The sequence below is a fragment of the Notechis scutatus genome, chromosome 1, assembly GCF_049901735.1.
Source record: "Notechis scutatus isolate UNSWTSFEM ecotype Mainland chromosome 1, rNotScu1.2, whole genome shotgun sequence".
NCBI classification, from domain to species: domain Eukaryota; kingdom Metazoa; phylum Chordata; class Lepidosauria; order Squamata; family Elapidae; genus Notechis; species Notechis scutatus.
Genome location: NC_142009.1, coordinates 3,195,791 through 3,256,738, shown reverse-complemented (window position 1 = coordinate 3,256,738; position 60,948 = coordinate 3,195,791). Strand labels below are relative to the sequence as shown.

Below are 60,948 nucleotides of genomic sequence, written 5' to 3'. Positions count from 1 at the left end.
TGGGCAACTGACTCATGTTTATGATGGCTGGGAGGGTCATGTGATCCCCTTTGGTGACCTTAGGACAAGTAAGAGTCCTATGGGGGAAGCCGGATTCACTTAACCACCGTTTGACTGACTTCACTACAACTACGGACAAGAAAGGGGGTAAAACTGGGCAAAAGCTCACTTCATGGCCGTCTCGCTTAGCCACAGAAAATTGGGGCTCAAGGGTCGGTCGTAAGATGAGGACTGCCTGTATTTACATAGTTCAGGGTCTTTCAACTTCGGCCATTTTGAGACAGAGGACGGGGACTTCAACTCCCAGAATCCCCCAGCTTGCAGGGCTGTGCGTGGAGAGAGAATGCGGCTGAGGTTGCTTGTGGGGTCCCGCAAGGGCATCCAGCTGGGTCCCAGGCTTGCCCGTTTCCCTTTCCCTCCCACCTGAAGAAAATAACTCGGAGCCAAGAAGTCTGATCAGCCATTGGAAATGAGCCACATTATATATATATATATATATAGATCTATATATTTATCAGCATATGCAAATGAGCAATGGCCTTCATTTCTCTCTCTCCCCCTCCCCAACGGAGGGGGTCCTTCGCATTACAAGCAGGTGTGGGGAAGGGGAGGCATTGCTGTAACCCAGCATCCTCCACCACACCACATCCCTCCCCCCCCCCACAGCTGCACAATCTGGGCCTGACCCAGTTGTGCAACCTCCGTACAACATTCAGCAATTGAGATGGAAAATGCCACCGCTCTCCCTTCGCCACAAGGCTGCAGGCAACACCCCCCCCCCCAATACCACCTCAATTTATCACGGAAGTGCCACCCCTCGGAGAGCCCCCTCCCCTTCCAGCAGGGGCTGGAGAATCCTCTTGACACACACACACACACACACACACACCTCTGGTAAAACCATCCCCCTGCCAGCAGGGTCTGGCTGCCCCCTTCTCTCTCCCCCTTCCCTCTCCACAGACCCAGGCCCGTTCCTAACCTTGCCAATCTAAGGGTCCATTGCACTGCAAAACTCACAACACACCTGTGGCTCACAGCAACCCCCAACCCCTTCGCCCCATCCCTGGGGGGCGGGGGGGGGAAACGAAAGGTGAGTTGGCATCATACCAACCCTACCTCACACACACACCCCATCCCACCCTCCAGCGTCCAACAGTCCACGGAAGACCCTTTTCTCTCCAAAAAAAATCTGCTTCCACTCCACAATATTCAAGGCAGCCCCGGGGGGTCCGGTTGGAGAGAAAGGGATGAGAGGGAGAGGAGGGCCGTTCCCTGCCAACGGGCAGCAGCCCCTACAAATGCCCACTGGGTGGAGGAGGAGGAGGAGGAGAAAGCAGGTGTGGATGCGGGCAGAGATGCTCGATCTCGCCTCCCGGAGGGCAACGTTCTCTTGGGTGCGGGGAAGAGGCTTTAGTCCGTCACATCTGCGAGTTCGCAGAGCGTGTTTTCCAGGTCGGTGATGCGCTTCTCGTGGTCTTCGATGGTCTGGCGCAGAGTGCGGATTTCTTGCAAGAGGTCTTCAAGGGTGGAGGTCTGGGGGGGGAGAAGAGGAGGAGGAGGAGGAGGAGGAGGAGGAGGAGGAGGGGAGGAGGAGGAGGAGGAAAAGAAAATAGAAGAGGAAGGGGAGGAAGAGGAGAAAGAAAAGGAGAAGGAGAAGATGATGATGGAGGAGGAGAAAAAGGAAGAGGAGAAAAAGGAAAAAAAATGAGGAGAAATGAAAAGGATAAGGCAAGAAAGAGAAAGAAAGAAAAAAGAGGAAGAGAAGAAGAGGATGACAAGAACGAAAAGGAGAAGAAAGAAAGGAGGAGATGGAGAGGGAGAAAGAGAGGGAGAAAGAAGGAAGGAGGAGGAAGGAAATGAAAAGGATAAGTGGAGAAGAAAGAAAGGAGGAGAGGAGAAGAAAGAGGAAAAAAGGAGGAGAAAGAAAAGGAGGTATGTCCGTTAAAGAAGCAAGAAGGGGCTCAGTGGATTTTCAGACAAAATCCACAGTCTCTATCTCTTTCTCTCTCTGTCTCTGTCTGTCTGTCTGTCTGTCTGTCTGTCTTCTGTCTCTCTGTGTCCCTCTCTGTGTCTCTCTCTTTCTCTGTGTCTCTGTCTCTCTCTCTGTGTGTCTGTCTGTCTCTCCTTCTGTCTCTTTCTTTCTCTTTCTTTCTTTCTTTCTTTCTTTCTTTCTTTCTTTCTTTCTTTCTTTCTTTCTTTCTTTCTTTCTTTCTTTCTTTCTTTCTTTCTCTCTCTCTCTCTCTCTCTCTCTCTCTCTGTCTCTCTTTCTCTCTCTCTCTCTCTCTCTCTGTCTCTCTCTCTCTTTCTGTCCTTGTCTCCTCTCTCTGTCTCTCTTTCTCTGTGTCTCTGTCTCTCTCTGTCTCTTTCTGTCTCTCTGTCTCTGTCTCTCTCTTTTTTCTTTCTGTCTCTCTCTGTCTCTTTCCCTTTGTCTCTGTCTCTCTCTGTCTCTCTCTTTGTCTCTGTCTCCTCTTTCTCTGTGGCTCTGTCTCTCTCTGTCTCTCTCAATCTCTGTCTGTGTGTGTGTGTGTGTGTGTGTGTGTGTGTGTCTCTCTCTCTTTTTCTGTCTCCTTCTCTCTGTCTCTTTCTGTCTCTCTCTCTCTCTCTTCTCTGTCTCTTTCTCTCTTTCTGTCCCTGTCTCTCTCTCACACAAACACACAAAACGGTCAACAACTCACAGAAAAATTGGAGTCGCAGCTGGAGAGGCTCCTGCGTGAACCGGGCGGGGGCTTACTGTCCAGGACATTCTTCTTGCTGACTTTGAGCTCCCGGTTCTTGAGGGGGACGTAGCCGTCCCGCAGGGAGACCAGGAGGGGCTCCGCGTCTTTCCCCGCCAGCCATTCATCCGCCTCCAGGGCCGGCTCGGGGCCCGGGGTGTCCGGGTAGAGGTCATCCTGGAAGAGGTCCGACTGCCGGGAATGGGGAGAGGGGTTTTGTAAGTCTCTGGAAGTTGTACCAGTCTTTGCCAGCTCCGGCAACCTTAAATTGTGTGGACTTCCAGAATTCCCCAGCTAGGAAATAATCAACCCTCTAAGACTTAAAGCATGTTTCCTAGGAAATTCTGGGAGTGGAAGCCCACCCCTCTTAAAGGATGCTGTCTGGGGGATTCTGGGAGTGGAAGCCCAACCCTCTTAAAGCATCCTGGCTGGGGGATTCTGGGAGTGGAAGTCCACCCCTCTTAAAGCATCCTGGCTGGGGGATTCTGGGAGTGGAAGCCCACCCCTCTTAAAGCATCCTGGCTGGGGGATTCTGGGAGTGGAAGCCCTCCCCTCTTAAAGCAGGATGGCTGGGGATTCTGGGAGTGGAAGTCCTCCCCTATTAAAGCAGGATGGCTGGGGGATTCTGGGAGTGGAAGTCCACCCCTCTTAAAGCAGGCTGGCTGGGGGATTCTGGGAGTGGAAGTCCACTTGTCTTAAAACAGGCTGGCTGGGGGATTCTGGGAGTGGAAGTCCTCCCCTCTTAAAGCAGGCTGTCTGGGGGATTCTGGGAGTGGAAGCCCTCCCCTCTTAAAGCAGGCTGTCTGGGGGATTCTGGGAGTGGAAGTCCACCCCTCTTAAAGCAGGCTGGCTGGGGGATTCTGGGAGTGGAAGTCCACCCCTCTTAAAGTATGTTGGCTGGGGGATTCTGGGAGTGAAAGACCACCCCTCTTAAAGTATGTTGGCTGGAGGATTCTGGGAATGGAAGCCCTCCCCTCTTAAAGCATCCTGGCTGGGGGATTCTGGGAGCGAAAGACCACCCCTCTTAAAGGATGCTGGCTGGGGGATTCTGGGAGTGGAAGCCCACCCCTCTTAAAGCAGGCTGGCTGGGGGATTCTGGGAAAGGGAATACACCCATCTTAAAGATTGCCAAGGTTGGCAAATACATTTTAGTTTGAAGACATTGCATTTTAAAGTTAGAAGCACTGCAAGGAAAAAGGATGAAATGCAACAACAGGCTAGATGCAGGCTGAAGGATGCTCACATCCTTTGTAATGGAGATTTGGGGTTCCACAGTAAAAGTCTTTCTGTCCTTCGGTTTGAATCCCATGCAAGTGATCTAAAGTGATCTACAGAATAACAGACTTGGAAGGGACCTTGAAGGTCTTCTAGTCCAACCCCCCCTGCTCAGGCGAGAGACCCTACTACTCCATACCAGACAATTGGGCCGTCCCATTCATAAAAGACTCACTTTTCGGGGTACAGTCATAACAATGGGCTCACATTTTCGTTCGTGCAGCTTGTAAAACCTGTGTGGTTGTGGGGAGAGAGAAGAAAGTTTTGGGTCTGGCATGGCTGGGGTTTTGCGTAAGGCTCCCCCCAACCACCCACCCTCATCCCTTCCCCGCATCCCATAATCCTCTTCCTGCTTGTGAATCACACTCAAAAATGGATTTCTATTGTGCCTGACTCTGTTGTCACATCCTCAAACCCCAAAAACTTTAACCTCAAACTATGCACTATTGACCTCACCCCATTCCTAAGAGGTCTGTAAGGGGCGTGCATAAGCGCACCATCCTGCCTCCCGCCCCTGTCCTATTGTCCCCATTTATTCGTCCCTATTTCCTGTATTCTTACTCATATTTATACTTATACCTATTATCTTGTAAGCAATCGACAAATCAAATAAAAATAAATAAAAAATGAAGGAAGAAAGGAAAGAAGGAAGGGGAAAGAAGGAGAACAGGGAAGGAGAAGGAAGGAAGGAAGGAAGGAAGGAAGGAAGGAAGGAAGGAAGGAAGGAAGGAAGGAAGGAAGGAAGGAGAGAAAAGAAGGAGAGAAAAGAAGGGAGGGAGAAAAGAAGGGAGGGATTGGGAGGAAGGAAGGAAGGAAGGAAAGGAAGGAAAGGAAGGAAGGGAGAGAATACCCATTCCTAAGAGGTCTGTAAGGGGTGTGCATAAGTGCACCATCGTGCCTACCGTCCGTGACCTATTTTCCCCATTTATTCGTCCCTATTTCCTGTATTCTTACTCATGTTTATACTTATTCCTATTATCTTGTAAGCAATCAACAAATCAAATAAAAATAAATAAAAAATGAAGGAAGAAAGGAAAGAAGGAAGGGGAAAGAAGGAGAACAGGGAAGGAGAAGGAAGGAAGGAAGGAAGGAAGGAAGGAAGGAAGGAAGGAAGGAAGGAAGGAAGGAAGGAAAGGAAGGGAGAGAAGAACTCATTCCTAAGAGGTCTGTAAGGGGCGTGCATAATCGCACCATCCTGCCTCCCGTCCCTGTCCTATTGTCCCCATTTATTCGTCCCTATTTCATGTATTCTTACTCATGTTTATACTTATACTTATTATCCTGTAAGCGATTGACAAATCAAATAAAAATAAATAAATAAAAAAGGAAGGAAGGAAGGAAAAAGGTGATAGGTATGAGAAGGAAGGAGAGAAGGAAGGAAAACAAGAAGGGAGGGAGGGACGAAAGAAAGACAGAAGGAAAATGAGAAGGAAGGAAGGAAGGAAGAAAGGAGAGAAAAGAAGGGAGGGATTGGGAGGAAGGAAGGAAGGAAAGAAAGGGAGAGAATACCCATTCCTAAGAGGCCTGCAAGGGACGTGCATAAGTGCACCATTGTGCCTACTGTCCTTGCCCTATCGCCCCCATTTATTGTTACCTATTTCCTGTATTCTTACTCATGTTTATATTTATACCTATTATCTTGTAAGCGATTGACAAATCAAATCAATAAAAATAAATAAAAAATGAAAGAAGGAAAGAAGGGAGGAAGGAGAATAGGGAAGGAGAAGGAAGGAAGGAAGGAAGGAAGGAAGGAAGGAAGGAAGGAAGGAAGGAAGGAAGGAAGGAAGGAAGGAAGGAAGGAAGGAGAGAAAAGAATGGAGGGAGAAAAGAAGGGAGGGAGTGGGAGGAAGGAAGGAAGGAAGGAAGGAAGGAAGGAAGGAAGGAAGGAAGGAAGGAAGGAAGGAAGGGAATAACCAGTCCTAAGAGGTCTGTAAGGGGTGTGCATAAGTGCACCATCCTGCCTACCGTCCCTGTCCTATTGTCCCCATTTATTCGTACCTATTTCCTGTATTCTTCCCCATGTTTATACTTATACCTATTATCTTGTAAGGATTGACAAATCAAATCAATAAAATAAAGGAGTAGAGGGAGTAGAATAGAAATCCCTTTGTGTCTGAAGAGGGCGTTTTTTTGACCCCACCGCACAAGAAATTTCTTTTAAAATCACACAATCCCCTCTCCTTCCCTCACCCACCAAATTAAGCCCAATGGTTCTCAATTTCCACCACTTTTAAGTGTCGTGGATTTCAACTCCCAGAATTCCCCAGCCAGCGTTGATGGGAGTTGAAGTCCACCCCTCTTAGAGTGGTTAAAAGTTTGAAAAATACTGCAGCTTACAAAGCCTTGCACCTTTTAATTGGATTTATTGGCTGGAAAATGGCCATCCTTCAGCACCCATGTTCCCAAAAAACAGAAGGTGAATAATATATAATAATTAATTAACGATAAGCTATAATTTAGAGCCTAAATCTAAATTATAATTTAGATCCTACATCAGTTTAGCTATACTTGGCCTGGGATGTAGAGAGCTGCAGTTCCAAAAAGCATCTGAATATATAATTTATTAGTTGGACAAGATTTTCTCTTTGCCACCAATTTCCTCCTACAATCCTCCTGGGAGGTGGAGGTGGAGTCAAGCTTTTGGGGGTGGGCAATGCCTGTGGGGTGCAGTGCTGTGGACGAGGGGGTGGGGAGAAATATCTCAGAAATGTTTGCGGGGGGGGATGAGGCCATTGTGAGCCTCCATATTAGTAGTAGAGGCTCTGGCTTAAGAGAGCGGAAAAGGATTCCTTCGGCTTTGGAACCCCCCGCCTCAGTCAAAATTATCTGCTGCCTTTAGGTTACATTTTTGCATCATGAAAAATGTCATGGGTGATTTATTTTATTTTAGTATCCTTTAAAGGTGTTGCTGTTACCTCCATTTCGTGTTTGTTTCCTTGGAACAAGGTTTGGGTCAGAACACTTAGGTGACTGAAGTTTCTGCCGTGCAAAATCCTAACTGGAGAGCATGATTGGTGACTCTGGGCTATGGAGGTGTCCCATTGGAGAATACGAATTACGATACACCCAGAGGGGTGGGGGAGAAAACCAGGGTCCAGGGTGACCGTGAATGACGTGCCTCAGAGTCGGCTGCACCCAGGCAGTGCCGGACATGTTCCCTCCAAATAAATCCTTTGGAAGTTTTGGAAGTTTGGCTCGAGACTCCTGATTTAAATGGGGGTCACTGCCGGAATCCTGACAGCTAGCCGACTCTGAAACACACTTCGCATGTGTTGTGAAGGGTCTTCATTGCATTTCTGCCCTAGAGATCCCAACACTTGGCTGTTCCCCCCACCCCCCCACTCTTCCCCCGCCCACCTGTCCGAGTCTCACCTGGCGATTTCACACTTGCTGACGTCCAGTCCCCGTTTGGGCATAAAGCCCATGCCGCGCTGTGGCTCTTTGCTGCTGTAGGTGCTCAAGTAGTGGACGTAGGGCGCCTCCTCCGTGATCTCGAAGTAGCGGATGCTGCTGTCCCCCTGCACGGGAGGGGGAGGAGGGGGAGGAGGAGGAGGAGGAGGGTCTCAGGCCGGCTGCCCCTCCCCTCCCCTCCAGCAAGGGGGAGAAAGGTGCTCCTCCCCAGCCAGCCCAGACAGTTTGCAAAATGCCGCAACTGGAAATCACCTGTCCTGGTTTTCTCCCCTAAAGCGGGATCTGCGGCTGAGATTCTTCTTTCCTTTTCTTTCTGTTTTCTTTTCTCCTTTCTTTCTTTCCTTTTTTTCTTTCTCTCGTCTTCCTTCCCCCCACCTTCCTCCTCACCCATCTTCCTCCGACTTTCTTCCTTTCCTGTCTTTTTTTCCCCTCCTTCCTTCCTTTCTCCCATCCACACCTTCCTCCGTTTTCCTCTTTTTCTTTCTCTTTCTTTTTTCTTTTTGTTCTTTTTCTTTTTGTTCTTTTTCTTTCTTTCCTCCCACCTTCCTCCTATCCATCTTTCTCCCTCTTCTTCCTTTCCTCTCTTTTTCTCTTTTTTTCTCCTTCTTGCCTTTCCTTCCTTTCTCCCATCCACCTTCCTCCCTTTTCCTCTCTTTTTTTCTTTTTCTTTTTGTCATTTTTCTTTCCTTTCTTCCTCCCGCCTTCCTCCTATCCATCTTTCTCCCTCTTCTTCCTTTCTTTTTCTTTCTTTCTTTCTTTCTTTCTTTCTTTCTTTCTTTCTTTCTTTCTTTCTTCTTTCTTTTCTTTTCTTTCTTTTTCATTCTTGTTCTTTCTGTCCTTACTTCCTCTCACCTTCCTCCTATCCATCTTTCTCCCTCTTCTTCCTTCCTTCCTTTCCCCTTCCTTCCTTCTATCCATCCACTCACTCTTTCTTTCTTTCTTTCTTTCTTTCTTTCTTTCTTTCTTTCTTTCTTTCTCTTTCTTTCTTTCTTCTCTTTCTCTTTCTCTCTCTTCCTTCCTTCTTCCTTCCTTCCATCCATCCACTCACTCACTCTCTCTCTCTCTCTCTCCTTCCTTCTTCCTCCTTCCTTCCTTCCTTCCTTCCTTCCTTTTCACTCACTCACTCACTCACTCTCTTTCTCTCTTTTTATTTCCTCCAAGGAGCGGGTGACACTGAATTACACCTGCCCCCCCTTTTTATTCCCACCCCAAACCGGTGCAGTGGGTCTAAGGTGGGTGGGGGCTGCACTCAGCTTGGCTAAGACAACAAATTTATTAACATGCGGAGTCATCTCAGATAACAGATAATCAGAGTTGGAAGGGACCTTGTAGGTCATCTAGTCCAACCCCCTGCCCAAGCAGGAGACCCTACCCCATTTCTGAAAGACCTCTTCTCCCCAGAGTGGATTCCCTGCCCCCCCCCACCCCACCCCCAGGGGGTAAATGACCTCCCTCCCCTGTTGACCTACCTTTCCACACAGGTAGACTATGCTGGAATCTGGGTCATAAAAGGGCAGGAGGACCCCGTTGCTGGTGTCCATCTCCTGGAGGGCGATGGGCTCCTCGAAGTTCTTCTGCAGAGGCCAGGAAAGGAGTCAAAAAACAACAACCCCCAGACCCACTCCAAGGCCCATGCACGCAGCTGGGGGGTGGGGGGAGGACCCAGGCTGACACTGCACACCCCTCCCCATTCGAAACCCCTGGAATCACCGAGGACAATGCCAGTTGTTAACCCAAATGCTCCTTGAAGGGCCACATCCTGGGCCTACTATCCTAACCGAGGGTTTCCCCAGAGGACATCTAGTCTGACCCCTAACTCTCCTGCCTTTAGCCTCATGCACTCTAACCATGTCCCCACAGCCTGAGGCGCAGTGCCTCATGGGACCACACACTGGGGGTGTCCAACCTTTGGCTACTTTTGCGGACTTCAACTCCCAGAAGGCTGGCTGGGGAATTCTGGGAGTCGAAGCCCACAAGCATCTCCGGTGGCCTTAAGAGGTGGCACTCTCGCCTCAAAACCAGGAGGCTTGTGAGTTCGATCCTAGGTAGAGGCTAATCTTTGGAATCGACTCTCCTGCTCGAGCAGGGGGTTGGGCTAGATGACCTCCAAGGTCCCTTCCAACTCTGTCATTCTATGATGTCGTCTTAAAAAGTGGCCAAGGTTGGAGACCCCTGGGCTGCACGGACTACATAGTCCATTCCTAGTCCCACCACCTATTTTAGAAGCCCCCCCCATCCTCTTTTTTTTGCAGCTCCCCCCACCCCGCCTGGGAACACAGCACACCCCCATGCACCCTTCCATTCCCCTACATACACACCCCAACCCCCCCGCCCCAAATCCACAGCAATAAGATTCTGGGAACCAGGCATTGTCCGGGGACGGTCAGAACCGGAAGTCAAGTCTCCTCGGAGCTTCAACTTCCCAGTTAAGGTTTTTGGGCCCTGGGATCACCTGGTGGCCTCCTGTCCAAATGTCAACTGCTGAACCCTGTTGGGAGTCAAAAGTAGGCCAAGTGCTGCCCTCTGCTGGACAATCAGAACCTCGCCCGGATGGGCAATAAATTTGATTGACACCTGACGCCATCGGGGAAGGCGACATCCGGCATAAACGGGAGGTTTGTTGTGAGAAAAGGAGAGGGTGCGACTAAGTGCAGGCAGTCCTCGACTTACGACCACATTTGAGCCCAAAACGGCTGTTGCTAAGCGAGACATTTGATAAGGAGAAATTTGTCCCATTTTACGACCTTCCTTGCCACCGCTGCTGTGAATCACTGCAGTTGTGTTGTTAGAAACACGGTCGTTAAGCAAATCCCAGCTTTCCGCCCTGTGGCTTTGCCTATCAGAAGGTTGCAAAAGGGGATTGTGTGACACACACACACCCTGGGGCACTGCGACCGTCATAACTACGAGTCGGTTGCTAAGAGTCTGAATTTTGATGACGGGACTGCAGGGATGCTGCAATCGTCGTTAAGTGTGGAAAGTGGTCATAAGTCACTTTTTTTTGCAGTGCCATTGTAACTTTGAACTGTCACTAAATGAATAGTTATAAGTCGAGGACTTCCTGCCCTTGTCTTCATTGTTGAGTTGAGTTTGGTGCTCGGATTCAGCATCTTTGGTGTGTGTGTGTGTGTGTGTAAATTTCTATGTGGGTAAATGTGAGTGTGTATAAATTTAATATTCATTTTCACCATCTTTGCAGTGGTGACTTCCACGGGGAATGTGTCTATATGTAAGTGTGTGTAAATTTCTATGTATGAAAATGTCTGTGTGTAAATTTCTCTGTGAATTTGAGGTTCACTTTCACCATCATTGCAGTGCCGACTTCCACGGGGAATGTGTTTGTGTAAATTTCTAGGTGTGTAAATGTGTGTGTGTGTAAATTTCTGTGAATTTGAGGTTCACTTTCGCTATCATTGCAGTGCCAACTTCCACGGGGAATGTGTCTGTATGTATGTGCTTGTGTAAATTTCTGTGTGTGTAAATGTGTGTGTGTAAATTTGAGGTTCACTTTTACCATCAGTGCAATGCTGACTTCCACAGGGGATGTGTCTATGGGTGTATGTGTAAATTTCTCTCTCTGTGTGAATTTCTCTGTGTGTAAATGTGTGTGTGTAAATTTCTCTGTGAATTTGAGGTTCACTTTCACTATCATTGCAGTGCCAACTTCCACGGGGAATGTGTCTGTATGTATGTGCTTGTGTAAATTTCTGTGTGTGTAAATGTGTGTGTGTAAATTTGAGGTTCACTTTTACCATCAGTGCAATGCTGACTTCCACAGGGGATGTGTTCTATGGGTGTATGTGTAAATTTCTCTGTGTGTGTAAATGTGTGTGTGTAAATTTCTCTGTGAATTTGAGGTTCACTTTCACTATCATTGCAGTGCCAACTTCCACGGGGAATGTGTCTGTATGTAAGTGCTTGTGTAAATTTCTGTGTGTGTAAATGTGTGTGTGTAAATTTGAGGTTCACTTTTACCATCAGTGCAACGCTGACTTCCACAGGGGATGTGTCTATGGGTGTATGTGTAAATTTCTCTCTGTGTGTAAATTTCTCTCTGTGTGTAAATTTGAGGTTCACTTTCACGGTGGTGCAGTGGTTAGAGTGCGGTACTGCCGGCTACTTCTGCTGGCTGCCGGCTGCCTGCAATCTGGCAGTTCAAATCCCACCAGGCTCCAGGTTGACTCAGCCTTCCGTCCTTCCAAGGTCGGTAAAATGAGGACCCAGATGGTTGGGGGCAACGTGGCTGACTTGTAAACCGCTTAGAGAGGGCTGTTGAGCACTGTGAAGTGGCATATAAGTCTAAGTGCTATTCAGGGGTGGGATTCAACAACCCCCGCAACCGGTTCGCTGCCCAGTTGCTGGGTGGGCGTGGCCATGGTGGGCGTGGCCTACTGGAACTTCCGGGAGGACCGTTTTTCACCTTCCCCAGAGTCCGGAGGCTTCCCTTGGGCCTCTGGGAAGGCAAAAATGGCCTCCCCCGGGCTCTGAAAGCCCACCGTAAGCCAGAAACAGGCCCGTTTTTCCCCTTCCCAGAGCCTCCGCGCAGAAGCTGCACTTACCTGCATCCAAAATGGAGACTCTTGGGAGGGGAGGGGCTGGTTTGGTGAACCAGATGTAAATTTAACCCCTGGTTCGCCCAAACCAGTCTGAACCGGTAGAATCCCACCCGCTAGTGCTATTGCTATTGCAGGATGACTCTGCCAACCGCTTGGACTTCGATCGTGACCAGCTCAAGTGTCAGGATTCCAGCCATCACCCTAATGAAAATCATGATTCTCGAGCCAAACTTCAAAAAACTTCAAAGGATTTATTAGAGGCGACATCCTGGCATTGCCCTGTAGGAAGCCAACTCTGGCCTACGTCATTGAATGGCCCCCTGTGACCCTGTTTCCCCCCTGGGTGGGTCATAAATCAGATTCTCCAATGGAGCGCCTTCACAGGCTGGGTGTCGTCAATCCCATTCTCCAATTAAATATATTCAAGGGCAAAAAAGCTCTGGTAGTTTAGTTCCAATCTTTTAAAGATAAAGAGTTGGAATGTCCTTTCTCTTTCCCTCCCTTTTTTACGGCAACTACTAAAACAGGCGTAAGAATGTTTAATGAGTTGAAATCACGGTTGAAGCGGTCTTTGCAGCACTGACTTCTACAGGGACGTGTGTGTGTTTGTGTGTGCACATGTTCTGGACTTGATGCATATAGGAACACCTTGGCCCATTCCTGCCCGAAAGTGGCTCTGCAACGCCCCCCCAGAGACAGGAGGGGAGGGGCTGGGCAGAGCAATGCCCGAGTTCCCAGCGGGCAGGGGTGGGGTCGGGGGTCCACACCATGCAGCCCGACTACCGGGTCCCAGAGGCACAGCTCCCGCTGGCTCATGCGGGTGAAGCCCGTGGTGAAGATCTGTCCCTCGCGGGTAAAGACGGCGCGCATGGGCCTCATCCCTTCGTGGGCCGCCAACCTCTCCTGGCAGACGGGAAAGAGTGCGTTACGGGCCAGGCCGGGTCACAGAGAAGCGGGCCGGCCAGAGGAGAGAGGAAGAGGAAGGCCAAGGGGTTACATACACTCTTTCTAACCCAACTGTGGGCATCTATGCCTATTTTACAACCTGTGGACTTCAATTCCCAGAATTCCTGCTGGCTCGGGAATTCTGGGAGTTGAAGTCCTCCCATTTTGAGGCCTGCTGGTTCAGGAATTCTGGGAGTTGAAGTCCTCCCATTTTGAGGCCAGCTGGTTCGAGAATTCTGGGAGTTGAAGTCCTCCCATTTTGAGGCCTGCTGGTTCAGGAATTCTGGGAGTTGAAGTCCAACCATTTTGAGGCCTGCTGGCTCGGGAATTCTGGGAATTGAAGTCCTCCCATTTTGAGGCCTGCTGGTTCAGGAATTCTGGGAGTTGAAGTCCTCCCATTTTGAGGCCAGCTGGCTCGGGAATTCTGGGAGTTGAAGTTCTCCCATTTTGAGGCCTGCTGGTTCGGGAATTCTGGGAGTTGAAGTCCAACCATTTTGAGGCCTGCTGGCTCGGAAATTCTGGGAGTTGAAGTTCTCCCATTTTGAGGCCTGCTGGTTCAGGAATTCTGGGAGTTGAAGTCCTCCCATTTTGAGGCCTGCTGGCTCGGAAATTCTGGGAGTTGAAGTTCTCCCATTTTGAGGCCTGCTGGTTCAGGAATTCTGGGAGTTGAAGTCCTCCCATTTTGAGGCCTGCTGGCTCGGGAATTCTGGGAGTTGAAGTTCTCCCATTTTGAGGCCTGCTGGTTCAGGAATTCTGGGAGTTGAAGTCCTCCCATTTTGAGGCCTGCCGGCTCGGGAATTCTGGGAGTTGAAGTCCTCCCATTTTGAGGCCTGCTGGTTCAGGAATTCTGGGAGTTGAAGTCCTCCCATTTTGAGGCCTGCTGGTTCAGGAATTCTGGGAGTTGAAGTCCTCCCATTTTGAGGCCTGCCGGCTAGGGAATTCTGGGAGTTGAAGTCCACCCCTCTTATTCCGTTGCTCCTCTTCTCCTCCTGTGGAGTCAAAGGTGAAGTCATGTAGCCCCCATACACCCCTTCCTCTCTCCCCTCCCCAGAGAGACCACTCCCAGGCATGGGTTGGTTGCCCCTCCGGACGCCGGCCAGCCGTACCAAATCCCAGAGGGCCAGCTGCCGCTCACTCATCTTGCTGAAGCCAGTGGTGAAGACGCGGCCGTCAGCCAGGAAGATGGCCCGGATGGGACGTGCCCCCTCGTGAGGCTTGAGGGTCTCCTGGGGGCAAGGGTTAGTGGGTTAGATCACACAAACACGGCACCCACAAAGCATTAGTACACTGTTTCTCAATCTTGGTCACTTTAAGATGAGTGGACTTCCACTCCCAGAATTCCCCAGGCAGCATGGCTGGCTGAGGGATTATGGGAGTGGAAGCCCACTCCTCTTAAAGCATGCAGGCTGGGGGATTCTGGGAGTGGAAGCCCACTCCTCTTAAAGCATGCAGGCTGGGGATTCTGGGAGTGGAAGTCCACCCTTCTTAAAGCAGGCTGGCTAAGGGATTCTGGGAGTGGAAGCCCACCCTTCTTAAAGCAGGCTGGCTGGGGGATTCTGGGAGTTGAAGTCCACCCCTCTTAAAGCAGCCTGGCTAAGGGATTCTGGGAGTGGAAGCCCACCCTCTTAAAGCAGGCTGGCTGGGGGATTCTGGGAGTGGAAGTCCTCCCCTCTTAAAGCAGGCTGGCTGGGGGATTCTGGGAGTGGAAGTCCTCCCCTCTTAAAGCAGGCTGGCTGGGGGATTCTGGGAGTGGAAGCCCACCCTTCTTAAAGCAGGCTGGCTAAGGGATTCTGGGAGTGGAAGCCCACCCTTCTTAAAGCAGGCTGGCTGGGGGATTCTGGGAGTGGAAGCCCACCCCTCTTAAAGCAGCCTGGCTAAGGGATTCTGGGAGTGGAAGCCCACCCTCTTAAAGCAGGCTGGGGGATTCTGGGGTGGATCTGCAGGCTGGCTGGGGAAGTCCTCCTCTTAAAGCAGGCGGCTGGCTGGGGAGGGATTCTGGGCTGGGGAGGGAGTGGAAGTCCTCCCCTCTTAAAGCAGGCTGGCTGGGGATTCTGGGAGTGGAAGTCCACCCTCTTAAAGCATGCAGGCTGGGGATTCTGGGAGTGGAAGTCCTCCCCTCTTAAAGCATGCTGGCTGGGGGATTCTGGGATTAGAAGTCCACCCCTCTTAAAGCATTGTGCCTGGGGGATTCTGGGAGTGGAAGTCCACCCCTCTTAAAGCAGGCTGGCTGGGGGATTCTGGGAGTGGAAGCCCTCCCCTCTTAAAGCATGGCTGGCTGGGGATTCTGGGAGTGGAAGCCCACTCCTCTTAAAGCAGGCTGGATGGGGGATTCTGGGAGTGGAAGCCCTCCCTCTTAAAGCAGGCTGGATGGGGGATTCTGGGATTAGAAGCCCACCCTCCTTAAAACATGCAGGCTGGGGGATTCTGGGAATTGAAGTCCACCCCTCTTCTAGTTGCCAAGTTTAATCTCAGCCACTCAGAAGATGCCAAACAAGGGAAGCAAAACTCGCACCTACCCCACATGCTGGGGTCAGGTAAGGCAATCCCACCCACCCACCCACCCCTCGGCCGGCCTCACTCACTGCCACAACCAGGTGCTGCCGGGGGTCGATGATGCGCAGGTGTTTGTCCTTGCAGGTGGTGACAATCTGGCTGCCATTGCGATTCCAACACACGTTGTATATGACGTCAGTGTGGAGGTCGTCCAGCGTGATCAGGGCCTCCCCAGTGCCCACGTTCCAAAGGATTATGGCGTTGTCTCCCCCTGATCCAGAGAGGGCATTAGGACACAGTAAAAGGACCCCTTCCCAATCTCCTTCCCATTATAGGTAGCCCTCCTCCTTCTCGTGATCCCAATCGAGCCCAAAATTTAGGTTGCTGCCCAGGGGATTCTGGGAGTTGTAGTTCACCCATCTTCAAGTTGCCACGGTCAAGAAATACCAGATTATGGATGGGTGCTCCATCCCTGGAGGTGTCATGCCCCTGTCAAGAGTCTGAATCCAAGAAGGAAGACGAACAGCTGACAGGAAGTGGGAGTGTGGCTCTGTTGGCTGGGGAGGAAACTGGGGAAGGGCACAGTCCGGCTGGGCAGAGCAGGGGAGAGGTAGAACAAGGGAGAGGGAATTCAGAGGAAGACCCAGGCCCACCCCCTCTTCATCCTAGGGCACGCAGGGAGGAACGGAGAAGGGAGCAACGTGGGTTGCGTGGCTTACGGGGGAGGAAAGGGCCCTGATTCCCTTCATTAGCTGCAGCTGGGAACACAGTGGATAAGAAAGGCAGGCTGCATGCGGCAGGCTGCTGGGAGCAAACGTGACTTTATCCTGTGTTGTTGTGGTTTATCCGTGTTCCTGGTTTATCCGCATTCCGTCTTCCCAACCGTGTGAGTTTTGCCGTGCTTTTTAGTCTGAAATTCTTGCTCCTGCCCTGCCAAATTAATTATTTGGCTTGTTTGGACTTTTAAGTTACAGTTTGTGTTTACCCTGTTTTGGACTTAATTTTCTGCAGTCCAAGGCTGTTCCTGGGAGAGTTTTTCTCCAGCCCGAAGGTAACCTGGACATTGGGGGGCAAAGTTGGAGATAATAAAAGGGACTCTTCTTGCTTATGACTGTGTGGCCTTTGTGCCACGCCCCTTGGGGTCATCACAGGAGATTTTAAAGAAGAGATTGGATTGTTCCAGAATGGTAGAAGCAGGGATAGGATTCAGCCGGTTCAGGCGAACTGGATATTAAATTTACATCTTGTCCGCTGAACCAGTATTTGAACTGACCAGCTGGCCCCACCCATCCTGCCCCTCCCCTCCCAAATTCTCCACACGGCTCGTTTTGGATGCAGGTAAGTGCGGGTTCCGTGTGGAGCCTCTGGGAGGGGGAAAAACGGGCGTCCCAGAAGTACCGGAAGTCAGGAAATGGGTGCTGTTTCCGGCTTCCGGTAGGCCTCCGGAGCCTGGGGGAGGCCGTTTTCGCCCTCCCAGAAGCCCGAGGAAAGCCTCCGGACTCTGGGGAAGGTGAAAAACGGCTCTCCCGGAAGTTCTTGTAGGTCATACCCATCGTGGCCATGTCCATCGAGCAACCGGGCAGCGAACCAGTTGCTGAGATTGTTGAATCCCACCCCTAGGCAGAAGTTCTCCTGCTTGAGCAGGGTTGGACTAGATGACCTCCCAAGATCCCTCCCGACTCTCTCAACCTGTATTCTGGACTAGATGATCTTTATGAGACCCCAGCCAGATCACAGGCGCTCCATCACTGGAGGGTTTTTTTTTTAAGAAGAGTCTAGAGACAGTCACTTATCTGGAATAGTATAGGTTCTCCTGCTTGAGTAGGTGGGGCTGGACTAGAAGACCTCCAAGGTCCCTTCCCTTCATTCTAAGAGCTTTAAAATGTTGTATTGCACAAGATATTTGTACCCAGACGACACACCGTTACATGGAAGATGAATTGTATGTACTTTAAATGAAATAAAAATATTTTTACAAAAAAATATGGTGTATTTACACCTCGTCCATTTGTTGTGATACATTTGTGTGTGTGTGTCTGTGTCTGTGTTGCTGTGTATTGAGTGTTTGTGTTGCACTGAGCCCAGAATAATCCGGTCTGAATCAGGCAGCCTTATAAATCTCAAACCCATCCATCCATCGAGTCAATAAAAAATAAAAATAGATCAGCAGAAGAATTCACCGCAATTTTTCAAAGTCGAGAAAGAAGGAAGTGAGCCCAGCAAATTTACCTGGAAAGATTGAGGTGGTCCTTTTTGTTTCCTTTAAAAGAAGGAGTTAAGATACTAGTCCCTATGGGATTCCAGGTGAAGGATTCACGGAGCCATTTCTGATGATGTGCAGTTCCATGCTTCCAAGGAAAAATATACACCTTCCTACTCACATACTCCAGATAGATCTCAACAAAACAACTCTAAGATGGGTGGACTTCAACTCCCAGAATTCCCCAGCCAGCTTTGCTGGGGAATGTGAGTTTTTGACATCCACCAGGTCAAATCATTGAACTGGGCTGCCTTTTGAGAACTAATTGGAGTTTGAAGGAGATACTACAAGTTTCTGGAGGCTTCACACCATCAACAACTTCACCCCTTTTAAAGCAGGCTGGCTGGGGCATTCTGGGAGTGGAAGTCCAGCCATCTTAAAGCAGGCTGGCTGGGGCATTCTGGGAGTGGAAGTCCAGCCATCTTAAAGCAGGCTGGCTGGGGCATTCTGGGGGAAGTCCAGCCATCTAAAGCAGGCTGGCTGGGGGAGCCCACCCTCTTAAAGCAGGCTGGGGGATCAGGGAAGTCCATCTATCTAGCAGGCTGGCTGGGGATTCTGGGAGTGGAAGCCCACCCTCTTAAAGCAGGCTGGCTGGGGGATTCTGGGAGGGAAGTCCAGCCATCTTAAAGCAGGCTGGCTGGGGAATTCTGGGAGTGGAAGCCCACCCCTCTTAAAGCAGGCTGGCTGGGGGATACTGGGAGTGGAAGTCCAGCCATCTTAAAGCAGGCTGGCTGGGGGTTCTGGGAGTGAAGTCCATCCCTCTTAAAGCAGGCTGGCTGGGGATTCTGGGAGTGGAAGTCCAGCCATCTTAAAGCAGGCTGGCTGGGGGATTCTGGGAGTGGAAGTCCAGCCATCTTAAAGCATCCTGGCTGGGGATTCTGGGAATGGAAGTCCAGCCATCTTAAAGCAGGCTGGCTGGGGGATTCTGGGAGTGGAAGTCCTCCCATCGTAGAGTTGCTGAAGTTGAGAAACACTGGCTTAACCTGAAAAACTCCATGCCACTGGAAGTTCCCAAGGTGGGTGGAGTGGCTCTTACCTGCGCTGAGTAAGACGTTGCGGGCCGTGGGGTGCCAAGTCAAGATGCCCACCCGCTTGGAATGCCCTTCCAGGGTCACCACTGGCTCCGTCAGGTTACGCAAAGGCAGGAAATCTGGAATTTGCCAGACCTGGAGAGAGAGAAAACAGCCCCTGTTCGAGTCAAGTGAGAAATTCTTTCATTTCTTGACTAAAAGTTTCTCAATAGTCATGAGAAAGGGTAGCACATATGTAGTCCTCGACGTACAACCATAATTGACCCCAAAATTTCTGTTGCTAAGTGAAAAGTTTGTTGAGTTTTGCCCCATTTTACAACCTTTCTGGCCACCGTTGTTAAGTGAAACACTGCAGTGGTTAAGTTAGTAACCTGATTGTTAAATTAATCTGGCTTCCTTGTTGACATCGCAAAAGAAGATCACGTGACCTCCGGACGCTGCAAACCATCATAACTCTGGATCAGTTGCCAAGCGACCAAGTTTTGATCACATGACCAGCATCACATGATGCTGCAACGGTCATAAGTGTGAAAAATGGTCACAAGTCATTTTTTCCAGTGCTGTTGTAAACTTGGAATGGTGAACTAAATTATAAGATTGTAAGCTCCTACATAATAATAAATATAAATAAAGTAAAATACAAAATAAAAAGGAATTAAAATAAAAAATAAATGAAATAAAATTTTAAAATAATAACAATAATAAAATAGAATAGTATGGAATACATAGAATAGAATCCAATCAAATGAAATTTAAAATAATAAAATAGAATAGAATAAGTAGAATCCAATGAAATAAAATTTAAAATTAGAATAGAATATAAAATAATAATATAAAGTTATACATTATATATAAATTAATATAAATATAGAATATAGAATAAAAAATAAAATAATAAAAATATAAAATCAATATAAAATCAATCAAAATCAAATAATCAAATATAAAATCAAATAATCAAATATAAAATCAAATGAAATAATAAAAGAAAGAAAAATAAATAAATAATATAACGTAAAATAATAAAAATAAAACAAAATAAAAACAAAATACTAAAATAAAATAAATCACCCATGACATTTTTCATGATGCAAAATGTAACCTAAAGGCAGCAGATAATTTCGACTCCTTGAAGTGGCCGAGATGATCAGCCACTTTCTTGAGGCAGGGAGTTCCAAAGCCGAAGGAATCCTTTTCCTCTCTCTTAAGCCAGAGCCTCTACTACTAATATGGCGGCTCAAAATGGCCTCATCCCCCCCACCAAACATTTCTGAGAGATTTCTCCCCCCCTCACCCACAGCACTGCACCCCACAGGCATTGCCCACCCCCCAAAAGCTTGACTCCACCAAACCTGGTTCCAAGTAAACAAACACCAAACAGAGATAAAAGCAAAACCTTTTCATGATTCTTTACGAATTCCGTTCCTTCCCGGTTAAAAGGCTGTTTCAAACTCATTGTCTCTGATAAGAACGAGCCTTGCCAAGGTGGTGCAAGGCTGCCAAGAACACGAGATAAAGTTGCTAAGAAATATTTCAAACACAAAGAGTCTCCAAACACAAACTAAGAGAATCCGAACGTCCACAAGGCTCGAGTGCAAAAACGACTTTGCTTCCTGCAAAGAACTCCGGTTTCACAGCTGGCTTTTATCCCTTAAGGGAGGGGCCATTACCTTGCAGCCTTACTCCCGAGTTGCCCGTGCTGCTGCAGCTGCTCTTTCCTTCGAGCAGCCCTGTGTGCATGTGCCCTGGGCACAGGCTCCTCGGGGGCCTCTTCCTCATTGCTGCCAGCCTCCACCATCTCCGAAGGCAGCACTCCACCCCCTGGTGGTCCTGGCCCCATCCCTGCATCCCACGCGGGCCCCAACACCTGAGTCCTCGCTCTCCAAGACCTCAGCCGTCTGCACCTGCTGCCAGCAAACCACAACAGCACCCCATTTTCTTTCGTTAACGTGCCACATGAGCTGCACGCTGGGTGACCCTCTCTGAGGACGGCCCGTGCAACATTGGGAACGTGGCTACTCTTTGTTTTTCCCTTTTGCTACAACCGTGGGATCACTTGGTAGCCCCCCATCCAATTCATCTGATCCTGCTTAGCTCATCTCCAGTTTAGCACCATGAGGCCGTCAGCCTCACATGCAGATAAAAATAGGAATACGCCAACAGATGTTTTCATTTTCCCCCGCACTTTTTCTTCACACCTGGAGCTGAGAAACAGACCGGAAGTCTTGCCTGTTGGTCCCTATTTTCTTCTGCCCCAAGGGAAAGCAAACCCCTTACTTAATTTTTTTTTTTTAAAAAAGAAAATATTTGATATGGGCCCTCTTGCTAACCTTCCGAGGTAGAAACACCTGAAAGAGAGCTACAGTTACAGACTTGAACGCAGATTTCAGAGAGTCTGGCCATCGCTTGGACGACTCCAACATGGCGCCCATCAGATCTACAGGGAATCCGGAGTGTCAAAACATTGCGTGTCAAAACATTGAACTCGGCTGCCTTTTGGGAATGAAGTGTGTCGTGAAGGAGATACTACAAGTTTCTGGGGGCTTCACACCATCACCAACTCAACCCCTCTCAAAGCAGGCTGGCTGGGGGATTCTGGGAATGGAAGTCCTCCCCTCTCAAAGCAGGTTGACTGGGGGATTCTGGGAGTGGAAGTCCTCCCCTCTTAAAGCATGTTGGCTGGGGGATTCTGGGAGTGGAAGTCCTCCCCTCTTAAAGCAGGCTGGCTGGGGGATTCTGGGAGTGGAAGTCCACCCCTCTTAAAGCAGGCTGGCTGGGGAATTCTGGGAGTGGAAGTCCTCCCCTCTTAAAGCATGTTGGTTGGGGGATTCTGGGAGTGGAAGTCCTCCCCTCTTAAAGAAGGCTGGCTGGGGGATTCTGGGAGTGGAAGTCCTCCCCTCTTAAAGCATCCTGGCTGGGGGATTCTGGGAGTGGAAGTCCTCCCTCTTAAAGCAGGCTGGCTGGGGATTCTGGGAGTGGAAGTCCTCCCTCTTAAAGCATGGCTGGCTGGGGATTCTGGGAGTGGAAGTCCACCCCTCTTAAAGCATCCTGGCTGGGGGATTCTGGGAGTGGAAGTCCACCACTCTTAAAGCAGGCTGGCTGGGGGATTCTGGGAGTGGAAGTCCTCCCCTCTTAAAGCAGGCTGGCTGGGGGATTCTGGGAGTGGAAGTCCTCCCCTCTTAAAGCAGGCTGGCTGGGGGATTCTGGGAGTGGAAGTCCTCCCCTCTTAAAGCAGGCTGGCTGGGGATTCTGGGAGTGGAAGTCCTCCCCTCTTAAAGCAGGCTGGCTGGGGATTCTGGGAGTGGAAGTCCTCCCCTCTTAAAGCAGGCTGGCTGGGGGATTCTGGGAGTGGAAGTCCTCCCCTCTTAAAGCAGGCTGGCTGGGGGATTCTGGGAGTGGAAGTCCTCCCCTCTTAAAGCATGCTGGCTGGGGGATTCTGGGAGTGGAAGTCCTCCCCTCTTAAAGCAGGCTAGCTGGGGATTCTGGGAGTGGAAGTCCACCCTCTTAAAGCATCCTGGCTGGGGATTCTAGGAAGCCCACCCTTCTTAAAATAGGCTGGCTGGGGATTCTGGGAGTGGACGCCCTCCCTCTTAAAGCAGGCTGGCTGGGGGATTCTGGGACTTGAAGTCCACCCATGTGACGTTTGCCAAGGCTAAGAGATACCTCCTTCCCCATGTCCTTAGCAAAGTTCAATTCTCACATGTCAAACCCTTTTAGATGCATCCATCAACGTTGCACTGGTGGCACCGCTAAATCCGCACCAGGGTGCCTCTGTCTGTGTGGTGCATTGAAATACTCATCCTTTCCTCCTCTTGGCCACCCGCATGGAAAGCTCTATTCTTAGGTGCTGAGTCCTGGCTGTTATTTTTAGCCCAAAATGCTGCCTCATGCCCATGGAAAAGGTGCCAGCTCCCAGCCTGATTTTGGGGTCTGAAGCCCACCCCTCGCACCGGATGGACAGCCACAGAAAAAGGGAAAATGTTCCTTTTTTAATAAAGCCAATGGAATAAGGGGCAGCAGATTGGATACCCTGCACCCACCATTATCAGGCCTTTGGCTTCCCTCCGGGTGCTGACTAACTGCCTTTGTTTTTCTGCAGTGCCACTACGGTGCCCGGGTTGCTCCAGGGGAGCCTGGAAAAAGTCCCAGGGCTCTGGTTTGGAAAAGGGTGGCTGGCTCAGCAATTTCAGGGAGGGGAGGGAGGGGGGGAAGGAAAGGAAAAAACTGCTGTTTTTTCCCCCCGAAAATTTATGCAAGTGCAAATGCTTGGTTTGCCCAGCCTAGAAATGAGGAAGATGCTGGCGCAGTGCAGGGGGTGGATTGGCAAAAATAAGATAGGATGGATGGGATGGGAAATGGGATGGAATTGAAATTAGATTAGAATAGAATAGAATAGAATAGAATAGAATAGAATAGAATAGAATAGAATAGAATAGAATAGAATAGAATAGAATAGAATAGAATAGAATAGAATAGAATAGAATAGAATATGGAAAGAACAGAACAGAATGGAATGGAACAGAACGGAACGGAATAGAGTAGAAATCAGAATAGAATAGAATAGAATAGAATAGAATAGAATAGAATAGAATAGAATAGAATAGAATAGAATAGAATATAGAAAGAACAGAACAGAATAGAATATGGAAAGAACAGAACAGAATGGAATGGAACAGAACGGAACGGAATAGAGTAGAAATCAGAATAGAATAGAATAGAATAGAATAGAATAGAATAGAATAGAATAGAATAGAATAGAATAGAATAGAATAGAATAGAATATGGAAAGTACAGAACAGAATGGAATGGAACAGAACGGAACGGAATGGAATAGAGTAGAAATTAGAATAGAATAGAATAGAATAGAATAGAATAGAATAGAATAGAATAGAATAGAATAGAATAGAATATGGAAAGAACAGAATGGAATGGAACAGAATAGAATATGGAAAGTACAGAACAGAATGGAATGGAACAGAACAGAACGGAACGGAATAGAGTAGAAATTAGAATAGAATAGAATAGAATAGAATAGTAGAATAGAATAGAATATGGAAAGAACAGAACAGAATGGAATGGAACAGAACGGAACGGAATAGAGTAGAAATTAGAATAGAATAGAATAGAATAGAATAGAATAGAATAGAATAGAATATAGAAAGAACAGAACAGAATAGAATATGGAAAGAACAGAACAGAATGGAATGGGAACAGAACGGAACGAATAGAGTAGAAATCAGAATAGAATAGAATAGAATAGAATAGAATAGAATAGAATAGAATAGAATAGAATAGAATAGAATATAGAAAGAACAGAACAGAATAGAATATGGAAAGAACAGAACAGAATGGAATGGAACAGAACGGAACGGAATAGAGTAGAAATCAGAATAGAATAGAATAGAATAGAATAGAATAGAATAGAATAGAATATGGAAAGTACAGAACAGAATGGAATGGAACAGAACGGACGGAACGGAATAGAGTAGAAATTAGAATAGAATAGAATAGAATAGAATAGAATAGAATAGAATAGAATATAGAAAGAACAGAACAGAATGGAATGGAATAGAACGGAATGGAACAGAACAACTGTAAGTAGAATTAGAATAGAATAGAACAAAATAGATTGAAACTAGAATAGAATAGAACAGAACAGAATAGACTGAAACTGGAATAGAACAGAATAGAACAGAACACAGGATAGATTAGAACAGAATAGATTGAAACTAGAACAGAACAGAACAGAATACTACAGAACAGAATATGGAAAGAATGGAATGGAATGGGAATAGAAGTAGAGGGTGGGATGGGATGGGATAGAAGAGGAGAGAAGTGGAGCGGAGAGAACAATACAGTGTAGAATGGAATGGAATGGAATGGAATATCATAAGAATTAAGAATAGAATAGAATGACTGGAATTTTGGGAGTTAAAGTCCACCCATTCTCAACCTCCAAGTTTGAGAATTACACAGCTTCAAGACTGAGGCGCACATTTCAAAGAAACTGGCATCTCCTTCATCCAAATGGCTCTTTCTGTGTCTGGCTTAATGTCCTTGCTTGCTGCAGCCCCCTCCTCATGAATAAGGCCCCCCAGGGCAGAAAAAAAGCTTTCCAATCAATTCATCACCCCAACCGACCCCATAAGAAAAAAAAACAGTCCTGGGGGGTGGGGAGGTGAAAGCTTTTCCCTTATGCCAGGGTACGTTCATTAACTGGCAGAGACATGGTTAACAAAGTCAGCAAGTGAGTCAAGCAGCCAACGGAGCGGACAGCCTGGGTGGTGATTTGGCTCTGGGTGCTTTGCTGAGAATTGAAACTGAAACTAGAATTCTGTTCTCAGCTGCTGCTGCTTAGGTTTTTTGCTTATGTTACATTGAAAGAATCTACAAATGGTATTGTAAACTTTACTCATCTATTATGTTTATAAAGAAGTTAATGGTCCTGCTGAATCAGTCATCTGGGTGGTTTCTGGACTTGGATTTCTGCTGCAAACTCTTAACACCCAAGATGGTCGTCAGCCGGTTCTGAATGGTTCTAGAGAACCAGCAGTGGAAAATTTGAGTAGTTGGGAGAACCGGCCAATCCCACCTCTGACTGGCCCCACCAACCCCCTCTATTCTCTGCCTCCCTTTGAGTCCCAGCTGATCGGCTGGGTCTCCTTTGGTTGCCCTGCACAGGAGAACGGAGCTGGAAAGCAGGTTAGTGGGGTGGGGTTAGGGAAGGGGGATTTTGCAGTATATCCTTCCCCTGCCACACCCACCAAGCTACGCCCACCAAGCCACGCCCACAGAACCGGTAGTAAAAAAAATGTGAATCCCACCACTGCGAATACCTTATATCAGCGAAATAATGTGGACATAATATACTTAGACTTCAGCAAGGCATTCGACAAAGTAGACCACAACTTACTTCTTGGGAAGCTAGAAAAAAGTGGGATGGATAACGTCACCATCAGATGGATATGTAACTTGCTGACAAACTGTACTCCCACTGGGCCTGGCTAGTCTGGGGAAGAGAAGGACCAGGAGAGACAGGATAGCATCTTCCAATATTTGAGGGGCTGCCACAGAGAGGAGGAGGGGGGGTCAAGCTATTCTCCAAGGCACCCGAAGGCCAGACAAGGAATAATGGATGGAAACTGATCCAGGAGGGATTCAAGAGGGCTGTGAAAATATCTACACACCCCTCACACATCCCGGACATAAACTGTTTCAACTCCCACCCTCAAAACGACGCTATAGAGCCCTGCACACCAGAACAACTAGACACAAGGGGAGTTTTCCCCGAATGCCATCACTCTCTGCTAAACAAATAATTCCCTCAACCCTGTTGAACTATTACAAAGTCTGCACTATTATTATTCTCATCACTCCTTATCGCCCCTCCCCTCCCACTTGTGACTGTATGACCGTAACTTTGTCGCTTGTATCCTTACTATTTACATGGACTGTTTCCTGGTATGATTTAATTGCTTATTGTACCCTATGACTATTATTAAGTGTTGTACCTTCTGATTCTTCACTCTTGACGAATGTATCTTTTCTTTTTATGTACACTGATAGCATTTGCACCAAAGACAAATTCCTTGTGTGTCAAATCACACTTGGCCAATAAAAGAATTCTATTCTATTCTATTCTATTCTATTCTATTCTATTCTATTCTATTCTATTCTATTCTATTCTATTCTTATTCTTATTCTTATTCTTATTCTATTGTACTCTATCCCTTATTCTATTCTATTCTATTCTATTCTATTCTATTCTATTCTATTCTATTCTATTCTATTCTATTCTATTCTATTCTATTCTATTCTTCTATTCAAAGAATTCTATTCTAATTCTATTCTACCTGGAAATAAGGAGGAATTACCTGACAGGGAGAACAATCAACCCATGGAACAGAAGTTGCCTTCGGAAGTTGTGGGAGCTTCATCCCTGGAGGGTTGAAGGGTCATCCCTGCCTCCAATTTGAATCCCTGTTTTGACCAAAGACGCCAAACTCAGGTTGTCCTCGGCGTACTGTCCCTTCACTTAAGAACAGTTTACGATAAGTGCTGAAAAAGTCTGTCCCGACAGCTACATTCGAACTTACAACCACTATCCCCAACCCCACCAGTCACGTGATTGCAATTTGGGTGCTCCCGTTTATGACGGGTTGTAAGTGTCCTGGGGTCATAATTTGTGTCTTTATTTTTCTCTGGCAAAATATGGCAAGCAGATGCTGTGCCATTCAGCTGCGTTCACATTTACAACCAGGTAACCCAACCTTCAACCGCGGGACTTGAATTATTGTTATTTTTATTTTATTTTATTTGTCAATTGCCTACAAGATAATAGGTATAAGTAAAAACATAGTTATGAATACATGGATACATATAAGAAAAATAAAAGAAACAATAGGACAGGGACGGTAGGCACATTGGTGCGCTTATGCACGCCCCCTACAGACCTCTTAGGAAAGGGATGAGGTCAGGGATTCTGGGATTCTACTAGTTTGCACCTATTAGCTAGAACTGGTTGTTAACATTCTAAGCAGTTCAGAGAACTGGTTGTTAGAAGAAATTACTGGCCTAATCCTGTAAGGAAGGCAGGAAGGAAACATTCTGGTGTTGCTTACAGAAACTGCCTCTCCTTTAACCCTTATTACATTCTTGGCAGGACTAGACCAGCGGTCGCCAACCCACCGGTATGGCCCACCGGTAGGCCATGAGAAAATTTTGGTGGGTCGCAGAGAAATCTCACCCCCAAAGCACTACCCCCAAAGCAATTAATCCAGGCTGCGCAGAAACACAAGGCTGCCCCGCCCACATGGCACGCGGGAACCCTCCCCGACCACTCACTCCTTACCCGGCAAACTTGCCTGCTAAGTTGCTATTTTTCCTTTTTTTTTGCCCGGACCATCAGCTGTTCTGCTGTGACGGGTGATTTAGATTAGCTAGGAAGCAGGAAATGGTTGGATTTCTTGCTTTCTAGCTAAGCACAGCCGAACCTCCCTTAGGACTGAAAGTTTGCTTGCAAGCAAATTAAGTGCAGACTCACGGCAAGCAAATTTGAGAGACTGAGCTAGCCGATGGCAGATAGATAGATCACTGAATGATTCTGTGAGCAACTCAATCTGCCTGCTTTGCCTGATTTTGGGTAAAAGTTGCTCTTTTTTAAATAAAAAATTAACTATTTACATACATACTTTCCTAAGAGGTCTGTAGGGGGCGTGCATAAGCGCACCAACGTGCCTACCGTCCCTGTCCTATTGTTTCTCTTATTCTTCTTTTATTTTTCTTATATGTACCCATTTCATGTATTCACAACTATGTATACACTTATACTTATTATCTTGTAAACAATTGGCAAATCAAATAAATAAATAAATAAAAATAAATACATGGTGTGTTGTGAGTTAATTTTGTGAGTTTGCTTGCAAGCAAATTTTGTGTGACAGACCAAGCTAGCCGATGGCAGATAGATAGATTTCTGAATGAATCTGTGATTCTGCGAGCAACTCAATCTTTGCTTTGCCTGATTTTGGGTAAAAGTTGCTCTTTTTTTTATAATAAATTCAATTTTGATATAAATATTTATAATATTTACATACAAGCCATGCCCAGCCAGTCACATGACCACCAAGCCACACCCACAAATTCGGCCATGCCCACAGAACCAGTTAGTGGTCCCTGGGATCTAAAATTATGAGGTCCGAAAGGTTGGCGACCCAGGGACTAGACTTCCTGTCTCAGGAACCTCTCTGGAGTTTTTTTCCCCTCCTTTGCTGGTACTTTGCTTGTGTGGAGTGACCATTCAAAGTTACAATGGCACTGAAAAAAGTGACTTATGACCATTTTTCACACCTACGACTGTTGCAGCATCCCCACAGTCATGAGAGGCCAGGCGAGGAGATGCGTGCCTCGATGTGAGTGATGCTGAGTTGGCCACACCCAGCCAATAACACGACCGCCAAGCCACATGACCACCAAGCCACATGCACCAACTAAGCCAGGCCCACAGAACCGGTTGTTAAAAATTTGAATCCCACCCCTGGGGTGAGGTCAATAGTAGACAGTCTAAGGTTAAAGTTTTGGGGGTTTGGGGAAGAAACCACAGAGTCAGGTAGAGTATTCCAGACATTGACCATTATGATGCGACTTACATCCATGGACGAAAAAAGCCGGGACCGTTCCCACGATGGCTCAACTTATGACATAGAAATAGAAATCGCGGTCGTTAAGACGAAGACCGCCTGCCTGAGAAAGGTCTGAAGGGCTGTGACATCGCCAGCAAAAGCGTCACTTACCATGATGGTTGTGTCTTCGGATGCGCTGGCGATGACGTTGTCGTTGTGGGGGCACCAGTCGATGTCCAGCACGGGGGCTGTATGTCCAGTCACCAGAGGGACGTTCTTGTCCACGCGACCCGTCTGCCAAGAGACATGGAGAACAGGGAATTTTATTTTATTTTTATTTATGTGTTAAATGTATATGCCACCCACCTCATGCTCCAGAGGGAGATTCTGGTCTGGAGATGGTGAGTTCTAGTTCTACCTTAGGCACAAAAGCCAATTGGATGACTTTGAGCCAATCACCAGGAGACGGTGAGTTCTAGTCCTGCCTTAGGCACAAAAGCTAATCGGATGACTTTGAGCCAATCACCAGGAGACGGTGAGTTCTAGTCCCGCCTTAGGCATGAAAGCCAGCTGGGTGACTTTGGGCCAATCACCAGGAGATGGTGAGTTCTAGTCCTGCCTTAGGCACAAAAGCTAATCGGATGACTTTGGGCCAATCACCAGGAGACGGTGAGTTCTAGTCCTGTCTTAGGCATGAAAGCTAATTGGATGACTTTGGGCCAATCACCAGGAGACGGTGAGTTCTAGTCCTGTCTTAGGCATGAAAGCCAATTGGGTGACATGAGCCAATCACCAGGAGATGGTGAGTTCTAGTTCTGCCTTAGGCACAAAAGCTAATCGGATGACTTTGAGCCAATCACCAGGAGACGGTGAGTTCTAGTCCCGCCTTAGACACAAAAGCTAATTGGTCGCTATGACTTTGGGCCAATCACCAGGAGATGGTGAGTTCTAGTCCTGCCTTAGGCATGAAAGCCAATTGGGTGACTTTGGGCCAATCACCAGGAGATGGTGAGTTCTAGTCCTGCCTTAGGCATGAAAGCTAATCGGATGACTTTGGGCCAATCACCAGGAGACGGTGAGTTCTAGTCCTGTTTTAGGCATGAAAGCTAATTGGATGACTTTGGGCCAATCACTAGGAGATGGTGAGTTCTAGTCCTGCCTTAGGCATGAAAGCTAATCGGATGACTTTGGGCCAATCACCAGGAGACGGTGAGTTCTAGTCCTGCCTTAGGCATGAAAGCTAATCGGATGACTTTGAGCCAATCACCAGGAGATGGTGAGTTCTAGTCCCGCCTTAGGCATGAAAGCCAATTGGATGACTTTGAGCCAATCACTAGGAGACGGTGAGTTCTAGTCCCGCCTTAGGCAGGAAAGTCAGCTGGGTGATTCTGGGCTAGTCTCTCAGCCCAGCCCTCCTCGCAGGGTTGTTTTTGAGGGGAAAACAGAAGTGGGAAGATGTGTTGGATACGTTCGTCGCTTGAGTTATTTGTAAAAACAATAAGAATGGCGGGATACCAACGAATAAAATAAATAAGCAGAGAGCCTCCCACCAGGGTCTACTGTGCACTGAAGATGGTATTTAATTTCATTGTACGAGGTGCAATGACACTAAACTAAACTAAATTAAACTAAACTAAACTAAAGTAAAGTAAACTAAAACTATCTTGACTTTGTGGTCCAGACAAGGTGTGTTATATAACTTGTGCTGAAACGGAGCAATTATTTCTCATCCTTTTGAATGTTACGGCTCTCTTAACACAGCCTGAAATCATCGGGGCCATTTTTGGCAGCCCCCGTCACGCTCTTCGCTCTGCTTCACGAGCTCCAACTCCCAGGTGCGCCTGGCTGCATGAGAACATCCTGATCCAGTCCTGGGCATCAGGGCGTTGGGTCTCATTTTAAGGGCCAGCTGGGTGACTTTGAGAAGGGCTATTTTCCCACTTCGTTGCGTTTTGGTTTTGTTCTTCTTCTGTTGAGCGACAGCCATCAACTGAGCTCCACGGAGGTTTTCGTGGCTGTTTGTTCTCCAGCGGGGAGGAAAAGGAAGAGGAGGAAAGGGAAAGGAAAGGAAAATGGAAAGGAAAGAAAGGGAAAGAAAGGAAAAGAAATGAGAAATGGAAAATGGAAAGGAAAAGAAAGGAGAAAGGAAAGGAAAAGAAGGGAAAGGAAAAGAAAGAAAAGGAAAAGAGAAAAAGAAAGGAGAAAGGAAAGAAGGAAAAGAAAATGGAAAGGAAAAGAGAAAAAGAAAGGAGAAAGGAAAGAAGGAAAGGAAAATAGAAAGGAAAAGAAGGGAAAGGAAAAGAGAAAAAGAAAGGAGAAAGGAAAGAAGGAAAGGAAAATGGAAAGAAAAGAGAAAAATATGAGAAAGGAAAGAAGGAAAAGAAAAAGGAAAGGAAAAGAGAAAAAAAGAAAGGAGAAAGGAAAAAGGAAAGAAGGAAAAGAAAATGGAAAGGAAAAGAGAAAAAAGAAAGGAGAAAGGAAGAGGAAAAAAGGGGAGGAGGGAGGAAGGAAGCAAGGAAGGAAGGAAGGGGAGGAGGAGGAATGGGGGAAGAAGAAGAAGATGAGGAGAAGAAAAAGAAGAAAAGGAGAAGGTGGAGGTATGTTGGAAAGAGGAGGAGAAGGAGGAAGGCTGTGGGGTCCTTGGTGCTCTCTGAGCTGGGTGGTTTTCTTGCAGACATTTCATGACCAAACTAGGTAACATCATCAGTGCTACAAGGGAGGAGGGTTTGGAGAGAGGAGGAAGACTGCGGGGTTCTTGGTGCTCTCTGAGCTTGGCGATTTTCTTGCAGATGTTTCACGACCCAACCAGGTAACATCCTCAGAGTTAGAAGTGGGTGGAGTTGGTGGAGAGGAGGAGGAAGAGGAGGAGGAAAGATGAAGGAGAATAGAAAGCCGGAGGGGGGGGCGGGCATGAGGGTCAGAAGGTTGTTGGGGGTGGGTGGGAATAAATGCAACCCCTAAGCTTGATCTATTGTGGAGATAAACTTAGTCTGCAGCCGTTTGCCAGACAGGCTCTTTCAAATGAAACCTGATCCAAATGAGCAGCACAGGAAGAAACACACCGAATGATGTCAAGTGAAAATTGGCAACGCCAACGGAAAGCTGAGCCCAAACCGCCAGGCTTCACACCCATCCCTTCGCCTCCGCAGCACCAGGAGTCCTTGTGATGACCCAGGGTGTGGGATACAAAACAAACACGGTCACAGAAAACAGGTGAAGCCCCTTTTATTCCTTCACTTGGCTTCCAAGCTCTGAATATCCTTGAGGGAAGACAAAAAACTCCCACACAAACAGTTACAAGAAGAAGGAAAAAAGCTACACAAACCAGGCAAGATAAGGGCTGGAGGACATCCACAGATAACAGAACCCACACTGGAAAGGATGCCAAACTCAGAGAGGAACCATAAACTAGAGATATTTCCACGCTTTGTTTCCAGCATTCACCCATATGCATGTCTGTCCTCTTATCCAGTTGTCACAGCTGCAGCCCATGAAGGGGATCAGGGCCCTTTCCTCCCCCGTAGACCACGCCATTCACGTTTCTCCCTTATTCTCTCCTCCCTGTGTGCCCTAGGATGGAGAGGGGATGGGCCTGGTTCTTCCTCTGACTGCTCAGCCGGCCTCTGCCCTTCCCCAGCCTCCTCCACAACCTCTGGAGCCACACTTCCACTTCCTGTTGGCTGTTCCTCCTCTCCCTCAGAGTCAGTCTCCACCAGGGGCATTACAGTCCTCTACTTACAACAGGAACCATTTGAAGTCACAACGGGGCCGAACAATGTGGCTTAGGACTGTTTTTTTTCACACTTACGACCGTCACAGGATCAAAATTATGACCCTTGGCAACCAACTGTTGCAGCGTCCCTGTGTGTGTGTGTGTGTGTGTGTGTGTGTGTGTGATGCAATCCCCTTTGGCGCACTTCCAGCAAGCCCAATCCACGGGGAAGCCAGATTCACTTAACGGCCATGTGAGCGACTTAGCGACGGGAGCGATTAACCTAACAACCGGGGCCAGGAAGTTCATAAAGTGGGGCAAAAACTCACTTAGCAATTCTCGTGTGGAGCAACAACGGAAATTTTGGGCTGTGTTGCAGTCGTAACATAACTCAAGGACTACCACGTTTCCCCCAAAATAAGACCCTGTCATATATTTTTTGGCCACCAAAATAGACACCAGGTCTTATTTTCGGAGGAAGTCCTCCACTGATTAACCTCACTTGTGTGCGTCATCCCCGGCCTCCTACCGGAACTCCTTCTTCTGTGGCCGGCATGGCTTTCCTGAAGGCCGCTGCAGCCGATAACAGAGTTCTGGATCGATCCAGAGCTTCGTTCTCTGCTCCAGAGGCCTTCAGGAAAGCCTTGCCAGCCTTGTCGGCTGCAGAAGAAATGGGCCGGCAAGGCAGGTGTCAAGGGGTGCAAGGCCTGGCTACACCTGTCCAAAGGTAAGTAGTAAGGGCAGCTCCACACACACCCATCCCCATAGCTTAATTTTTTTACCCATCCACTCTGGGGTGGGTGGAGTCTTAATTAGGGCTTATTTTGGAAGTAGGGCTTATATTGGACGCACGTGTAAAAAAAATCCAGCTAGGACTTATTTTCGGGGTAGGTTGTATTTTCGGGAAAACAGGGTACCTGTACAGGAAGATATCCTGGAGGCCAACGAGAAAACGTGGCACAGTGCAGAAAAACACACACACACACACACCCCGGATGAGCAATTGCACACACCCCATTTCCCCGCACACGCATGGTCCTCGCAGATGCCCACTGGGTGACTAAGTTCTCCTTTGGGAGCCCTGACCTTGAGAGGGCCGCCTCTTGCTGCCGCTCCCACCTCAGGGAAATTTGAGCTGTGGCAAAAAAAAAAACATGGCTCCCCCTCCCCTCCTCCGCTCGCTCCCTCCCTCCGTTTTAATTGTTCCCAAAGTGAGTCACTTATTATTGTGACTCAGCCTGGCCAACTGCTCCAGTCCATCTCTCGGGACAGGAAGGGGGGGGAGAGAGAGAGAAAAAAGGGGGCACTTAGAGGGCAGCTGCCCGAGGAGGGAAGAGGAAAAAGAACAGAGGACGCCGGCGAGGGTGGGGAAAAAAATATATTCACAAATGGACAAAATTCACCAGCCGGGTAGAAATGCACGAATGCCTGGTTTCCTTTGGCGGGGGGTCTTCAAGATATTTTGCAAAGCACCAATTTCCTGGAGGTCCAACCGAATGTCCCCCTTTTTGCGCCAGAGCTGGGAGCAATGCGTCCGCATCTCCCAGCTCAGTGCGCTGCCTCGGCTGCCTGGAGGGGATATCGTGCGCACCTTTGTGCCATGGCCGAAACGATGTGAAATGTGGGGGGGTTGAGTTTAGTTTGCTATCTTGTACTTGCACACCTAGTGCAACTAAACCAAACAGCATTTCAGTGCACATCATGACCCTGAAAATAAAGATTATTGTAAAATAATAACAACAACATTAAAATAAACATTAGAGAAAGCGAGGACCAGGGGAAATTAGCAGGGTGACCTTTCAGGGGAGGGGGGTTGTTGTTGTTGAGTCTTGTGGTCTTCTCCTTGGCCTGCTCTTTTGATTGAATGTATTGGTTGTAGAATATTTGCCTTGTGGGGGTCCCTGGTGCCCTTTGAGTGTGGTGGTTTCCTGGCAGATGTTTCATGACCCAACTAGGGAACATCATCAGTACTCCAAGGAACCAGGATTTGCACAGAGGAGGAGGAGGAGGAGCAGGAGGAGCAGGAGGAGCAGGAGGAGGAGGAGGAGCAGGAGGAGGAGGAGGAGGAGGAGGAGGAGGAGGAGGAGGAAATAAAAAAGGACTGTGGGGTCCTTGGTGCTCTGAGCTTGGTGGTTTCCTTGCAGACGTTTCATGACCCAACTAGGGAACATCATCAGGGAAGGAAGGAAGGAAGGAAGGAAGGAAGGAAGGAAGGAAGGAAGGAAGGAAGGAAGGAAGGAAGGAAGGAAGGAAGGAAGGAAGGAAGGGTGAGGACAAAGACTGTCAGATGCTTGATGCTCTCCGAGCTGGGTGGTTTCCTTGCAGACGTTTCATGACCCAACTAGGGAACATCATCAGTACTCCAAGGAACCAGGATTTGCACAGAGGTGGAGGAGGAGGAATGTGGCGTCCTTGGGTGGTCTCTGAGCTGGGTTGTTTGATTGCAGACGTTTCATGACCCCATTAGGAAACATCATCAGTGCTAGAAGGAGTGGGTATTTCCTCTCTTTTTATACACAGTGGCCTTGCCAGCCATTAAATAAATGGAGGGTGTCTTCATTAACCAACAACCAGATAAGCAGGGATTAACACCAGACAAACAACCAAGCAGAAAACAATGCCCCAATCAAGGGATTACCACGGGGAAAACCACAGCCCCATTAAAACTACTAGGACTAGCGACTGTATATAAACAGAGAGCAAACCTCCCTCCCTTCTAACACTGATGATGTTCCCTAGCTGGGTCATGAAACGTCTTCCAGAAAACCACCCAGCTCAGAGGGCATTAAGGACCCCTCAATCCTCCTCCTCCTCCTGTCTGCAAACCCCCCTCCATTCTATCCCTAATGACATTACCTAGCTGGGTCATGAAACGTCCGCAAGAAAACCCCCCCAGTTCAGAGAGCTCCAAAGACCCCACAGTTCCACCCTGAGCCACAAATATTCTCTTCTATTGGGCATATTTTGCCTCGCCATGCATGTCTCTTTCCTGTTCTTCATTTAATTGTTCTTGTAGGCCTCCTCGGCACTGCGCAAGTCTTTATGTGTAGTAGCTTCAGCACGTTTTCTCCCGTGTCCTTCAGATCTTCTTCCAATGCCTTCTCCTTTTCCTCCTCCTCCTCTTCTTCCCTCTCCTTCCTTCCTCCTCCTCTTCTTCTTCTCCTCCTTCTTCCTCCTTCTCCTCCTCTTCTTCCTCCTTCTCCTCCTCCTCTTCCTCCTCCTCCTCCTCCTCCTCTTCTTCCCTCTCCTCTTCTTCCTCCTCCTCCTCCTCTTCTTCCCTCTCCTCCTCTTCTTCCTTCTCCTCCTCCTCTTCTTCCTTCTCCTCCTCCTCCTCCTCTTCCTCTCTCCTCCTCCTCTTCCTTCTCCTCCTCCTCCTCCTCTTCTTCTTCTTCCTTCTCCTTCTTCCTCTTCCTCCTCCTCCTCCTCTTCTTCCTCCTCCTTCTCTTCTTCCTTCTCCTCCTCCTCCTCCTCTTCCTTCTCCTTTTCCTCTCTCCTCCTCCTCCTCCTCTCTTCTTCTTCCTCCTCCTCTTCTTCCTCCTCCTCCTCTTCTTCCTTCTCCTTCTTCCTCCTCCTCCTCCTCTTCTTTTCCCTCTCCTCTTCCTCCTCCTCCTCCTCCTTCCCCTCCTCCTCTTCTTTCCTCTCCTCTTCTTCCTTCCTCCTCCTCCCTCCTCTTCTTCCTCTCTCTTCTTCTTCCTTCTCCTTCTTCCTCCTCCTCCTCCTCTTCCTCTCTCTCCTCTCTCCTCCTCCTCCTCCTCCTCCTCCTCCTCTTCTTCCTCCTCTTCCTCTTCTTCTCCTCCTCCTCTTCTTCTTCCTTCTCCTCTTCTTCTTCCTCTTCTTCCCTCTCCCCTTCTTCTTCTTCTTCCTCTCCTCTTCTTTCTTCCTCCTCCTCCTCCTGTTCTTCCCTCTCCTCTTCTTCTTCTCCTCCTCCTCCTCCTCCTCCTCCTCCTCCTCCTCTCCTCCTCCCTCCTCCTCCTCCTCCTCTTCCTTCTTCCTCTCTCCTCCTCCTCCTCCTCTCTTCTTCCTTCTCCTTCCTCCTCCTCCTCCTCCTCCTTTACCCTTCTCCTCCTCCTCCTCCAACGGTCTGGTGGGCTTCCAACCTTATATCTTACCTATGCTCCTTGGCAAGAAGTCTCTATCTCATTGCTGCACAGACAGGAGTTTTGAACTGTTTCCAGCTGGACCGATGACCAGGCACGGTGGGCAGGACTAGTCCCAATTAAGAGGCCAACTCAGATGAACGCTGCATTCACCCAGCACACAAAAACCCAAGGAAAGCAGCTCAGTTAGGCCTCGAAATGGCCCATGATCCCCAGCCATGACCTCCTTAGAAAAGCTCTCGTTCAGTTTACCCAGGCCACATCAAGCATCTTCAGAGGGAAACATCCCAAAAGTGATTTTAAAAAACACTTTCTAAATAAAGAAATTCCAACAGGGAAAAAGAACCGTTTGGGAAACTAAGGCTGGACTAGAAGACCTCCAAAGTCCTTTCCGGCTATATTCTATTCGATTCTACAATGCTCAGGTGTCTATGGAGATTCTCCAGTCATCCAGGTGATAGTTGTCCCAAAGGTGCTTTTTTTTTCTTTTTTTTCCTTCAGGAGGCAACTGGACTTTCTGGTTTTCCTTTGGAGGACGTTTCACTTCTCATCCCAGAAGCTTCTTCAGGTCTGACCGGATGGAGGGGAAGGGAAGGATTTTTAATTCCTTGCAGAGAAAGCTGGTCATTGGCATCCTTTTAGAAAGCCATGGAGGCCACTTGGAGGTTTACTTGTGTCCTCGGGGTCACCTGAGTGGTGCAAATGGGTGTGGAGTCTTCTTGGAACTGTTGTAGAAGGTTCTGCGGGCCTTCAGTGAGACACCCCTGCGCTCAAGAGTAACCACATTTCCAAAAGGTTGATTCAACCAGTGGAACAGCTTGTCACCAGAAGTTTTGGATGATCCAACACTGGAGGTGTTTAAGAAGAGACTGGACAGTCATTTAACTTGAAATAGTATAGGTTCTCCTGCTTGAGAAGGGGGTTGGACTAGAAGACCTCCAAGGTCCCTCCCAACGCTGTTATTCTGTTATCCCTTCCTTCCTCCCTCCGTCTCGTCTCCATTCCTGAAGGTTTTTAACGACGAGATCAGACATCTATTTTTTTGAACTGGTATAGGGTCTCCTGCTTGAGCAGGGGGTTGGACTAGAAGACCTCCAAGGTCCCTTCCAACTCTATTATTCTATGGAAGGAAGGAAGAAAAAGGGAAGGAAAGGAAAGAAGGAAGGAAAAAAGGAAGGAAAAAAGGAAAAAAAGGAAGGAAGGAAGGAAGGAAGGAAGGAAGGAAGGAAGGAAGGAAGGAAGGAAGGAAGGAAGGAAAGAATGAAAGAAGGAAGGAAGGAAGGAAGGAAGGAAACAAGGAAGGAAAGGAAAGGAAGGAAGGAAGGAAAGAAGGAAGGAAGGAAGGAAGGAAGAAGAAGGAAGGAAGGAAAAAAGGAAGGAAAGGAAGGAAGGAAGGAAGAAAGGAAGGAAAAAGGAAGGAAGGAAGGAAAGAAGGAAGGAAGGAAGGAAAAAGGAAGGGAAGGAAGGAAGGAAGGAAGGAAAAAGGAAGGAAGGAAAGAAGGAAGGAAACAAGGAACACGAAAGGAAGGAAGGAAGGAAAAAAGGAAGGAAGGAAGGAAAAAAGGAAGAAAGGAAGGAAAGGAAGGAAAAAAGGAAGGAAAGAAGGAAGGAAGGAAGGAAGGAAGGAAGGAAGGAGAGAGAAGGGCAATGGACGGAAACTGCTCAAGGAGAGAAGTTGTTCTGACCCAGGCTTCGTTCCAATTAAGGAATCACAAGCTATGTATAAAAGCAAACCCTTTTTTAATGCGACACTGGGAATTATTTGCATTCCCAGCCAAAACCCATTAAACACAATTGTCTGAGATCAGAGCATGCCTTTCAGGGTTGCAAACGGCTGCCAAGAAACAGACGTTCACTTAATCCGCAGATAAACTGACCGAAGTTCCACAGCAAAGACAAACCAGAGTCCGCAGACTGCGATGAGGAATCAGAATCTAATGAACTTCTTTGCTTCCTGGAAAGAGCACATCCACAAGGGCTGGCTTTTATCCCTGATGGGAGGAGCAGTCACCCCCCCCCCCAGCCTTATTCCTAAGTCGCCCGAGTCTGCGTCAGCTGCTCTCTCAGCTGTGCACCATGGGCCCAGGCTCCCTGGGGTCCTCTGCTTCGCTGCTGCCAGACTCCAACGGCTCCGAAGGCAGCACCCCACTCCCAGACAGTCCTGGCCCCAACCTCTCCAGACCCCCGAACTGGTTCCCTTTCATCCTCACCATCCGATACCTCTGCCATCCCCACCGGCTGCCAGCGAGCCACAACAAAAGCAACCTGGAATTAAAGGATAAACTTCCTAACAGTGAGGACAATTAACCCGGAGAACAACTGGCCACCAGAAGTGATCCAACACCGGTGGTTTTAAAGAAGAAATGGCGCCGCCATTTGTCTGAAATGATATAAGGTTTCCTGCTTGAGCAGAGGGATGGACTAGAAGACCTCTCCAAGGTCCCTTCCAACTCTGTTAACTCTCTTCTGCTCTACTCTCTTAGGCCTGCTTATTTATCTTTTTTTTTTTTGCAGGGATCAGCTTGTGCAAATCACACTGAGATCCAGCATCTTGGTGTGTCAAAGGAACAAATCCGCATTTCGACTGCAGCATCTTCTTTCCTTTTTCTATTATTATTTTTTAAATGATTTTTAATAAAGTTTTACAAATTAAAAAAAAAACCACATCACGTTCACAATTTTTGCCATTCGTTGTAGCATCGGTTTTTCCCATCTTCCATTATTCATATTAATATACATATATATATATTATTCATATTTATTTTCTGAGGTTCTCGCGGGTATTTGTATGTGGATCTTTGGTTATTCGGGTTTTCTCCCGCGTAAGATTGGAAGTATCTAGGCGACGTTTCGATGAAGTCTCATTCATCATCTTCAGGCTTGTGTCTTCAGCTCTGTGCTTCTCATAAATATTCATATTTACCTTATACATTATCTATTATTCCTGTTATCTATCCAAGCATACAAATTCTCCCAGACCGCATAGATTTCTCTTTTTTCCTTCTCTTGCAACTCCATAGTAAGCTTATTCATTTCTGCACAATCTTCTCTCCTTTTCAAGGGACGCCACTTCTCCGCGCTGTTACTTCATTTCCTTATCAGTTGCAAACCGATTTCTCATTCCTGCCTGGAGTCTGTGACACGGCCGGGCGTGCACACTCAAACCAACTTTGCACAATGTTCTAAGGAAGTCCTTCTCTTTTTATTTATTTATTTGTCAAGCGATTATAAGATAATAGGTATAAGTATAAACATAGTTATGAATACATGAAATGGATACATATAAGAAAAATAAAAGAATCAATAGGACAGGGACGGTAGGCACGTTGGTGCGCTTATGCACGCCCCCTACAGACCTCTTAGGAAAGGGGTGAGGTCAATAGTAGACAGTCTAAGGTTAAAGTTTTTGGGGTTTGGGGAAGAAACCACAGAGTCAGGTAGAGGATTCCAGACATTGACCACTCTGTGGCTGAAGTCGTATTTCCTGCAATCAAGTTTGGTGCGGTTTACCTTGAGTTTGTATCTATTGTGTGCTCTTGTGTTGTATTATTTGTTGAAGGGACGGTGAGCCTGCCAACTTTTGAATAAAAAAAGGAACAATTTGATCCTCTCCAGTTTTGGGGGTTTTTTTTGGGGTGGGGGGGGGCAATTTTCCATCCTGCCTCCAAACCAGGGCAGACAATTTACTCAAAGTGCAAGTTCAGAAGATGCGGAAGCAACCTGGCCCATAGAACTGCCAAGAATTGGACACGACTGAAGAGAGGATGTCCTCATTCATTGTTCCGTTTGGTTCATCTTCATCTCGAGAGCCCACTTTTGAGAGGGACCGCAGAGAAAGGGATGAAGGAGAGTATCAAGGATGTTCAGGGGGATGAGAAATTAAGGCTAGGAGAAATATTGAATTGCTAACTAGAGCATACAAAACCTTTGCCAGACCAATACTCGAATACAGCTCATCTGTCTGGAATCCGCACTGTAGATCGGACATTAATACAATCGAGCGAGTCCAGAAGTATTTCACGAGAAGAGTTACTACACTCCTCTGCTCGCAACAGAATACCCTACACCACCAGGCTTGAGATTTTGGGCTTGGACAACCTTGAACTACGCCGCTTATGGTTGGACTTAAGCGTAGTACACAAAATTATCTGCTTACAATGTCCTACCAATCAATGTCTACTTCAGCTTCAACCTCAACAATACAAGAGCACAAAACAGATACAAACTCGATGTAAACCGCTCCAAACTTGATTGCAGAAAGTACGACTTCAGCAACCGAGTGGTCAATGCCTGGAATGCACTACCTGACTCTGTTGTTCCATCCTCTAACCCCCCCACTCCTTTAACCTCAAACTATCCACTATTGACCTCACCCCATTCCTAAGAGGCCTGTAAGGGGCGTGCATAAGTGCACCATCGTGCCTCCCGTCCCTGTCCTATTGTCCCCATTTATTCATACCTATTTCCTGTATTCTTACTCAAGTGATTGACAAATCAAATAAAAATAAATAAAAAATGAAGGAAGGAAGGAAGGAAGGAAGGAAGGAAGGAAGGAAGGAAGGAAGGAAGGAAGGAAGGAAAAAGGTGATAGGTATGAGAAGGAAGGAGAGAAGGGAGGAAAACGAGAAGGGAGGGAGGGAGGGACGAAAGAAAGAAGGAAAATGAGAAGGAAGGAAGCAAGGAAGGAAGGTGATAGGAATGAGAAGGGAGGAAGAGAGAAGGGAGGGAGGGAGGGAGGAAAGAAAGACAGAAGGAAAATGAGAAGGAAGGAAGGAAGGAAGGAACGGAGGAAGGAAGGAAGGAAAAAAGTGATAGGAAGGAGAAGGAAGGAGAGAAGGGAGGAAAACAAGAAGGAAGGGAGGGAGGAAAGAAAGAAGGAAAATGAGAAGGAAGGAAGGAAGGAAGGAAAAAGGTGATAGGAATGAGAAGGAAGGAGAGAAGGGAGGAAAACGAGAAGGGAGGGAGGGACGAAAGAAAGAAGGAAAATGAGAAGGAAGGAAGGAAGGAAAAAGGTAGGTATGAGAAGGAAGGAGAGAAGGGAGGAAAACGAGAAGGGAGGGAGGGACGAAAGAAAGAAGGAAAATGAGAAGGAAGGAAGCGAGGAAGGAAAAAGGTGATAGGAATGAGAAGGGAGGAAGAGAGAAGGGAGGGAGGGAGGGAGGAAAAAAAGAAAGAAGGAAAATGGGAAGGAAGGAAGGAAGGAAGGGGAGAAAAGAATGGAGGGAGAAGAGAAAAGAAGGAAGGGAGAGAGGGAGGGAGGGAGGGAGGGAGGAGGAAGGAAGGAAGGAAGGAAGGAAGGAAGGAAGGAAGGAAGGAAGGAAGGAAGGAAGGAAGGAAGGAAGGAAGGAAGGGAGAGAATACCCATTCCTAAGAGGCCTGTAAGGGGCGTGCATAAGTGCACCATCCTGCCTTCCGTCCTTGTCCTATTGTCCCCATTTATCCTTACCTATTTCCTGTATTCTTACTCATGTTTATACTTATACCTATTATCTTGTAAGTGATTGACAAATCAAATAAATAAAATAAATGGAAGGAGTACGGCTGGGTACATTTACACCCTTGAGAAAAGGTGATGGAAGGACTTGGTCAACAGCTGAAGGAGGTCAACAGAGGTTGAGGAGACATTTCTCCAGCTCCACATTCCTGCCCCGAGCAATGGGTCAAGCTTCTCTAGGAAAGGTGGGGCAAAATGGCCCATCTTCCACCACCCCACAGATACCCTTTCTACCCCCCTGAAGCCCAAAGAAAAAAAAATTTCGTCTACAAGAGAGAAGCGAAGTCAACAAGAGTTTTCGGAAGCAAGCAGGCAGGCAGAAGACCCCAAAAGTTAGCTTGGTTTTGGTCGAGCCCTTCGGGTACCTTCAAACCCCTCCAGAATAGGGACCCCCAAAACCATCTTGCTTGCCCAGAATCAAAAATCGAATCCGGTTGAGAAACATTATCTTAATCCAATCCGTTAACCCTCATCTTGAACTCTGGAGCCAAAGAAGACAAAGACGTGAGTCATCCTTCTTCTTGTTGATGTCCTTCAGCTGTTGATCAGGTCCTTTCATCTCCTCTTCCATCGTCTTTTCCAAAAGATTAAATACACCCATCTCGACTCCTTCCATTCCTCCTCCTCGCCTTAATTTCTCCTCCCCTGAATATCCTTTAATACTCTCCTTCATCCCTTTCTCTGCGTCCTTCTCAAAAAGGTGGCGCAGTTAACCTCCTCTTGGAGGTTCTATCATGGTTTGTTTTTAGCATGGTTTCAGGGGGTTGTTTCACACGTTCAGCCCTGTAACTCGTAGCCACAAGGCCCCCCCGAGTGCGAATGTAGCAGGCCTGGATTGTTAGCCATCTAGGAGCCCGTCTGGGGAAGGGCCAAGATGCCATTGCAAAAAAGTCAATGCTGGTTTCGCCTCTTGCAATGGCTGACATTGCATATGGGCCAAGGGGATTCTCTCCCTCGCAGGGTTGTTGTGAATAGCTATGGAGCGCCTTGGGAGCCTTCAATGCTGCTTCCTCCCATGGGGATGGATGCAGAGGTGGGATTCTACCGATTCGGACCGGTTCTATTGAACCGGTTGTTACAGAGAACCGGCAAATCGTGCCACTAGCTGGCCCCTCCCCGCCCAGTCAGTCCTTACCTGGCATGCATGCCGTCCAACTTGCCTGCCTTGTGCCTTTGCCTAATTTTTGGTAAGTTCCTATTTTTCCTTCCCCCCCCCCACAACCATCAGCTGTTCTGCTGTGCTGGGAGATTTAGATTAGCTAGAAAGCAGGAAATGGTTGGGTTTCTTGCTTTCTAGCTAATCTAAAAGCAGAGCTGAACCTTCCTTAGGACCGAAGCTTCTATTTTTCAGTGCAGACTCAGGTAGCAGATGGCAGAAAGGTAGATCTCTGAGTGAATCTGTGATTCTGCGAGCAACTCAATCTGCCTGCCTACTTTGCCTGCTTTGCGGTAAAAGTTGCTCTTTTTTTAAATTAAAAAATCAATATTTACATACATGGTGTGTTGTGAGTTAATTTTGTGAGTTTGCTTGGAAGCAAATTTTATGTGACAGACTCAGGTAGCAGATTGCAGATAGATAGAACTCCAAGTGAATCTGTGATTCTGTGATTCTGTGAGCAACGCCATCTGCCTGTCTGCTTTGTCTGAGTTTGGGTAAAGGTTGTTCTTTTTTTAAATAAAAAGTTCAATATTTACATAAATATTTACAATACAAGCCACACCCAGCCAGTCACGTGACCACCAAGCCACACCCAGTCAGCAAGCCACGCCCAGCCAGTCACATGACCACCAAGCCACAGCCACAAATTAGGCCACGCCACAGAACCAGTTATTAAGAAATTTGAATCCCACCCCTGGGATGGACGCCCCCACCAACCCACCCCAAGCCCACCTACCTTACTCAAAGGCAGGACCATAAAGGCTCCGCCTCCTCCTGACTCCACGATGATGGCCAGGAACTTGGGATTGACGGCACAAAAGGAACTGTCCCAGGTCACCTTGGAGACTCGAATGTCCTCATACATCTGGTCAGCCTTGACCGGCTGCCCAAAGACATGCCGGAACTTGCTTTGGCGAACCACTCGGCGACTCATGGCGTGGAGGGGGTGGGGGGCTGGGAGGAGAGAGAGACACAGTAAGGTCAGCTGGGCAGCTGGAGCAGGTGTTCAAGTCCAATTTTTGGCATCATCAAAGGATGTCAGGTTGAGTGGCACAGTGACTTCTGCACAGAGATGGATTTATAAACTGTACAGATGCGGATAGATAACTCAACAAGACGTCCATAACAAAGTACATTTATTGGTTCATCAGGTATCCTCATAACTCACATTTGTGACGAAGTTCTTCTTTAATGACCAATCCTTTGTATATCTGCCTTGTAGTAAAAGATGGTTATCTCCTAACCCATCTCGTAGCGATAGAAAGCAGCTGCCATGAGTTAGGGAGTTCAGGCAAAATTAAGGAAACTCTCCCCAACCCATCGAGGGTCAAATTCGTGACCAATCGGGATTACAGATGTGGCCACGTGACATGGACTACGTTTCCCAGGATACCTTTCACTACATTGACCATGATGCCTTCCCTTAAGGGGATAGCTCGTAATTCCTAAGTAACTATCCAATTCCCATAGACTGGCTCGGACAGCACAGGGATAGAGACCGATATTTCTCTCTCTGGGCAAAATGAGAATTTATCTGCTGATACAAGGTCCTTTCTACCACATGTGGTGGTCTTGCCCAGAAGTTCAAAGATATTGGACCAAAATTAGGCAACGGTTACAAGAAATTGTTAAAAGAACAAATAGAATTTGAACCGGAGTTATTTATGCTAGGAATATTTAAAAAGAAACATAAGAAAAAGATTAAATATATTGTAATATACATATTAACCGTGGCTAGAACATCATATGCACAATGTTGGAAGCATAATAAACACCCCACCCCACCCCAACAAATTGGTAATCCAAAAAAATCTTGGACGGTGCCGAAATGGATAAATTGACCCTAAAACCTAAAAGATAAAGAAGAGTCTGAATATCATAAAATTTGGGATATGTGGTATAATTGGTTGGAAATTAGGCAAATAGAAAATAAAGAAATTTAAGGTAAGCAGACTATAGATAAATGTACGGAATCGTATAACAATGTATACAAATGTCAATATGCACAAGAGATAGATATGTATAATAATAACGCTACAGTACTGTCAATGTTATGAATAATTTCTCTTTTTTTAAATGTAAAAGAACAATACACTTATTTAAAAAAGAATTTATCTGCTGAATAAAACTCCCCATTGGTGACAGGAAGGGCATCCAGCCAGTAAAACACTCAGCTCCATTCAGTTACTCAGACACCACCCCCACAAGGGATTATTATGGGGTCGTTTAAAGCATGGTGGGCCATGAGAACATTTTGGTGGGCCGCAGAGAAATCTCACCCCCAGAACACCCCCAAAGCAATTAATCCAGGCTGCACAGAAACACAAGGCTGCGCCGCCCACGTGGCCCGTGGAAACCCTCCAAATTGCCCCCTCCCTCCGTTGCAAATGACAGCCGAAAGGAATAGATTGGCCTAGCAGCAGAGAAGCAATAGTTAGAATGCAGAATATACATATTATGGAAGATATCTTGAGGCTGACACCCACCCACTCACTCTTTACCTGGCAAACTTGCCTGCTAAATTGCTATTTTTCCTTTTTTTTCCTCCCGACCATCACCTGTTCTGCTGTGCTGGGAGATTTAGATTAGCTAGGAAGCAAGAAACCGTTGCATTTCTTTGCTTTCTAGCTAATCTTTAGATTGAACCAGAGCCAAACCTTCCTTAGGGACTGAAGCTTCTATTTTGTCAGTGCAGACTCGGTTAGCCAATGGCAGAAAGATAGATCTCTGAGTGAATCTGTGATTCTGTGAGCAACTCCGTTTGCCTGCCTGCTTTGCCTGATTTTGGGTAAAAGTTGCTCTTTTTTTAAATAAAAAAATTCAATATTTACATAAATATTTATAATATTTACGTACAAGCCATGCCCAGCCAGTCACATGACCACCAAGCCACACCCACAAATTAGTTATCGATTAATAACTTTGAATCCCACCCCTGCCTCTGTGTGTGTGTGTGTGAGAGAGAGAGGGGGGGTAGGGAGGTTAGATTAGATCCCCCCTCTCTCCTTCCTTCCCTCCCTCCCTCCCTCCCTCCTTCCCTCTCTCTCTCCCACCGTCAGCAAGCCACCGTCAGTCAAAATTCATATTAGTGGTCCCCAGGATTTAAAATTATGGGTTTGGTGGTCCCTGAGGTCCAGAAGGTTGGTGACCCCCTGGTTTAAAGGAGATGACCGAAGGATGTCAGGTGGATTAAATCTGCTCTCCTTTCACCTTTTTCTTCCTTCCCCAGTTTCCAGTCTTCAAGGCGGCATTTTTCCTCCTCTGCCAACCCAGGTTTCCTCTAAAGCTGTTCCTTTCCCCCCCCCCTTTTGGCCCCCAACAGGTGAGTTCCAGATTAGGTGTATTCACCTCCGCGTTTTCTTTGCACTGCCACTAAACTCAAAGTGTGTCCAACCTTGAAACTTTAAAGACCTGTGGATGTTCGACTCCCCGAATTCAGAAGCTGCCTGGGGAACTCTGGGAGTTGAAGTCCACCCACCGTCTAGTGGCTGAGGTTGAGAAACATTGGATTAGGAAGAACATCCGAGTGAAGACTCTGGAATATGATCGGCTCCCAATTCCTGGAAGGCGAGGTTGAAGAGACATTACTCCAGCTGCCCCGAGCGATGGGTCCGGTTTCTCTAGGAAAGACGGAGCAAAACGGCCTGTGTTTTAAGACCAGTGGACTTCAACTCCCAGAATTCATGGCTGGCTGGGGAATTCTGGGAGTCAACTTATTCTCCCAAGCCCCTGAGGGCAGGACAAGAAGCAACGGATGGAAACCAAATCAAAGAGAGAAGCGATCTGGAGTTAAGAAGTTGTAGGGGCTTCATCACGGGAAGCTTTTAAAGAAGAGATTGACAGCCGTTGATGTCTGAAAGGGTATCAGGCAGTGGTGGCTTGCCATTTTGGACTCCGGTGCCAAAAATTGTGCGCGCGCTTGCACGCTCGCGCTTGTGGGCCAGCACCTAGAAGGCAATGCCTGCCTCCCCACGCTCCCTACGCATGCGGGTGCAATCCCCCACTCCCGCCTTCTTACCTGCACTGCGCCTCACAGTTGATTTTCAGCCAGTTTGAGTCCTTTTTCGGCCTCACAGAGGTTTTAGGAAGGCTTCTGCAGGCCAAAAACTAGGCCCGTTTCGTCACTTCCAGTATTTCCGGAAAAACAGGAAGTGACCAAACGGGCCTACTTTTCTTCATGAAAAGCCTGCAGAAGCCTGCAGAAGCCTTCTCAAAACCTCCGTGAGGCCGAAAAAGGCCTCAAACTGCTCAAAAATCAGCTGTGAGGCGTGCGCGTGCGCAGTGAGGCGTGCGCGTGCGCAGCTCGCTTGCCGGCACAAACGGCTCTGCGTTCCCACCTGTGGCAAGCGTGCCGTAGGTTTTGCCATCACGGGTAAAGGTCTCCTGCTTGTGCCAAGGGTTAGACTAGAGGACCTCCAAGGTCCTTCCAAGTCTGTTATTCTATTATGCTGTGGATGGATAGATAGATGGATGGATGGATGGGAGCAGCAGTGGGTTGCTGTTGGTTCGGACCGGTTCACTCGACCTGGTTGTTCTGATTCTGCATGGTTCGAAGAACAGGCAAATTGGATGAGTGGCTGGTCCCGTCCCTGCCCATTTTTCGGGCTGTTTTTGGGTGGTTTCTGGGTGTAAAATGGCCCGAAAAACAGCCTAAAAATGGCCCCAAAACAGCCAAAAAACAGGCCATTTTGGGGCCATTTTTGGACTGAAAAATGCCCTGAAAATGGATGAAATAGGCCCAGAAAATGGCCTGTCACTCAATCACATGCCCCCCTCAGCCAGTCATTAGGGCAGAGAACCAGTTGTTAAAAAATTTGCAGCCACCACTGGATGGGAGGGAAGGAGGAAGGGAGGGAGGGAGGGGAAGGAAGGAAGGAAACTAACCAAGGAGAGAAGCAGCTTGGAATTAAACTTCCTAACCGTGAGGACAATTAACCAGTGGAACGTCTTGCCACCAGAAGTTGTGGTCGCTCCATCACTGGAGGTTTTCAAGAAGAGACTGGACAGCCATTTGTCCGGAATGGTATAGGATCTCCCTGCTTGAGCAGAAGGGGTGGTTTAGAAGACCTCTAAGGTCTCTTTCCAGCTCTATTCTGAATTAGACCTTTTAAACATGAAAAGATCGCACTGCCCCCTCACTCAATTCATCAAGGGTTATGCAAACTGGCAATGGGGTTTGGGGAAGGGTCCAACTGCCAACCGGGCCTGAAGGCCACAAGGTTTTCTCCAGCAAGCCTGCCCCAATCCAGGAATCCTGGCTTGGAAGAGGCGTGCGCAAACTTTGCAAAGCCATCCATCAAAAGGGCTTAGCCGATACCCGATTGGCAGGGACATCAAAGGCCAGGGGCTCAATGCTTGATTCCCCCCACCCACCCACTCTTCAGCCAGGCACTGGGTGGGACCGGTGATAATCCCCTGTCTAAAATCTCCAATCTCCTTGCAAAGCATGTAGATTGCTGCCCGCTGCTCCATCATGTGGCAGTGAGTTCCGCAGGATTAATTTAGCTGTGTTGGCTACGTTACGGGGCCTACCTTGCTTGTTCTCATTTCTAAGGGTATTTAATTAATTAAATTTACATGAATTGATGTTCATTACAATTTTGTCGTGTTGTTCCTCATTATTTGCCCCTGGTAAGCCGCAACCATCACCAACCCCTCCCCAAATATTAAAATATGTCAATATTTTACATATTAAAATATTAGAGATTAAAAACTGTTATTAAAAAAAATATCAGATATTAAAAACAAAGTCAATGGGGGAAACCAGATGCCAAATGATTCGTTTAACAACTGCAGTGATCCACTTAACAGCAGTGGCAAGAAAGGGGCATAAAGTGGAGCAGAATTCATTTCACTGTCTCACTTAACAACATTAAATACGGGATTCAACTGTGGTCGTAAGACAAGGACCACCTGTGCAGCTTTTCAGTGGGTGGCAGCCAGGCCTAGATAGTACAAGAAGTCCTCAATTTACAACAGTTCATTTAGTGACCGTTTGAACTGCCAACTGCACCGAAACAGAGACTTCTGACCGTTTCTCTCACTTATGACAGATTCGGCATCCCCATAGTGACGCGATTTACATTCGGAGGCTTGACCAAGGACTCGCCTTTATGACGCTCCCGCAGTCACGCAATTTTCCCCCTTTTGCGACCGTTTGACAAGCAAAGTCAATGGAGAAGCCAGGTTCACTTAACGCCCAGTTAAGAATCGCCGTGATTCGCTCAACAACGGTGGCAAGAAAAGTCGTAAAATGGGGGGTGGGGCAACAAATTTGCTTCACAAATTTCTCAAATAGCAACATCAATTCTGGGCTCCGTTGTGGTCGTAAGTTGAGGACCACCTGCAATCTGAGAAAAATAGGAGTCAGAAGTGACCTTGGGGGAGGGTCATCTAGTCTGACCTTCCCAGGATTAGGATCTGGGATTTATAGTGCCCTGCGATACCCATGGCACAATACCCCATTTTTAAAAGGAGGACGGAAATGCTCCAGGCTCTTATCCATAAGTCACAGCCTTTGCTTACCCAAACTCTGCGCTTGAACAGGGGTCAGACTAGAAGACCTCTTAAGATCCCCTTCAACTTTGTTCTTCTGAGCCCAGAGCTGCTAATTTAATGGATTTTTTTTTTTAAAAAAAACAAACAAACAAACCCAAAATTGCTCTGTAGCTTTTCTGGAGAAGCTTAGTGGGGCCAGCCCTGAGTGCGAATCATACCCACTGCAAAAAAAGAACAAAAAATCTTAAGATCAAAGCAAGACCTGAAGCCATTTGGAGAGGAGGGGAGGAGGAGGAGGAGGGGAGGCAAGTTCAAACAAAATTGGTTGGGGAGGGATGGGCGGGGGGAGGGTTGCTGCTTTAAAAGGGATGATGACTACTTTTGGGGGGAGTTCCCTGATAGACTGTGCTGGGACACGGAGCTTTTCCATTCAGCCACCAAGGTTCCTTTAATGCCAGTTCAAGGAAAGCAAACCAGGATTGCTAAAAGTTCCTTTGATGCTAGTTTGTTTCAAAGATGAGCCTTCAGGTAGCGGGGGAAGGGCAGAGAAGGGAAGGGGGCCGCTACCTTTGGTTCAGTTCACACCTTTAACCCTTTTGAGGTTGGGGGGGCTGCCTGGGGGAGGCCGCCAGGGGTCACCCCAATTCTCACGGGTCAGAAGGCCGAAAGAGTTTTCTCACCAACCACCCCATCAACTCCCCCAGTCACGCTTTTAAAAGCCAGAGTGGCTGGAAGAATTGGGGGTTTGACTGATTATGCATGGCAGGGGGCGGCAGGGCCCCCAAAAGCTCATCCCAATTCCCACAGTCCAAAAAAGAGTCCAGCAGAGTTTTTCCCCTCCCTCCTTTCCTTCCTCTCCCCCCCAACACCTTCAATCCAGCCAAAGTTCCCAAAGGCGGAAGAATTGGGGGGTCCCTCCCTCCGACTTTCCACGGAGGGGGGCTTCCCCAGGGGGGTTCCCCCCAAGACCTCACCCCCAATTCTCATGGTGGAAAACAGTTCGGCAGAGTTTTCCCCTCCCTCCTTTCCTTTCCTCCCCCAATACCTTCAATCCAGCCAAAGCCCCCAAAGGGGAAAGAATTGGGGTCCCCCCTCCGACTTTGCTTCTGTAGGGGGTCCCCAAGACCTCCTCCCCCAATTCCCACGGTCCAAAAACAGTTCGGCAGAGTTTTCCCCTCCCTCCTTTCCTTCCCCCCCCAATACCTTCAATCTAGCTAAAAGCCCCCAAAGAGGAAAGAATTGGGGTCCCCTCTGACTTTCCATGGAGGGGTTTCTGCAGGGGGTCCCCCAAGAACTCACCCCAATTCCCACGGTCCAGAAAAAGTCCAGCAGAGTTTTCCCCCTCCCTCCTTTCCTTCCCCCACCCAACACCTTCAATCCAGCCAAAACCCCCCAAAGGGCAAAGAATGAGGGTCCCCTCCTACTTTGCTTCTGTAGGGGGTCCCCAAGACCTCCTCCCCCAATTCCCACGGTCCAAAAACAGTTCAGCAGAGTTTTCCCCTCCCTCCTTTCCTTCCCTCCCCCAATACCTTCAATCTAGCTAAAGCCCCCAAAGGGGAAAGAATTGGGGTCCCCCTCCTAACTTTCCGTGGAGGGGGTTTGCAGGGGTCCCCCAAGACCTCCTCCCCCAATTCCCACGGTCCAGAAAAAGTCCAGCAGAGTTTTCCCCTCCCTCCTTTCCTTCCCCCACCCAACACCTTCAATCTAGCTAAAGCCCCCAGAGGAAGAATTGGGGGTCCCCCTCCGACTTTGCTTCCGTAGGAGGTCCCCAAGACCTCCTCCCCCAATTCCCACGGTCCAAAAAAAGTCCGACAGATTTTTTCCCCTCCCTCCTTTCCTTCCTCCCCCCACCAACACCTTCAATCCAGCCAAACTCCGGCGGAGTTTCTCCCCCCTTCTAAAGACCCAGAAGCTGCTGCAAGAATCGGCACCGGACCTTCTTTTGGGGTGGGGGGGAAGGAAGAGAGGGGAGGGAGGGTCCCAAGGGAGGACAAATTGGGGTCGGGGGTCGTCCCCAGGGGTCCGCGCGCGCCCCACCGTCTCACCTGCTCGTGGGAAGAAGGGCGCAGCGACGCGGGCGGGGGGATTCCCCTCTTTCCAGAGGAGGTGGGTGGGTGGGCGACGACCACCCGAGCGGGGGTGCTGCCCCTGCCCTGCCGCCGGGGAGGAAGGTGAGGGTGGGTGGGGGGCGACCCCTCCTGGGTTCCCCCCCAAGGGCAAGGGACGGGGCAGAAACTCGGGACGACCGCCCCGGCTCTGCGGAGGGCGGCTATAGAGAGATGCTGGCGGGGGTTGGGGGTTCACAGCTAAGAATAGGGTCCTCTTTTTGTTTCGGCAAAGGCGGCGGGGTGGAGAGACCTGGAAGAAGGAGGAGAGAGGGGAGGTTGATTGAGGGCCAGGTTGGGTGGGGGCCTGGATGGACCATAGCCGGCGGGGCTTGGGCAGGCACAGGCTAGAATGGCACCTCTCGCGTGTAAGGCGGGGAGGGGTGGGTGGGGAGGCCCAAAGGCCTTCCGGTCTTGGCCTAACTGCCCAGGGCCGGGAGAGGGAGTGGGATGGGGGCTGGCAGGGGTGGGGGTAAGGGAAGAATGGGGGGCACCTCTCTTTGGTTTCCCTGCTGCCGGGGGGGGGTGCAAAGGGGACGGGGCAGATAGACTGCCTGGGGGGGGAGGTTCGACTGAGGGCCGGAGTGGAGGGAGGGGGCTGGCAAGGGCGATGCTGGCGGGGGTTGCAGGGGGTCACGGCTAAGAATGGGGGGCACCTCTTTTTTCATTTTCTGTAAAGGCGGGGGAGGGGGTTGGACTAGATGACCTCAAAGGTCCCTTCCGGTTCTCGGATTCTAAGATAGACTGCCTCCAGATGGGGAGGTTTGATTGAAGGCCAGAGTGGGGGGAGGGGTTGGACTAGATGACCTACAAGGTCCCTTCCAGCTCTGATTATCTGTGATCTGAAAGACTAGGGGGCAGTGCAGTTGGGGGAAGGGGGCATCGTGGCTCAGGCCTCCTGCGGAGGGTCCCCCATGTTCCTTCCTTTGCCTTGGGAAGGGGGCTGGACTAGAAGACCTCAAAGGTCCCTTCCGGTTCTAGGTTTCTAAGGTAAACTGCCTCTGGATGGGGAGGTTCTACTAAGGCAGGTGGCAAATAAGGGAGTCACAAGGGGGGAGGGGGAAGGAGGGGGCTGTCACCTTTCCCTGCATAGGATACCACTGTCTCCCCCCACACACCGGCCCCAGGGAGCTAAAGGGGGTCACCCCCTCTTCATCCCCCTCTGCAAAGGGGCAGTCCACGGGGAGGGGCATCACGGGAGGGGTGTTCCCTTAATCCCGCCCCTTGCCAGGGTGGGCTAGAAGACCTCCGAGCTCCCTCCTAGCCCTAAGATTCCAGGACTCTTAAGATAGACTGCCTCCAGGTGGGGAGGTTTTGCCGAGTAGCTTCAGCACACGCCAGGGACGGGTGGGGAGGCCATTCTGGGGTGGGGGGCAACGGACATGGGATGCCTCTCTCTCTGCCTAGGGTACTCCCCTCCCCCAGACCCCCCCTCCTTGGGCCACAAGGGAATCCAGAGAGTGGGGCCCCAAGCCCAGAGCCACCCTGGGGACTCTCAGCTTCCCTGGGCTGGGGGCAGGGTCCGAGAAGGGTTTGCGGACCCCTCCCCAGACCCCTAACCCAAGTCCCTCCAAACACCAGACAGCGGTGGCCCCTGGGCATGCCCTTGCCAGCCACCTGGTCTCCGGTAGAACCTCCCTGTCCAGAGGCAGTCTATCTGCCCCACGTCCCCTTTTTGCAGGGGAAAGAAGAAGAGGGGTGAACACTCCCCAACCCCAGGCCCCCAATCCTGGAGCCCCCCCCCCAACCCACTGACGGGGAACTGGGCTGCAGCACGCAGAACCCCCAGACTCAAAAAGATTTTGCTGCAAAGGCAACTGTATCCCCCGTTCTGGAGATGGGGAACTAAGAGGAGGCAGCGAGGAGCCTGGGCGTGGCTTAGCTCAACTGTTCTGTACTGAAGCGGCTTGGTGCTCTGAAACTGAAACTGAAACTAAAACTCCTCTGCTTGTGTTTTGCCTTTGGAAGAAATTTCTTTATAGGTGGGGAGGGGGAGTAGAACTCCTTAGCACCAGAGTGTGTTAAATAATAATAATAATAATAATAATAATAATAATAATAATAATAATAATAATAATAATAATAATAATAATAATAATAATAATAATAATAATAATAATAATAATAGGGAGCCCCTAGAAGCCAAGAGGAACCGACGTGCTAAATTTCCAAGTTTGTAGACTTTACGGTTCTGGAGATTTTGTGATGATGCGTATTTCGCTTTGAGATATATATATATATCTATATCATCTATATATCATCTATATATCTAATTATCTATATCTATCGACACATTACAATACAATTTTGTGATGATGCATGAGTGGTATTTCGCTTTTATATCTATCTATCTATCTATCTATCTATCTATCTATCTATCTATCTATCTATCTATCTATCTTTATATTTATCTATCTCTATCTGTCTCTATCTCTATATCTATCTTTCTATCTCTATCTCTATCAATCTATCTCTATCTATCTATCTCTATTTATCTATATCTGTCTCTGTCTCTGTCTCTGTCTCTATCTCTATCTCTATCTCTATCTCTATCTCTATCTCTATCTTTCTATCTCTATCTATCAGTCTCTATCAATCTCTATCTATCTATCTATCTATCTATCTATCTATCTATCTATCTATCTATCTTTATCTTTATCTATCTCTATCTCTATATCTATCTTTCTATCTCTATCAATCTATCTCTATCTATCTATCTCTATTTATCTATATCTGTCTCTGTCTCTGTCTCTGTCTCTATCTCTATCTCTATCTCTATCTCTATCTCTCTATCTCTATCTCTATCTCTATCTCTATCTTTCTATCTCTATCTATCAGTCTCTATCAATCTCTATCTATCTATCTATCTATCTATCTATCTATCTATCTATCTATCTTTATATTTATCTATCTCTATCTGTCTCTATCTCTATATCTATCTTTCTATCTCTATCTCTATCAATCTATCTCTATCTATCTATCTCTATTTATCTATATCTGTCTCTGTCTCTATCTCTATCTCTATCTCTATCTCTATCTCTATCTTTCTATCTCTATCTATCAGTCTCTATCAATCTCTATCTATCTATCTATCTATCTATCTATCTATCTATCTATCTATCTGTATCTGTATCTGTATCTGTATCTGTATCTGTATCTCTCTCTCTCTCTCTCTCTCTCTCTATCTATCTATCTATCTCTCTATCTCTCTATCTATCTCTATCTCTATCTCTATCTCTATCTCTATCTTTCTATCTCTATCTATCTCTATCTCTATCTCTATCTTTCTATCTCTATCTATCAGTCTCTATCAATCTCTATCTATCTATCTATCTATCTATCTATCTATCTATCTATCTATCTATCTGTATCTGTATCTGTATCTGTATCTGTATCTGTATCTGTATCTGTATCTCTCTCTCTCTCTCTCTATCTATCTATCTATCTATCTATCTATCTATCTATCTATCTATCATCTATCTATCTCTATCTCTATCTCTATCTTTCTATCTCTATCTATCAGTCTCTATCAATCTCTATCTATCTATCTATCTATCTATCTATCTATCTATCTATCTATCTATCTATCTATCTGTATCTGTATCTGTATCTGTATCTGTATCTCTCTCTCTCTCTCTATCTATCTATCTATCTATCTATCTATCTATCTATCTATCTATCTATCTATCTATCTCTATCTCTGTCTCTGTCTCTATCTCTATCTGTCTTTCTATCTATCTATCTATCTATCTATCTATCTATCTATCTATCTATCTATCTATCTATCTATCTATCTATCTATCTATCTATCTATCTATCTACACAATACAATACAACTAGTGGCATAAATCACTTTCAACCGAATAAATGGCATTTTTTTTTAAAAAAAGCAGGCTTGCATTTCCTGTCAATTAAAAGGGTTTTTTCTTCTTCTCCTCCTTCCTCCTCCTCTTTCCAACTTGCGAATAGATAGACTCTTGTAGCTGTTTCAGCTTTTTTTGAGGGTGCCACAGGAGGAGGTGGGTTTCCGTAGGTCTCAGCCCCTTCCTCCCAGGGGAGATGGGTGGCCTTGGTGGGGGGCGACCTCTGCTGGGCAGCGGGGGCCTTTGCACTGGGCTGCCACTCAGCAGGCGGACCGCTGCTGGAGTCCCTTTGCGGAAGGAATAAAACGAAATGAGAGCAACGCCACGGGAGGGCAGGGGGTTGAGGAAAAGGGGGGAATGCTTTACCAGAGGGAGGGAAGGTGAAGAAGAAAAGAAGGGAAAAAGGAAGGGAAGAGCATCAAGGAGAGAAGCCACCTGGAATTAAGGAGAAACTTACGAACAGGGAGGACAATGAACCAGTGGAACTGCTGGCCACCAGAAATTGTGGGGGCTCCATCCCTGGAGGCTTTTAAGAAGAGACTGGCCAGCCATTTTTCTCCAATTGTATAGGGTTTCCTGCTTGAGCCAGGGGGTTGGACTAGATGACCTCCAAGGTCCCTTCCAACTCTTATTCTATTGTTCTATAGAAGGGAGGGAGGAGAAGGAGAGATAAAGGAAGGTTGGAAACTCATCAGGGAGAGAAGCAACCTGGAACTAAGAAGGAACTTACTAACAGGGAGGACAATGAACCAGTGGAACAGCTGGCCACCAGAGATTGTGGGGGCTCCATCACTGGAGGCTTTTAAGAAGAGACTGGACAGGCAATTGTCTGAAATGGTGTAGGGTTTCCTGCTTGAGGAGGGGATTGGACTAGATGACCTCCAAGGTCCCTTCCAACTCTAGGATTCTATGACTGTATAAAGAATGAAAGAAGGAAAAAAAGAAGGAAAGAAAGAAAGGGGAGGGAGGGAGGAAGGAAGGAAAAGAAGGAAAGAAGGAAAAAAGGAAAGAAAGAAAGAAAGAAAGAGGAAGGAGGGAGGGAGAGAGGAAGGAAGGAAGGAAGGAAAAGAAGGAAAGAAGGAAAAAAGGAAAGAAAGAAGGAGGGAGGGAGGGAGGAAGGAAGGAAGGAAGGAAGGAAGCTGGGCAGAGGGAGATCCAACTTAGAACTAAGGATAAATTTCCTAACATTGAGAATAATGAGTTGCCTTTAGAGGTTGTGGGTGCTCCAACACTCGAGGTCCACAAGAAGAGACTGGACATTGTCTGGAATGGGATGGGGGTTCCTGCTTGAGCAAGGGGTTGGATTGGAAGACCTCTGAGGTCCCTTCCAACTCTAGGATTCTATGACTGTATAAAGAATGAAAAGAGCAAGAAAAGAAAAAAAAGAAAGAAAAAGAAGGGAAGGGAGGGAGGAAAGGAGAATGGAAGGCAGGAAGGAGAGGGGGGAAGAAGAAGCAAGGGAAGGGAGGAAGGAAGGAGGGAGGAAGGGAAAGAAGGAAGGGAGGAAGGAAGGAGAGGGAGAGGGAGGGAGGAAGAAGGAGCAGGGGAAGGAAGGAAGGGAGAAGGGGAGGGAGGGAGGGAGGGAGGGGAGGGAGAGGGAGGGAGGGAGGAAGAAGGAGCAAGGGAAGGAAGGAAGGAAGACAGGAGAAGGAAAGGGAGGAAGGGAAAGAAGGGAGGAAGGATGGAGAGGGGGAAGAAGAAGCAAAGAAAGGAAGGAAGGAAGAAAGGAGAAGGAAAGAGGGAGGAAGGGAAAGAAGGGAGGAAGGAAGGAGAGGGGGGAAGAAGAAGCAAGGGAAGGGAGGAAGGGAAAGGAAGGAGGGAGGGAGGGAAAGAAGGGAGGGAGGAAGGAAGGAGAGGGAGAGGGAGGGAGGAAGAAGGAGCAGGGGAAGGAAGGAAGGAGAAGGAACAAGCAAGGGCAGGAAGGAGGGAGGAAAGAAGGAAGGAAAGGGAGGGAGGGAGGGAGGGAGGAAGGAAGGAAGGAAGGAAGGAAGGAAAGAATGAGGAAGGGAGGGAGAGAAGGAAGGAAGGACATTTATTTCCCATTTTTTGGCAAAACCTGTCCTTAGCAATCCACTGGTTTGATTAACGATTGCACTGTTCACTTAACGACTGTTAAGAACCACAGTGATTACTTTACGACCATCGCAAATAAAGGTTATAAAACCAGGCTGGTCATGCGATCCACCCACTTTACACCTGGTCACAAGTTAACGTCCATGGTGGGCAGCCTTCGTTGTAGTTGTAACTCAAGCATCCTGACGGCCATAGGATCAGAATTCAGGCCCTTGGCAAGCTGCGGGTGCTGCATCCTGGGTTCAAGGATACCCACTTCTGTCCTTCTTAACCAGTTCCCGACAAACAAAAATCCATGGGGGGGAAAGCCAGGTTCGCTTAACGGCAGGACTCACTTAACAACGGCAGTGATTCCAGGGGTGGGGTTCAAATTTCTTAACAACCGGTTCTGTGGGTGTGGCCTAATTTGTGGGTGTGGCTTGGTGGTCACGAGACTGGCTGGGTGTGGCTTGTATTGTAAATATTATAAATATTTATGTAAATATTTAATTTTTTATTAAAAAGAGAGCAACTTTTACCCAAAATCAGGCAAAGCAGGCAGGCAGATTGAGTTGCTCACAGAATCACAGATTCATTCAGAGATCTATCTTTCTGCCATCTGCTATCTGAGTCTGTCACATAAAATTTGCTAGCAAGCAAACTCACAACATTAACTCACAACACGCCACGTATGTAAATATTGAATTTTTCTATTTTAAAAAAAGAGCAATGTTAGGGTTTGGGGATTAACCCCTAGAAGAGTATTGCAGCAGTAGTCAAGCCAGGCAGCCAAAGGAGAGCGGAAGGGCCCCAGAGTATACACACACTGAACACAAACAATGTTTGTAGTTTAAATAGTTTTTAATCCAGTTAGAGTTCAAAGCATTGTCATTCAGTCCATTAAGTCATTCACAGTATTTCCATCCAGTAAGACTCACTAGTATAGTCCAAGTTAAGAGTCCTTGCAATATCTTTATCAGCCGATAAAGATATCTTCTCCTCCTCCGGTTTCACTCTCCAGAGAAACAAACGCTGGATATTCAGCAAACAGTAGCAAACAAAAACAGTTCAGTCACAGGCACTCACAGTCAGTAATCACAGTTAGTCACAGCAAGACACAGTTAGTCGCAGTGACACACAGTTAGTCGCAGCAGCACACAGTTACAGCCAGCTTTCCAGCTTCTAATGCTTCCTTATATTGTAACTTCTAACCGCACCCTTAATCGGCTAATTGCCTGCTGCATTGTGCTTAAAGTGATAAGCACTTAAACCATGATATCTAAGTTTTATATATTTATTCACCCAAACCATATTTGGTATCAATGTTATACCTAACATACTCCCCTTTTGGGTGAAATAAATATATAATACCTTTACAATCTAACCCCATATTTTTCACAACTCTCCTGGTGCTTACTGGCACCTTGGGCTTTAGTAAAATTATCAGCTAAATTGTCCTCCGACATACAGTACTCTAGCTGAATCATCTTACTTCTTACAGATTGTCTCACGTTTAGGTATCTTAGATCTGTATGCTTGCTCCTTGTTTTTACTCCAATATTTGTGGCCATTTGAATTGCTGCCTGATTATCATCATGTATAATTATAGGATAATCTACAGTTATACCTATATCAATTAACATTTGTTTATACATTATTAATTCTGTACATAACAGTGATAAACAGGAGAATTCTGCCTCCATAGTAGACAAACTTATATGCTGTTGTCTTATTGACTTCCAGCCTATTAATGTCTTACCCAGCATTATGGCTGTTCCTGAAGTCGACTTTCTAGTGTCTCTTTCTGATGCAAAGCTAGCATCTGCATATGCACACAGAATTAAATCACCCTTTGGTTCTAAATACAATGAATAATTCATTGTCTTTTTAAGATATCTTAATATCCTCTTAGCTGCATTCCAGTGTCTTTCACATGGTGCAGAATTGAATCTAATAACTGATTCACGCAGTACGATATATCTGGTCTAGACCAATTACTAATATAACTCAAACTACCAATTAAAGATTGATAAATCACCTTATCAAACTCCGGGCTTTGTTCATCAGTGTTGCTAAACTCCTGACTCATTGGAGTCTTAGCTGGCTTACAAAGCTCCATCTTGTAATCTTTTAGCAATTTGCTTATCTTATCTTCCTGAGATATCTTAAAACCTTTCCGTGTTTTCTTTATATTCAAACCGAGATACTTCTTTATCTCCCTAATTGCTTGATCTTTATTCTCTTTCCTAATGATGCTATTATTTTATTTGCTTCATCATTAGTTTCAGTTATCAATGCAATGTCATCTGTGAATAGTAATAATAATGATACTCTCCCATTTGTCTCCCTCTTAAACAGACATGGATCGGCTAAACCAGCTTTAAATCCTATATTGTCTAGTTCCTTTACAATATACTGGTTCCATTCATAGCCTGATTGTTTAAGACCATAGAGGCTTTTCTTTAACAACCAACAATCATTATTATCCTTATTTTCACTTTTAATACCAACAGGTTTTTTCATATAAATAATATGTTTTAATGGGGCGTGCAAGTAAGCAGTTTCCACATCTAGGTGGTTAACTATATAGTTTTTACTAGCTGCCCACACTAAAGCTGCCCTCAAGGTTGCTGCCTTAAGACTAGGTGCAAACACCTCATCATAGTCATTAGCATTCTGCCTAAAACCTTGGGCTACTAACCTTGCCTTATGGATTAAATTACCATCTTTATCTGTTTTTACCTTAAATATCCATTTGCAGCCAATGGATTTCTTTCCTACAGGTAATTTGGCATTTTCATACACCTTCATATCACTTAATGAATTCAGTTCCTTATTCATTGCTGCATACCATTTTTCTTTTTCCTTATTAGGATACTTTTTAATTTCTTCAACAGAATTAGGAACTTGATTAATCTGGCACACTGTGTTAGCCTGGTACCTATCAGGCGGTCTAGATACACGTGTAGTTCTTCTGGGAATTACAGGGCTTACAGGAGGACTTTGTTGAACTACTACCTGTTCATCTTCCTCATCCTGTTCAGCTATTGAATCTGTTTCTTCCTTTATGGGCACTATTTCATCCTGTATTTGTCTCTTTACTTTATTTTTAAAGTTACAGGGATAACTAATGGGATTTCTATAGGATTCAATAATTACATC

General features: G+C 47.3%; 1 protein-coding gene across 4 annotated transcripts; it reads right to left on the bottom strand.

Moving 5' to 3' along the window:
- Nucleotides 1-488: 488 nt before the first annotated feature.
- Nucleotides 489-52,036, bottom strand: CORO6 (coronin 6). Of its 4 annotated transcripts, XM_087955830.1 has the most exons (12): nucleotides 51,812-52,036; nucleotides 44,005-44,222; nucleotides 28,978-29,100; nucleotides 18,691-18,820; nucleotides 15,484-15,665; nucleotides 14,008-14,127; nucleotides 12,740-12,859; nucleotides 8,870-8,974; nucleotides 7,362-7,507; nucleotides 4,165-4,222; nucleotides 2,676-2,906; nucleotides 489-1,533 (listed from the first exon to the last, which is right to left on the bottom strand). In XM_087955830.1, exons 2-12 carry the CDS (start codon nucleotides 44,200-44,202, stop codon nucleotides 1,411-1,413), a joined length of 1,536 nt encoding a protein of 511 aa, XP_087811956.1. In that variant the 5' UTR covers nucleotides 44,203-44,222; nucleotides 51,812-52,036; the 3' UTR covers nucleotides 489-1,410. The 4 variants fall into 4 exon arrangements, with proteins under 4 accessions (XP_087811956.1, XP_087811949.1, XP_087811945.1 ...); XM_087955823.1 differs by lacking the exon at nucleotides 12,740-12,859; XM_087955819.1 differs by lacking the exon at nucleotides 14,008-14,127.
- Between the last annotated feature and the right edge of the window lie 8,912 nt (nucleotides 52,037-60,948).

Excerpts from the sequence above, each read along its gene's own strand:
- CORO6 (XM_087955830.1), bottom strand. The coding sequence starts at position 44,202 with ATGAGTCGCCGAGTGGTTCGCCAAAGCAAGTTCCGGCATGTCTTTGGG. Across the intron at positions 15,666-18,690 it reads CAACGTCTTACTCAGCGCAG|GGGGAGACAACGCCATAATC; the intron begins GTAAGAGCCACT and ends TCTCTGGATCAG. Across the intron at positions 14,128-15,483 it reads GGCAGCACCTGGTTGTGGCA|GAGACCCTCAAGCCTCACGA; the intron begins GTGAGTGAGGCC and ends CCTTGCCCCCAG.